This window comes from Apodemus sylvaticus, chromosome 4, assembly GCF_947179515.1.
Source record: "Apodemus sylvaticus chromosome 4, mApoSyl1.1, whole genome shotgun sequence".
In the NCBI taxonomy this organism is placed as follows: domain Eukaryota; kingdom Metazoa; phylum Chordata; class Mammalia; order Rodentia; family Muridae; genus Apodemus; species Apodemus sylvaticus.
This window is the reverse complement of record NC_067475.1, coordinates 67585115-67654283: the sequence shown is the minus strand read 5'-3', so window position 1 is coordinate 67654283 and position 69169 is coordinate 67585115. Positions and strand designations below refer to the sequence as shown.

Genomic DNA, 69169 nt, shown 5'->3' with positions numbered 1-69169 from the left:
AGTCTCGGAGGTTAAGCGGTTCGACGTTCGCATTCCTGAGGGTCTGTGCATGTGAGGCTGGTACCACCTTTGTCTCCATCAGCCATCTTCTCCCCTGGAGTTCTTCACCTCTCTGCAGCCATCCTTCTTAGTTTAGGAATTCCCCCATTGGTTTTTGTTCTTTTAATGATAACCTAGTACTTAAACCTTTGTCTCTTCTGTGTAAATGAAGGTGCTGCAGAGGCCAGAAGAGTGTCAGATTCCCTGAAGCTAGAGTTACTTGGTGGTTGAGAGATGCCCAACATGCATGCTGGGAGCTGAAGTCAGGCTCTGTATCGAGGAGGGCAGTGTGTGCTCGGTGCTCAGAATTGCTGAGCCATATCTCTAGCTCCTCTTCTAATGCCTGGGTAGACGTCATCCAGCCCGCTGCTTCTGTTATCTGATGAGAGCTTCCCCACAAATATGTCAGGCTCAGCTCCTTCATGTGAAAATTCCCAACTCCCAGAATAGTGTTCTCAAGACACTGGGATCTCAGTTTCTGTGTCAGGAGGAACTTGGTATATCTTCTTGGCTCTAGATGGCCAGTGAGTACTCACAAGTCGCAAGAGGGAGTAAAGTGACCCTGAAAGTGAGAAGGGCGAAGGGAGGCCACAGCTGTTCCTACTGCTGGGACCCTGACTGCCTCGGAGCAGGACCTGCACAGGTGGTTAGCATCCAGATCGCTTGTATTTAAATTGATTGGCATCTTTTAAATCTGCCTTAGTTTTAAGTAATGATGTAAATCTGCTTGCTCAACCAGTCTGCCTAGCCACTGAGAGCTTTGATGTACCAAAGTCACTACGTTCTAACTTTTGGGCTCAACCTTTGAAGCAAAGTTTCAGTAAGATGCTGGGGGCAAATGGGCTGTCTCACACAGCTTTAACCATTGCTCCTTTGCTCTCTGCTAGTTGCAGGCAGACCAGAGGGAAGGTCCCTGGCAGTGATCCTCATGAGGTATTTACTGTGGTCTTTTGAGTCTCAGGTTCAAGATCCATCTCTGCAGAAAACTGTTCTCATGCCAAGGAATTAGGAGCAGATTCCCCTTTGCTATCTGTCCAGAAAGGTGTCTGCCACTGGAGGGTGGGGTGGAAAGCATTTTGCAATTAAAAAACGAGAGTAAGAAACACTTAGCCATAGAACCAGATCATAATAATAAATGCTGAATCCCAAGTAAGTAGCAGGTGTTCTAATCGAGTTAGAGGGGGAACAAAAGGGCAGTATCAGCAGATATCACTCATGGCAGCCCACTCACACCTGTGACTACGAGCTTAGAAAGGACCCGGACATTGCCCAGCAGAATAAGAAGCAATAAGCTGGAAGCTAGGTCTCCTGACTGTTCAGCTATTTAGACAGGTTCGCTCTGCTCCAGCTGGGGCAGAGATACACCATGCAGCAATCCCTATAAGTTCATTGCCTTAGGCTGAGTAGAGTTAAAAGCTAGAGGGGTCTATGAATGAATAAGGCTGCAAGTAATGTTATACAACCTACTCCAGTCTGCAAACCTTACTAACAGGACTTTTGACACAGGAAGACAAACAGAACAAACTTGAGTAAGAAGCACACAGCTCTTTCCGAGAACTCGTGTTGGCTCTGAAAAGAGCCTTTGTGGGGGAGGGAAGGGAGATGGAACGCTCAGGCGCGCTCCCCACGGATGCGGCGGGCCAGCTGGATGTCCTTGGGCATGATGGTGACGCGCTTGGCGTGGATGGCGCACAGGTTGGTGTCCTCGAACAGCCCCACCAGGTAGGCCTCGCTCGCCTCCTGCAGCGCCATGACGGCCGAGCTCTGGAAGCGCAGGTCCGTCTTGAAGTCCTGCGCGATCTCGCGCACCAGGCGCTGGAACGGCAGCTTGCGGATCAGCAGCTCGGTCGACTTCTGGTAGCGCCGGATCTCGCGCAGCGCCACGGTGCCGGGCCGGTAGCGGTGCGGCTTCTTCACGCCGCCCGTGGCCGGGGCGCTCTTACGGGCCGCCTTGGTGGCCAGCTGCTTGCGCGGGGCCTTGCCGCCGGTGGACTTGCGGGCGGTCTGCTTCGTACGGGCCATGGCGGAGACGGTAGACCACCGGACGACGAGCACACGGGGAACTGACCCGGGCCCGAGCCGGCCGCCTTTATAGGCGCAGTCTCCCCCCGCGGCGGGGCGGAGACGGAGACTTGAAACTCCCGCGCTGCCGGGCGATTGGCCGTGGCGTCGCCCGGCCCCAGCCTCGCCCATTGGCTCGTGCCCGCCACGCCCTTCTCCCCGCCCCCACTCCCAGCCCTGCAGCAGGATGACTTGCCAACGTTCTGCGAGGGTGGAGCCACGTCTGGCAGCTACTCGTAGAGGGCGGGTCCCGGCTCGGCCCCGGGGAAGCTCGCGCGACCCCGCCCGCCCGCCCGCCCGCCCGCCCGGCGTCCCAAGTCCCGGAGCAGAACTAAGCTAGTGTTTGTTTAGTACCGCCCAGCCCCAGCCCGAGGGCCCCATGATCTCTAGAGCTGGACGCGTCCAGTCCTCGCGGGACACGTCCTCCCCATAGACCTTCCCCAAGGACCGGGCGGGAGCGGCGACTGAGTGTGACTTGTGTCTGGACTGGCCTAGAAGCCCTAGTCGAGTCCCAGTCCTGCGAAGGGTCAGCAAGACTTCGGTCTGAGGGTGGGCGGGTGGTACCGTGCTGAGTGAGGGATTCGGTGTTGTGTGTGACCGAGGGTGAGGGGAGGCAGATGGGGCGAGATGCTTGGGACAGTCAGCGAGGGTACCAGCCAAAGAGCGACCGCACAGAAGACACCACTACTACCAAGGGGACCGCCAGCAGACTGGGGAAGGAGGCAGGGGACACGACACTCTCACTTTGGGGCAGGGCCGGGAAAGGCCACAAGAACGGCTACCGTGACACAACTCTTTATCTGATCCAGTGGGTGGCTCTGAAAAGAGCCTTTTTGGGAGCTCGCGGGGGTATCCTGGAGACGCGGGCCAGCGCGAGCCGCAGCCTCACTTGCCCTTCGCCTTGTGGTGGCTCTCCGTCTTCTTGGGCAGCAGCACGGCCTGGATGTTGGGCAGGACGCCGCCCTGCGCGATCGTCACTTTGCCCAGCAGCTTGTTGAGCTCCTCGTCGTTGCGGATGGCCAGCTGCAGGTGGCGCGGGATGATGCGCGTCTTCTTGTTGTCGCGGGCCGCGTTGCCCGCCAGCTCCAGGATCTCGGCCGTCAGGTACTCCAGCACGGCCGCCATGTACACCGGCGCGCCGGCGCCCACGCGCTCCGCGTAGTTGCCCTTGCGCAGCAGCCGGTGCACGCGCCCCACGGGGAACTGCAGCCCGGCGCGGGACGACCGCGACTTGGCCTTGGCGCGGGCCTTGCCTCCTTGCTTGCCACGGCCGGACATCACGAAAGCGCAAATACAGAGACGGTCAAAACCAGGAAACTGTACTCCACCGCCGCCGCCTCACCCTTTTATAGACAGAGACCCGATTGTCCGCCCGACGCTCCCATTGGCTCACGCGCGTCCTGACGCCGCGGCCAATAGGAGCGCGCGGACAGAATCCTCTCATTTACATAAGCCCGGCTCCCTGGACCAGGCGCCGCCGTGGAACGCGCGAATCACGACGCGCGTGCTCAGTGGCCTCATTTGCGTGAGGCCCTTGTTGCGACACTCGGCTGGTGGCCTCATTGCCCTTTCTGCTGGTGTGGAAGCTGGCTAAGAGTACCTTGCCCCCAGGAAGGTCTTAGTCAAACATCTGCTTATTTATGTGCATGTTATTCTTTAAGGAATAACAAACTAAGGAAACTTAGTTTTTGATACCTAGGAAGTAGAGGGTAATTCCGATATCCTCTATTTCTTTCTACTTGAAACAGTGTAAAAACCTACTTGTTACATTTTAAGCGTTTACTGGTGGGACTCTCACTTCAAATCCGTTACATTTATAGGTTATTTCCATACAACGGCAACAAAATACTCAATCTCTTTTTTCTACTTTTTTGTTTTTGTTTTTTTGTTTTTGTTTTTCGAGACAGGGTTTCTCTGTGTAGTCCTGGCTGTCCTGGAACTCACTCTGTAGACCAGGCTGGCCTTGAACTCAGAAATCCATCTGCCTCTGCCTCCCAAATGCTGGGATTACAGGTGTGTGCCAACACTGCCTGGCTATACTTACTCTCTTAATCCATCCACATCTGGGAGTGCTTGAAGAGAAAAAACCAAGTACAGTTCGCCGGGTGTTTACTGAGATTATTGGGTTTTTGCAATTCAGATTTGCAAATAGGAATCGAAATAACTTAAAAAGTAAATTTTATGTTACTGCTTTTGTTGATCATTTGTCCTATGATGGCTACCCAGAAGCTTCCTTTAAGAGCCTTCCACTGTCAGGGGCTAGAGTGACTCGGAGTGCTATATCCATACTGTCAGTATTTTAGCATCGCATCAGTTATACCCAGGGAAATACAGCCAGCTTTTTTTGTTTGTTTTTTCAAGACAGGGTTTCTCTGTATAGCCCTGGCTGTCCTCGAACTCACTCTGTAGACCAGGCTGTCCTGGAACTCAGAAATCCACCTGCCTCTGCTTCCCAAATGCTGGGATTAAAGACATGTGCCACCACCACCTGGCAGCCAGCGTTTTTTAATTTCTGAAATCTATAATAAGCTTTGTGAGCAATTTTAATGTGTGGCATTAGAATCACTGATTAGACAGACACATTGAGTGGAAGCTTAGCTCTAGTGACTGGTATATTGTTACATAGTAACATGGTTACATAGTTCTTATATTTTACATTGTAACATAATATTGTGGAGATAGAAGTCTAGTCTTAAGGAGGAATAGACAAAAATGTAGCCACTAGGATTTTGGGTTGAAGCTGGATAGGCAATGTCATTATGATGGAGTACAGATAAGCATTTTAAGTTGAGAAGTTAAAGGTATATCAGGCATTCTGATTAAATTTGATAGATTGATATTTATGTGCATATGTGGAGTCACAAATTTGAGAAATGGATCAAGGGTTCAGCAAAAACTACACAACCCTGCATTTATGGACGGACTGAGCACAGAACAGGGGAATGGCATCCTGAGTGTGCTATTGATCCTTCTGTATCTGTCTTGAAATATAATTTGGTGTGTGTTATTTCTGTAGATGTTATAGCATTGACTTTTCTATTTCTCTCTAAGTACTCTGTGACTCAGGAAGCACTTCCCCCTCCAAGGCACATGCACTCCTTAGAGCTGACCTTACTGATTTAAAAACTATCTCACCATTTCAAAATGGATGGACAGTGTAGAATGTTCTTTGGGGGAAAGAAGTCTTTGGCATCATAAAGATGAGGTTGTTCCTCTGTTGTGAAGTCAAAAAAGGTAATGGGCAGGAGAGGTGCCAGTTTCTTTTCTGTTGTCGTGATTTATATTCTGATGATGAAGCTTGGGAGTTTATTTGACTTAGAGTTCCAGGTTACAGGAGCTTGAGAGAACTGGACACGTTGCATTCATAGTAAAGAGCAGAGAACAGTGAATCAGCGCATGCTTGTGGTCAACTTCCTCTATGCTGTACAGTCAGAATTCCCCTGCCATTACATGATGTTGTCCACAGTAGAGGGGTGTGCCTAGGTCAATTATCAAAATCTAAAGAATCCCTTTGTGCCTGGCTAGAGGCCCATCTCTAGGGTGGTTCTGGGTCTCAAGTTGGCAACTGATTAGAATTTTTAGCAGTTGCACTCTTAAGACTGCCATAGTAAAGCACCAGGCTGTTTTCTCGGCCATACAGGCTCAGAGAACAGGCAAAGAGGTTATATATGGGGTTGACTTCTGTTTTGGCCGGTTTTGTGTGTCAACTTGACACAAACTGCAGTGACTGTAGAGAAAGCAGCTTCGGTTGAGCTGCTTCTCTGCAATCCAACTGCAACATATTTTTCTCATTGATGGGGGAGGGCCCAGGCTGTGGTGGGTTTTACCATCCCTGGGCTGGCAGTCCTGGGCTCTTTAAGAATATAGAGTGAGCAAGACAGCCAACAGCACCTCTCCACGGCCTTGGGTCAGCTCCTGTCTCAAGTTCCAGCTCTGCTGGAGTCCCTGTGCTCACTTCCTCCAATAACCTGGAAATGTAAGTCAAATACACCCTTTCCTCTCCAACTTGCTTTTTGGTCATGCTGTTTTTATTGAAACAACAGAAACCCTAACTAAGACAACTTTAATACATCCTTTGTGTGGATGCAGTTCAAGCAATAGAAGTAGTTGCTGGCTCTGGTAGGCTGTGAAAGGTCTACTTTTTCAGAACCCACTAATATTTAGGTGAGAAAAGGACTTATCTATTCAACTCTGGAAGGTTATCCTGGATTAACTTCTTAATAAGCCTTAAATATAATCACCAAAGTCCTGGTGAGTGATAGTGGAGAAGGTTTAAGTAGTAGCAGGCATGCACACACCGTCCCAGAAACCTGAAGGAGGCTCTAAAGCCACTGAAGGAATGAATTTGCTAGTGAGGTGTGAACAAGCAGGCAAGGATCAAGAGCTCCCTCCCTTCCCCCTTGCCCTTCACCTAGACTGCCCCCAGGAGGTGTGGCCAGATCCCACTTCAAATGATTTTATTAAGAAAATGCCTCAGAGGTATTCCCAGCCCCTTGGGTTTTAACTAATTCCAGATGTGGTTACATCGACAACCAAGAAGAACCATCACAACATCTATCTCACAACGACCTTTGCTAATGAGCAGCCTAGAAAATAAACAACCCAAAACAACCTACACAAAAAGAAAAGCAATGAAAGAAAGAAGGGGAAAAAAGAAAAGAGAAATTCTTGTCTTGAAAAGTCAAAAAGAAAACAATTGATACAATATAGGAGTTATATTAGGTCAAATACACCATGATGTAACGCTACATTAAGCTACCATTCAAAGCAGACATTTACATATCCTAAGTATACTAAACGCATCTAATGAAGGCATGCTGACTTTCCGCTGACACATGATATATGGGTAAAAGATGTAATCCACTTAATTCTTGCACTGAAGCCTTTTCATACTTGGTAAAATAAATCCTGTTTCAAGAGCTGCAGAAATCCTAGTGCAGCTAGAGCTGCCACACTTCACTGTGGAAATGGCCACCTGAGCCACCACATTCTGCCACTGACTGCTTCTTCACAATCTTTCCAAGATCTCACCCCAAATGCATTCCCCTCATTCTAAGGTATTTTCCTATAGTTATCAACTTGCTTCCAGGGTTTGTTCCTTCACCTAGTAGGGTAACGAAATCTATACTGTCAACATAGCCTTTTACTTCAGCTGGTCCACAAAGCCATATGTTGTAAACCTATGCCAGTGTCCTTCTGATATGCAATGAGTACCCAGAGGTTTGAGGGTAAAGGCCTGGGCTGCAGACACCCTAAGGCAAGGCTCAACCACTCATCTCAATTAAGGAAAAAATTAGAGATTTAGTCAAGAGGCTATATGGGGAAAAGGAACAAATACAGGCCCAGCAACCCCAAGTCCATCCATCTTTACATAGTGACATGAGCTTTAAGCCTTAAGTAGAGGAGGAACCTGGGCAGGCAAGATGTTAGCAAAAGTAAGGAAATCTAGGAGATAGATGCATGGTCTCTTTGGTCAGTTCAACCCTGCAAGGCGGGAAGTCCACGTTGCTGCCCTCGTGGGAAGACATCACTCCCTCACTCTACTCTAGGGTGTGGCCCTGACTTCTTGGGTAACAGCCCTCATCTGCCAAGATGCAAGAGAAAGGTAAGACAATGGCTTATCTCTGCTTTTAGCCAAAAGGAGACAGACATTAAATGACAGAGATGCCAAATTTTTAGTTCACCCATTTAGTTTTTCAGGAGAGCCTGCTTCTTTAGGGACAAAGTTCTTGAAGCAGCCCGGGGTGGAGCCAAACCACATCTATGCCCTCGGGCAGTTAGATACTTGTTTAGGAAGTTCCCTGGGAGTTAATTATACAAGAGTTTGGCTCAAGTGCATCTCCTTTTGTTGAATTTTTAGAAGCATGTGGTTACTTAGAGCAGAAATACCCAAGGTAGCCAGGGCCCCAGTCTGCAGGGACTTGTGTGGGAGAAGTGTGCCGACACCATGGAAACAGCACTGTGACAGAGGCCAATGGGAGAGACTGCAGGGAAAGGAACTGGAAAAACCGAAACTAAGGCAAACAAAACAAGGAACAAGGTGTGGCTAAACAATTCTGGTTGAATTTCTTGTGTAGTGCTTAAGACCTCGTATATAACTAGGAAAGCACCAGTTACCTACATCCCAGAATATGCAGAACTACAACGTAATAGCATACAATCAAAGCATCAATAAGACTTCAATGTTTAACAAGCTGTATGTATGTAAGTACATTTTAAATCTTGTGATCTGAAACAGGAAATTTAGTCAAGGTGTGTAAATTGAAAACTGCCGGTGTGTAAATTGAAAACTGCCACTAAAAAAGTAACCAAAGACCTAAGTTAAGCATCTAAATGTTTTCAAAGCAATTTCTTACTCAAAGACAAGTTACTTCACAGACGACCCCGATGCTGATACTTTAATAAAAGGACTGCCTAATGCTTTCCTCCATTCTCACAATATATTAGCATGAATTTAATGTCACTCCTCCGCAAAGTCGTAAGATAACTCTCCACAAATAAGACTCCTCGTTCAAGGGCACACATGTAACTTGAGTAAAAAGTACTCCTTATATCAATAGGATATAGGAGGGAGGGGAAGCGGCATGCTTCAGAGGGTGGGTGGTTCCGCACAGCAACAGGCTAAGGTCGCCTTGGCTCTACCGGGACGCCTCACCCAGTATGTGCACAAGGATGCAGCTGAGGAAATAACTCACAGCCTGTGCCAGTCAACTACACCTGATGGACCACCACTCCCTGTGTAGGCGTGCTGCCAGCCTCCTTGGTACCAGCTTCCACACCAGCAGAAAAGGCGACTAGGCCGGGCGACCCGCCGAGTGTCGCAACAAGGGCCTCACGCAAATGAGGCCACTGAGCACGCGCGTCGTGATTCGCGCGTTCCACGGCGGCGCCTGGTCCAGGGAGCCGGGCTTATGTAAATGAGAGGATTCTGTCCGCGCGCTCCTATTGGCCGCGGCGTCAGGACGCGCGTGAGCCAATGGGAGCGTCGGGCGGACAATCGGGTCTCTGTCTATAAAAGGGTGAGGCGGCGGCGGTGGAGTACAGTTTCCTGGTTTTGACCGTCTCTGTATTTGCGCTTTCGTGATGTCCGGCCGTGGCAAGCAAGGAGGCAAGGCCCGCGCCAAGGCCAAGTCGCGGTCGTCCCGCGCCGGGCTGCAGTTCCCCGTGGGGCGCGTGCACCGGCTGCTGCGCAAGGGCAACTACGCGGAGCGCGTGGGCGCCGGCGCGCCGGTGTACATGGCGGCCGTGCTGGAGTACCTGACGGCCGAGATCCTGGAGCTGGCGGGCAACGCGGCCCGCGACAACAAGAAGACGCGCATCATCCCGCGCCACCTGCAGCTGGCCATCCGCAACGACGAGGAGCTCAACAAGCTGCTGGGCAAAGTGACGATCGCGCAGGGCGGCGTCCTGCCCAACATCCAGGCCGTGCTGCTGCCCAAGAAGACGGAGAGCCACCACAAGGCGAAGGGCAAGTGAGGCTGCGGCTCGCGCTGGCCCGCGTCTCCAGGATACCCCCGCGAGCTCCCAAAAAGGCTCTTTTCAGAGCCACCCACTGGATCAGATAAAGAGTTGTGTCACGGTAGCCGTTCTTGTGGCCTTTCCCGGCCCTGCCCCAAAGTGAGAGTGTCGTGTCCCCTGCCTCCTTCCCCAGTCTGCTGGCGGTCCCCTTGGTAGTAGTGGTGTCTTCTGTGCGGTCGCTCTTTGGCTGGTACCCTCGCTGACTGTCCCAAGCATCTCGCCCCATCTGCCTCCCCTCACCCTCGGTCACACACAACACCGAATCCCTCACTCAGCACGGTACCACCCGCCCACCCTCAGACCGAAGTCTTGCTGACCCTTCGCAGGACTGGGACTCGACTAGGGCTTCTAGGCCAGTCCAGACACAAGTCACACTCAGTCGCCGCTCCCGCCCGGTCCTTGGGGAAGGTCTATGGGGAGGACGTGTCCCGCGAGGACTGGACGCGTCCAGCTCTAGAGATCATGGGGCCCTCGGGCTGGGGCTGGGCGGTACTAAACAAACACTAGCTTAGTTCTGCTCCGGGACTTGGGACGCCGGGCGGGCGGGCGGGCGGGCGGGCGGGCGGGCGGGGTCGCGCGAGCTTCCCCGGGGCCGAGCCGGGACCCGCCCTCTACGAGTAGCTGCCAGACGTGGCTCCACCCTCGCAGAACGTTGGCAAGTCATCCTGCTGCAGGGCTGGGAGTGGGGGCGGGGAGAAGGGCGTGGCGGGCACGAGCCAATGGGCGAGGCTGGGGCCGGGCGACGCCACGGCCAATCGCCCGGCAGCGCGGGAGTTTCAAGTCTCCGTCTCCGCCCCGCCGCGGGGGGAGACTGCGCCTATAAAGGCGGCCGGCTCGGGCCCGGGTCAGTTCCCCGTGTGCTCGTCGTCCGGTGGTCTACCGTCTCCGCCATGGCCCGTACGAAGCAGACCGCCCGCAAGTCCACCGGCGGCAAGGCCCCGCGCAAGCAGCTGGCCACCAAGGCGGCCCGTAAGAGCGCCCCGGCCACGGGCGGCGTGAAGAAGCCGCACCGCTACCGGCCCGGCACCGTGGCGCTGCGCGAGATCCGGCGCTACCAGAAGTCGACCGAGCTGCTGATCCGCAAGCTGCCGTTCCAGCGCCTGGTGCGCGAGATCGCGCAGGACTTCAAGACGGACCTGCGCTTCCAGAGCTCGGCCGTCATGGCGCTGCAGGAGGCGAGCGAGGCCTACCTGGTGGGGCTGTTCGAGGACACCAACCTGTGCGCCATCCACGCCAAGCGCGTCACCATCATGCCCAAGGACATCCAGCTGGCCCGCCGCATCCGTGGGGAGCGCGCCTGAGCGTTCCATCTCCCTTCCCTCCCCCACAAAGGCTCTTTTCAGAGCCAACACGAGTTCCCGGAAAGAGCTGCTCAACTATTGGTCCTTTTGTTGTCTATTAACTTTGTTTCTGGGAAACTTGGCTGTAGAATGGCGGTTGTAATTGTAAGTTACTGAATTTTGAGTTTTCTTTTTTTGAGAACCTCCCTAATTGTATGAGGCAAAGTGTCACAAGCCTTCGAAGGCTACTTAGATTCCCCTTTGGAATTTAATGTATATTGCTAACATGCTTTACTCTTTGCTCTTGCAACAATCAGTTGTTCACAGCCACGTTAGGGTTTGGTATTTTGTCTTGGTAGCTCCTCATGCTCACCATTGCATTACAGCATTCAAGTTTTCGCATTGTCTGGGGAGTTATTCAGCTCAGATTTAATTACTAGGATGATGGTATGCAAGGTGTGTTTGGATGTAAGAGAGGTAAACCACAAGTAAAAGGTTCACCTACAAACAGCTTTCCCTTTGTTCCATTCTAATTGCCCTAATTATCTCGTCCTCCATGTCCTCCCAGCTTGAGTGCTGCACACACCAGTATTTCTAACAGGTCTTGCAGTAGTGATATGTCAGATTCTTGCTTCCATACCATTATATACCATATCCTTCATAAACTTCTTTTCCTTTCAGATTATCCACTTTACTAATAACTTTCCTTTCCCCCTCTCATCTATTAGAAGACCCTTGTCCTTTGCTCAAAACTCACAAGACACCAGATTTTAAATACTTTTGTATAACTGCTATTCATCTGTCCACACTTGCCTGAGTTGACACCTCAGCAACCCTGCTCTAAGATCGCATGTTCCGAAAGGTTCCTCACTGTCACTAAGGTAACCTAGGAGGAGAATCTTGAAAATTCATTTAAGTTTTTAAAATTTTAGATTTATATGTATGAGTGCTTTTTGCCTGTACTTATGTATGTATGTAAGTACGTACGTACGTGTATTATATGGCTACCTGGTGCCTGAAGAGGCCAAAAGAGGCTGATGGATCCCCTGGAACTGGAGTTATAGATGCCATGTGGGCGATGCGAATTGAACCCTGGTCCTTAACAAAGATGCTTTTTGCTAAACCATCTTTTTAGCCACAGTATTCTTTAATCCCAATAAAAACTTAACACAGCTGGTTTCTGGGTTTTCTGTCTTCCGAGGTTTAGATATTCTCCCAGCTGAACAAATCACAGCGTACAACTCCTGTGTCTTCACGTTCTGTTTTTTCTGTCCAAAATATACCCCCTTTTGCAAATTCACAGAATATCTCATGCATCAAGATTTATCTTGCAGTCTTCCCTTTCCTTTCTTTGGATTCCCCCTCCTCTCCTGCACTTTCTACCCACCCTCAGCATGGGGCCAGCAATATTCATAGTATTAACATCCAAGCAGTGTCTGAGACACCACATTGGACAGGAAATATTTACTGATGGACCTAATTTCCTGATCCATTTTTGCCGTAGAGTGTGCTGTTGGGTTCAAGGAGCCAGATCTCTTGGAGCCTTAGAACTTACAGAGCAAGAACAGCTCTGTGCTGGAATTCTGGGAAGAACTTGTGAGGTCCTTGAAGCAGATCACAAATCAAGGGAGCAGAAAATTGCTCAGAAGCAATGTCTGAGAAGCCCAAGGTGCTCTTGGAAAATGACCTCACTTCTGACTTTTGCTTGCTTCTGGTAATAATTACTGAGAGGAGAATCCAGCAGGGGATATCCCCACTAGCACCCCCACCCACCCACCCAGTGAACACTAGGAGGCTGAGGGCCAAGGAAAGGCCTCTCTTTGTATCCCTGAGGATTCAGCACTGCAGAGAGATTTCTGTGGGATGTGGGTGGGAGCTCACCTGCCCACAGTATCAGCCAATGAAATCTGTGTACAGCATGGCAGGGAAGGTGGGCAAGGGAGAAGAACCTCTTCCTGTGAATTGGGACATAAGGCTCATGGAGAGACAGGACTCGGCTCCAGACTCTAAACTGGGGAAGGGGCCCGCAGAGAAGACAGGGATCCCAGTTTCTTTGGCTTGAAGAGAATTGTATCCACATAACTAGCTGTAAGGATGAAGACAGTTACAATTTACACAACACAAATAAAACATAATTGTTAGGTCCAAAGTGGACTCCCAAAAATGGCAGTGCTGGTGACAGTGTCCTAAACAGAAGAACTTGGCCAGGTAAACAGGATTGTTAGTAGGAAACAAAGCCTAAAAGCATATTTCTATATGTTAGGAATCTCTCAAGCTGGCAAGAACCTCCCTTGACCCACCTATCCCAAAGGTCAGCAACCTCAGGCAATAAATAGCATCTAGCTCCCAATCAATCAATCAATCAATCCAGTTTGTATCCGCTCAGAGACCCATCCTGCTGACAGCCATATAAAATCTTCTTGTTTTTCACCCTTTTGCTCTTCTTTCTGCCCCACCCCCACAAGAGAGATTCTAGCAGTTTGGTTCTCAGTAAACCTCTCTGCCCTGAGACTGAGCCAGTATGGTGGTTTCACTGCATCCTCGGTTCCAATAACGGGTAGTGATGGTATCATCAATACTAATAACGTCAGCATCCTTATTGTTGTGAGAAATAGACAACAGAAGCAATTTAAGTCGGGATGGTGTGACTTTGGTTTCCGAAGGGATGAGGAAGCCAGGCATGGTGATACACACCCTTAATCCTAGCACTCAGGAGACTTCTGACGGGGAATCTCTGAATTTGAGGCCAGCCTGATTTACATAGTGAATTCAAAAAATGCCAGGGCAACACAGACCTGTCTCAAAAAAATACAGGGGTGGGTGGGGTGGCGTGGGTGCTGGAGCACGCATGGCTGGAGCAAGCGAGGTCCTGAGTTCAATTCCCAGCAAACACATGATGGCTCACAACCATCTGTTCAGCTACAGTGTACTCATATACATAAGATATATAAATAAATCTTTAGGGGGGGGGAATACTGTGAGGGAATGGACTCAGGGCAGCTGGTCACACTGTAGCAACGGTCGAGACACAGGCAGTTGTTGGTACGCAGGTACGTTGGTACGCAGCTCTCTTTTTCTATTCGGTCTGGGACCCCAGTCCATCGGGTGGCACTGCCTACCGCCCCTCCTCCCTTACGCTTGTCTGCAAACATCTTCACAAACACCTTAGAGGCGTGTCTCCCAGGTTATTCCAAATCCAGTTGACAAGAAAGACTGTTAGAGCTGAGAAAAACTCATTTCCATGACTGCCTGAATAAGCAAGTTTTATTCACAAGGGACTGGCCAGACGACCACCTCACCTTGAATCGGGGTTTCAGAGAGCGGCCTCTCACTGGCTTTCGGGGTCCCTTTTATGGGGAAGGGTTGGGGTTTATAGAAAACAGCTGTTGAGATTATTGGCTGTTAGCACCTGGACAGAAGGAGGGGGGCACTCAGGGCTCACAGCTGCCTGTGGAGTAGATAACTAGATAGAAAACAGCTGTCGGGATAATTAGCCAATTAGAAAAGAGGCAATAAAATAAGTTCAAGAATATATCATGTGGAAGGGGAGACATCGGGGTATCTGGGAAAACACAATTTCATAAGGCAAAGGGCAATCACATATCACAGGTTCAAGAGTTTAGCAAGACAAAGGCATGGACAAACAAGCTGGAAAACACAGCTTGAGACACATTAGGCTTAGGAAATGGAAACTTATTCTAGAAGACATGGAGACTTAATAACAATGTGGATTCTTAACAATGATGTGGCTACTGGGTTTTTTTCCCACAGAACCACCACAAGTATCATTGTAAATCTTAATTATAACTAGATCATGAAAAACAATGGTAATAAAAGAATTGGATAATTTGGGACATGCCAGCTTCTAGACAGGAGAGGGCTGTTTATTCCTGTTGAACATGTACAGGAAGTGTGTGTGCCAAGGAAGCCTGGGTCTCAGGTTTTGCTTTTCTTTTGCGTTGATTCACAGTTTCAGAGAACAGGACATGAAATATCACATGATCTCTGGTATATCTTAGTGCAACTTGGGATCAGCCATGATTTCTTTATTACCTAGTATGATATATATATATTCACAAGTATATGTGAATATATATGAATATAGATCTAAAATGGAAACAAATTGCACAAAGTGCTTATTTTCAATCCTAGTCTATTTCATGGAAGAGAAATTGTAAAGCCACACTGCTTTTCATTTTCTACGAGGAAGTTACCATAAGCTAACAGGTTATAACCACGCCAGAGGTATAATTACATTTTACACTAAATACTTAAGAGTTTTACATGTGGTAATAATGGTATAGTGGCTAAAAGTGCTTCCACCAAGCCTAGTGACCTGAGTTCTATCCCTCAGCCCCTGTGGTGAAAGACAAAAGCAACTCCAGCTGACTTCCTGCCTCCAGTCCTGTATGTATGCACACACGGAAAAGAAAAATGTATTAAGTTAATGATGGTCTCAGTATTAACAGAGAAAATCACCAAGAACACTGTAAAATCACCACTCATATAAAAACTTGTTACTGTCTCCTTCAGTAGGAAAAAGGAGAAATTGCAGCTGGTGATAGGGCACAGAGCACAGCCGAGGCAGTAAGAAGAAACGAACTCTCAGTGGTGGGGGCTTTTAGGCCAGATTCTTTAAGATCCTGAATGCTAACCAGGACTGGTTTTCTTTTTCTTTCTTTCCTTTTTTGTTTTTTTTGTTTTGTTTTGTTTTTGTTTTTGTTTTTGTTTTTGTTTTCCGAGACAGGGTTTCTCTGTGTAGCTCTGGCTGTCCTGGAACTCACTTTGTAAACCAGGCTGGCCTTGAATTCTGATATCTGCCTGCCTCTGACTCCCAAGGGCTGGGATTAAAGGCATGCGCCACCACCGCCCGGCTGGGGCTGGTTTTCTTCTGTCAGTAGGATAAGAGAATTATGAATGGAAGATTGATTACAAAAAGGAAGTGCAAATTATAGCATATGCAGAAATGCTCATAATATACCTGATACCCTCTTCTGGCCTCCATAGGAAACTCCCTCACAGACATAAATAATATATTCAATCTCTAAAAGTGATAAAACTAGAACTCAGACAAAGGCAAGTTAAGCGGCTCTCACTTGAAGTTTGCAAAGTTGAATCGTGCCTAGAGATCGCCAGAATGGAGGGCGCATGCGCTCCGGCCTGTCCTGGCAGCTCGGAGCTCGGAGCACTGCTGCTCGGAGCACTGCTGCTCGGAGCACTGCTGCTCGGAGCACTGCAGCTCGGAGCACTGCAGCTCGGAGCACTGCTGCAGCCATCACGCCAGGCCCCCACCGCTGCTTAAAACGAGTTTACATAGGTCCAGAAATTCTGTTCCTGGATATTTATTCAAAAAGAAACTCTCATGCAAGTTTATCAGAAGGCCTGATAAAGGTGCTGAGACGCAGGAAACAATGTGGGTATTCCTCATCCGGAGAAAAGGCATGTGTTATGTTAAGGCCTAGATAAAATGTTAAGGCCTAAGTAACTGTTATCTGGATAGCCTGCCATTATAAGGAAAATTTCTCTTGTTTCTGGTGTTACTAGGAAACTTTCTAATACCAAGTTGATTGCATATTCTGTTATGTTCCGTGCCCTTAGAAACCAATCACTATAGAAATCAGTGGAACTGCTTCATATAGTTACTCACAATAAGCTTGGACCTGAATCCATCAACCAGTAGCACATCCTGCACCTGTGTATAAGCTTTTATGGTATAAGCTGCCCCTGGGATAAATCCAAACATAAGAGAGATACCTGCACCAATTTAAGAAACTATTTGGAATAAGACTTCCATTTTGAGTGGTGGTCAAGTAAAGTTTAAGTTCCCCAAACTTCCCTGGGAGCTGACATCCTACCTGGCAAAAAGAGACATCTCTGTGACCCCTTAACTCAGGGTCATGGTTTAGTTTCTGAATCTGGACCCTGGCCCTGGTTGATCAGTCCTGGGGTGTATGTTCAATAAACTATCCCTGTCTGACTGAGATCCATGTTTGTGTGGTTTGTGAGGTGATTCCTGGAACCCAACAAAATATACACTGTCTTCTATTTGGGCTGCAATGATAAAATGTTTTGGTAATTTATAAACAGAAGTGCATTGTGGGTATTTGGGGGCTCAGAGGAAGCCCCCCAGGAGGGCATGTTTGTGTCTGGTGAGGGCATTTGTCATGCTTTAAAAAGTCCCTAACATGATGTGAGGGGTGAACAGTTGACTCTAATCCAGTCGATGAAGGCTTTACTCTCATGACTTAGTTGTCTCTGGTACTGGGTAGCTTTTATGCCAATTTGACACAAGGTAGTCATCTCTGAAGAAAGAATCTTGAGGTAATACTTCCATGAGACCAGCCTGTAGACAAGTCTGCAGGGTGTTTCCTTGATTGATGATTTGTTTGAAGGGTCCAACCAGTTGTAGGAAACGCTACCCCTGGGCAGGTGGCCCTGGGGTCTCAGGGATGTAGCTGAGAAAGCCTTGGGGACTACCCAGCCAGCAGTCTCCTTTGTGGCCTCTGCCTGTGTGACTCTCTCCAGATGCCAGCCTTACTGGCGCCCCTATCCTAACTTTCCTGGATGATGAACTACAAGCTATAAGAGGAAATAAACCCTTTCCTTCCCAGGTTGCTTTGAGTCTTGGTGTTTTATTTATTATACAACCCAACATAGAAATGCTAAGATACCTTGTAAAGTCCCCCATACTATCATATTGGCTAATAAATCTTCATATGCACATTTACCGAGGTATGCGGCATTGGAAGGAGGTGGAGGATACTATGTTCAGAAAACACCTAACAACAGAAGTAGACCTTGAAAACACAGTTCTGGGCCAAGTGTGGTGGACCCACTTGTAATTCTGGAAGATAAGGCAAGAGGATTACAAATTCAAGGCCAGATTGGACCATTCTGGAATTCCATCTTATCTCAAAAAAAAAAAAAAAAAGAAAAAGAAAAAAAAAAGAAAGAAAGAAAGAAAAGAAAAGAAAGAAAAAGAAAAAAGATGGACTGAGACTTTTAAAATTCTATTTGATTATTTTAATTTATAATAATACACAGAGGTAAGATATTTTAAACAAGCCGGGTACTGGTGGCACACACCTGAGATCCCAGCACTTGGGAGGCAGAGGCAGTCAGATTTCTGAATTCAAGGCCAGCCTGGTCTACAGAGTGAGTTCCAGGACAGCCAGGGCTGCACAGAGAAACCCTGTCTCGAAAGAACAAAAAACAAAAAACAAAAACAAACAAACAAAAAGATATTTTAAAAATAAAATTGCTTTATACAAGGGTGGGAGATTAGGAACTAAGTGTAAAGAGAAAAAAACTAGTTGCTTAAGCAAATGAGAAATCAAGCTGTCTGTGGAGATTAGTAAGCAGAAGGCAGTGTGAAGGAGCCAGAGAAGCTTGTGAGGAAGGAGGCCAAGTCTCAGGCTTCGGGACAATAGCAGATGAGGGTCTGGAGACACGCCAGAGGGAGCAGCCACAGCGACTGCTGGCTCTGAGGCGGCAGAAGCTTGCCTGGCCCTGGCGACGGGGAAGGGAGGAAAGCGACTGCGTTACTCAGGTTCTATTGCTGTGAGGAGACACCATGACCAAAAGCAAGTTGGGAAAGAGTTTTATTTCTTCTAGAACCCAGGACTACCTTACCAAGGATGGCACCACCCACAGTGGGCTGGGCCCTCCCGCATCAACTACTAATTAAGGAAATGTCTTACAGGCTTGCCTACAGCCTGATCTTAGGGAGGCATTTCCTCTATTGAGGCTCTCGCCTCCCTGAGGACTCTAGCTTGTGTCAAGTTCAAATGAAACTAACCTGCACAGGTAAAAAAACTAATCAAAACCAACTCTGAGCCTATGGTCTTTAATTGACAGGGCCTGGAAGATTAGTTGCAGATGAGCTTTGAGCGGTGCTGGGGCAGAGCGATTCAAGGACACAAGGTTGGCCTTGCAGATATGTGTGCCACCTAAGTATCTGATGACAGGAAATTAGAGAAGATGTTTACCTTGACCCAAAGGGAAAACTAAAATGAACAATAAACAACACTCTTTGACACACCTCTCTCTCTCTCTCTCTCTCTCTCTCTCTCTCTCTCTCTCTCTCTCTCTCTCTCTCTCTCTCTCTCCAGGGTTTCTTTGTATAGCCTTGGCTGTGTAGACCAGGCTCAAACCTCTGCCAGCCTTGCTCTGAGGGCTGGGATTAAAGGCATGAGCCGCCGCCGCGGCCACTGCGGCCGCCACTGCCACCACCACCACCACCACCCAGCAATTTCATGCCTTCAGCCTTGGGTTTACATAGATTTTCTTTGCTCTCTAAAGTATTCCTATCGGAAAGAAAGGCACTTTCAGCAACACTAAAGATGAGGAAGTTTAACTTTGACAAAACTAGAATTTTCCATGGCTGCTCTCATCAGACAATCATTATCTGGAGAGGAAACTCGTTCATGCATAGTGTACGGAAATCAAACAATTCAGAAATAAGAAAGCCAGCAAAACCAACACCTACAACATCATTGCCAAATTTTTGAGACTATGCCTAATAACTCTCTGTATATCCAATTCTCTGTACACACTACAAATGTGTAGTAGTCATAGTTTGTATAAATATCAGTTCTGGTCTTTTGACTCAAGTAGGAAAAATATTAATAGCTACAATAAGGTGGAGGATTTCAACAGAAGAGGAAGATGAGTCAGAGGTGGCTAGCCTGGCTATTCGGGAGGATGAGAGCCTAGAGAGGAAAGGCAGACTTCTGATTGGTTGTCAGGGAAATGTGTATGAGTCGGGGGCGGGGAAGCTCTCTGACGCCATTATATTAGAAGTAGAACCACAGAAGGGACCCACAATCCTTTGTATTTATTTCTAATGGATGTTCTGAATCTACGCTAGAGATGGAAAGGAGAGAAGTTAGGGTCTGCCCCCTGAAGTACATTCAGGGTTGGAAATGAAAAGGAAACTATTTTGCTAGCAACCCCCACCTGCCCCTGCAATAAAAGGCAGATAACATCTTACATTCTTCACTGTTAACGGTGGCTGAGCAGGGTTTTATGGTCCTTCCTATTACAGATAGCTGAAGTGATAAAGAAGAATGTTTTGGTCCCAAGAGAAGCCTGACTGAGTATTCTCTCTCTGGTTTGATCTTCACAGACTCAATGCTAAATGCTTCAGTCATGCTATAGCATAGTAGTGGGACTGGCAGGATGTGGGAAGAGTTCCCCATCGAGGTCATCTAACGGAATCTCTCTGGAAAGATGTTTAAAGGTGTCACTAGCCAGGCAAGGCACCATAGTACTCTGCCTTCAATCTCAGCAATCCATCAGTGCCAGGTGGATTTCTCTGAGTTCAAGGCCAGCCTGGTATACCTAGAGTTTCAGGACAGCCAGGAATATATATTGAGACCCTCTCTCAAAACAAAACAAAACAAAACAAAACAAAAGATATAATAATGATGTAAAGGCCAGATGTTGGAAAAATGTAGGAAGAAAAGAAAACATACTCATTGATTATTAAATTCAATACTGTTATAAAAAGCACAAAGGAAGAGTTAATGAAACAAGCCTTTAACTTTGTAATTTCTACATCCTCTACATTTGCCTCAAATGTTTGGCAAGTAAAGCAACTGTGTCTCTTTCCACTTATATTTTTTACTTAATATTAGGACTGAGGACCTGCTTTCTTTTTCATCAAATAAAGCAAAATATAATATTATTGCAAGCAGGGTGCAATTTATTTCATTTAAAGGAAAATTAGGGTTGGGGTTATAATTCAGTGATAGAGAACTTGCTGTGGTAGATATTGCCTTGGATGTGATGCCCAGGACTATCACCATAACAACAAAAACATGTCACCCGGGTCCGTGTGGTTAAATGTGACAAGTGAGCTACAGAGAACTTGGCATTAAACCACAAATTGCTGAGCCAGTCTGCAGTAAGACTCAGGTGCCCCGTGCTTATGGATGGAAAAATCTCACTTTCTGAACCACTGACTTCAGCCTAGAAATGTTCTCTGCTTCTTTTACACTTGATCTTAGCCAAAAGGCCGAGAAGCGCTGTTCTCTGCTTCTTTTATTTGCTTAGTTCTCTTTAAACCTTTGTAAGCCAGTGTTTCCGGGCACTTAAGTGAGAATCAGATGTATTTTTCTGCAAGGCCCTTAACGGTGAGAGTTACAGCATTACATGAATTGCAAGCTGTTAGTGAGGTTATAAAAGAAAGCCCATTTCTTTTCAGCTCAAATGGTCACAAATGCTTTCCTTGCAATTTTCCCTCAGTCCTTGATCCTCAGTTACTAGATACCTAGCTACCTAGGATGCCAGGCATTCTGGATTTCCCAGAGACTGACACAACAGGCTCATTCCTTCTGCCCAGCCTCCCGGTTCCCCAAAACATACTGATTTCTGTAGTTTGAGATTCAGAAAATTATCTAGATTCCTCATCATATTCAGTATGTAGTGCCTTGGACTGTGGACCCTGTGTGTGTGTGTGTGTGTGTGTGTGTGTGTGTGTGTGCAAGTGCACATAGGTACACCATCTATTTCTTTTGGAGGTCAGGTCTTGACCCCTTCTTTTGACAGCATGTGTGTGTGTGTGTGTGTGTGTGTGTGTGTGTAAGTGCACATAGGTATACCATCTATTTCTTTTGGAGGTCAGGTCTTGACCCCTTCCTTTGACAGCATGTCTGTGTGTGTGTGTGTGTGTGTGTGTGTGTGCTTAGATCTACTTCGCCCTCTAGTACTTAATGCTGTTGAGAGTACTTAATGCTGCTCATCAAAAGTGAAGACCAATAAAATAACAGTTCTTGTTGGGGAGGCGAAGGAATATAGTTTTCTTCTGACCTACATACACATATCACCAAATCTTGCAAATAAAAACTAGAATGTGTTGGGGTCCAGGAGTCACCCCACAAACCACATGAACCTCCACCTCAGTCAAACAGGGATGGTTTATTAAATGCACACCCTATCACTGATCAGTCAGAGCTGTAGTTCAGAGTTTGGGGACTGAGGCCATGACCACAAATATTTTTCTGTGTTAGCTTATAAAGGCTAAAACCACAAAAACCACAATGAGCTCACGTACAGGTAGGTGCTGGATGTGCCGCCCAGTGGTTGGCCCTGACTCAGGTCATTTTTAGACATAACTTCATATTGACCTTTAGTTTGATGAGTCCTTTAGGAAGCTTAAAGTTGTGGAATTTTTTAAGATTAACAAACCTCATAAGATACAGGCTATAACAGGGTATGTGGTCAGCATGGCCCTGCTCTGAGTCCTCACTTTTTCTGTATCTGTGACAGGCAGATATATTACAGCTAAATATGAATAGCTGGTGAGCTGCAGCTATGCTAAGGCAGGAAGGCCTCAACAGAATACAAAGATAAAACACAACAACAAAACCTGCACTCAAATTTACTTCAAAACTGTATTTAAGACATAGCCTCACTCCTTTCCACCCTAAACTCCTCTACAGCTTCTCATCCTGAGCCATTCAGGTCCGTCCGCTCTTTTCCAGCCCACAGGCCCACTCCTCTGAGACCTCATTTCCCAAGCTGTAACCGTCCAGCAGCCATGGGCAAACTGGGTTTTCCTGAAAGGGAGGCTGGGATTAAGGTAGGGGATGAGGGAAGAATGGAGCCAAGACAAAAGCTCTGATCAAGGCTCAGAGTTTAATTTTCAGTTCTGTGTTTCTATAGGTAAAGACCCACCTTTAGGTTCAGCTGGGTTCTTGTTTCAAAGCCAGTTTCAGCAGGCAGTCTTGGTTTTGCAGGAATACTGTGGGTGTGGGAAACAGGAGACTTCCACCTGGTTGGAAGATTCCACCCCAGGAATGGCAAACAAGGTCTGATTATGGGGGGGGGGGGGGGGGGGGTACGCCAGGCTGCCACACAAGCCTTGCTCCTTCCTACCCTATAGGCCTGAGAGGCTCCTCCAGGATCTCCCTTCCAAGGGTTGCCAGATAGGTCAAGCTCCTTTCTATGCCCAAGCCACTCCACTCCCCCACCCCTCAGACAGGCTGTGCTCTTTAGACTTCCCACTTCTCTGTGGTCTGGAGTCCCCAAGCCCCCTCAGTAGGTATGTAGCCTCTGCCTCACCCTGTTGCAGGATATTTGATCACACTGTGATTGTGTTATGGGTGCCCCCTCTTAGCACACTCCTTTAATCCCTCTGGCTGGAATACAGACACACCCTTAGTACACACCTTTAATCTCAAAAAAATAAAGGTAAAGTTAGTTTGTAGAAGGAAACACCAGCCGGGTGGTGGAGGCGCACACCAGTGATCCCAGCACTTAGGAGATAGAGGCAGGCAGATTTCTGAGTTCAAGGCCAGCCTGGGCTACACAGAGAAACCCTATCTTGGAAAAAAAAAAAGTGATGTGGCAGACAAAGTCATGAATGAGAGAAAGATTTGATAGAATAGGATGTGCCCAGCTCTTACAAGGAGAGGAAAGGGAAGGGAAGTTACCTAAGGGTAAGGCAGAGAGAGAGGAACAGTTTTACTGGGAAAATTGTAGAAAGACAGGTTACAGAGAGAACAAGCTAGACACACTAGACACAGGTGAAGACAGAAGGAGCCAGAGGATTGGAACAGACTGGCAAAGTTAGTATGAGGCAAAGCAGAGTAATCAGAAGCGAGGGTGGGGGAGTGGGGCGGATGGGGGGATGAGGGGTGGGGAGTCAGGTTGAATCAGTCAGCTTGCAGAGGAGTTGGAGCCAGAACGGCTGAGTTGACCAGCCAGCCAGAGTTCAGAAAGAGCTAGAAAGGGTGAACTTATTCAACAGCAAGTCTCAGGCTGGAAACATTCTAGGCCTAGATTAGAGCATATGGAGGCCAGAAGCTTCCAGGACTAGGCCTAGGTCAGCAGACAGAGGCAGTGAGCTTCTGAGGCCACAGTTATTCCAAGTTATTCACTTGCTGCCAAGGCTACCCTGCTCCTCTGAGATCTTCCCTCTCCAAACTCAGACAAGGTTCACTTCTTCATATGCCGTCCCTCCGCCTCAGGGATCTAGCATAAGTTCTAGCTGCCCAGAGAGGCCACCTGCCTAGATCTTCCCTTGATCATCTGCCCCAAACCGTTGTTAACCAGAGCTTACTCGAGGTTTCTACTACCCAACCCCCCCCAAAAAGAAATAATTATTAAAAGATATCAAGGGAGGGAGAGGAGATGGTCTTAGGGGAAGTGGGTGGACATGGTCAAGATACATTGTATATATGTATGAAAAAAAAGTTGAAGTAGAAATTTCGATTCTTTTGGAAGTTATACCAAATGAGGTTTTCCTGGAGCACACAGGTGAAAGGACTTCTTGCTAAAGCAAACAGGTGAAAGACTGTTTTCCTGAAGCAGATACTGGTGGAAGAATGTTTGGATATAGTAAACACGTGAAAAGATCCTTGATGAAGGAATATATAAATATGACCTTACAGACAGTGGGAGACAAGCACTGAGCTTTGGTTTGGTTCAGTCTACCTTCGCTAAGGACACATATATATTGTGTCGCCTTACATAGCGCTGTTGCGCTCAACTTGTGAGACACTGAGAGAAACTCACCCAAGAGCTCCTCGTGAGGTACCTGCAGCAGCTCGCAGCTTCAGGGGCCTCGCCTCAGGCCAGCTGGGGCACCTGGTGGTTTCTTCAGGATTGAACTACAGCTGCCTGGTGTCTGCCTGCCTGGAGCGCCGGTCTGCAGCTTTTCTAATCTTATTTGGTGTTTGTTGTGGGGCTGAACTGCTGCCCAAGAAGACCAAGCTCTCCCCAAAGAACTATTGCTGCAAATGCCCGCTTCCCATATCCTAATGACTTTTCTACTACCTCTGCTGGGTGGTGGGCTAGAGGAGAGGTTGAACCCTTACTAAAAGTAGGTTGCAAAAAAAATTATCCCTACAAAAAGTATCACCATAATAAAGGAGCTCCTCTATCCATTCCCTTTGATTCTCCTGACGTAACACATTGCCTTTAACCAAAATAAATGAACATTGGTACAATATGAGAAACTCACTGCATTTTACCAATTTCCCTATTAAGGTCCTATCAGCTGCAAGAGCTAGCGAGGATGTGGTTGCGTGGCTCACCAGTGACTATAGTATTCCCCAGAAAGTCAGTTTCCCCTCTTCCTTCGTAAGCAAAGGCTGATGCGAGTTTCCGAATCTTAACTGTTAGCTAAGATGATTTATGGTTGCCCCATTGGCTCGTATGGGCTCGTAAAATATTACCACTGGAGGAGAGGACATTAAACATGGTCTCAGTTATGCTTCCTACAATTCCATATAGTTATCTAGAATGTATTTTCCTTAAACACAATAATTACAGGTGGATCAATACAACTATATTCCCGAGACGATCCTCACAGTAAACCTGAGCTGATAAATACTAAATCCAACTTCTCGAATTGGAGGTTGGATTTTCATAAGTGATTATGTAACTGAATATGGAGACTGCATACCATTTCACCAGAGTAAAAAGATTAATATGCAATGGCAAAAATAAAATAAAAGCAAACCCATAGAGCATAACTTACTGCATTCTTGGCCATGCTGAGAATTTGCTTTTGCCTTATCAAAATTAAACTGCACCATATGATCGATGGTACACATGTTTTGGCAAGTCTTTTTTTAAACAAGCCCTAACACATACCTGAGTGGCTTCTCAAGATTTTCTTCCACTAAATTTTATCATAGTTTAGCTCCATTCACCTGTTCATGGTTTTTTGTTTGGGTTTTCTTTTAACTATAAATTCTTTTTTGCTGTTTTTAAGATTTTATTTATTTTATGTATATGAATACACTGGCCCTCTCTTCAGACACACCAGAACAAGGGCATCAGATCCTATTGGCGAGGGTGAGCCACCATGTGGTTGCTGGGAATTGAACTCAGGACCTCTGGAAGAGCAGTCAGTGCTCTTAACCGCTGAGCCAGTTTTCCAACCCTCCTGAGGTTGTTTGTTTTGTGTTTGTGACGGGGTCTTGTGGTTCAGGCTTTCCCTTGAACCCCTAGCCCTTGTTTCTTCCCTAACTTGCTGGGTTATAGCTGTCACCACCTGGCTTGCTTCTGTTACAGAGCATTAAAATGTTGCAACTGCATCCTAGCTGAGCTTCAATTCCGGTCCACTGTTTCCTAGATCCATGCCTAAACTGAGGAGCGTTGCGAGGACGTCTGGGGGTCTTGCTTGGCGTTTAATTGTAAAGACATCAGAGACACCTGGATCCTATAAGGCTGTTGGCATGTTTGCTGGGGCAGTCTCTCAGCTGGCCCACCGACTTAACCTGACCACTGTGCCCCGCCATGTCTCTGTACGGCCCTGCTGTTCCTGTCCCTGCTCGTCTCCTGCTTGTCCTGCCCCAGCTTCAGCTGCCAGGTCTTTATTCTGCAAGAGGCCACACGCCTAACTCTTCCAATCTGAGCCAATCAGCAGCAGGACAACGCCCGGTCTAGCTCTACGTTGCCTTTTGACGTTGAGGACTACGTGATCCCCACCATGGCAGCTTGCTTTCTAACGTGGCCCCCAGAAAATCTTTTGGGCAAGTGAGGAAGGATAGAAAGTGGGCCATAGAAACAATATTCGGCCAAGCACAGCCATTTAAAGTATAGGGCCACATCCACATAGCCATTTAGTAAGGTGGGCGTACGTCATCCCAACGCAAGGCCCTCCACATGGCAGTTCTGTTCCAGCTGACGAAAATCCTAGCCGGCGTTTTAACAGCCAGCTCACCCCCTAAGTAGGCACTAAAATCCCCAATGTGAGCAGATCCTGCCTGGACGCTGCTGGGTAAAGAAATTGAGTGGATGGCTCTTACAGCGCTAGGTCTCAAGGAAACCAGCGCCCTTGCCTTGTTGAGCTATATCGATCCACCGTTATATCAGTACGACTCAAGCCAGTGCCAGCTCTCCTGAGGAGACTGTGGTTGGCCCTAAAAAGGGCCGTTAAGGGACGGGGGTCCGGAGAAGCAGCGGTGGCGCAGACTAGCCTCCGAAGCCGTAGAGGGTGCGGCCCTGGCGCTTGAGTGCGTACACCACATCCATGGCGGTGACGGTCTTGCGCTTGGCGTGCTCAGTGTAGGTGACGGCGTCGCGGATGACGTTCTCCAGGAACACCTTCAGCACACCACGGGTCTCCTCGTAGATGAGGCCGGAGATGCGCTTGACACCGCCGCGCCGAGCCAGGCGGCGGATGGCCGGCTTAGTGATGCCCTGGATGTTGTCCCGCAGAACCTTGCGGTGGCGCTTAGCGCCGCCTTTACCTAAGCCTTTCCCACCCTTTCCTCTACCAGACATTGTGGATGGAGTCTGAAACACCAGCTAGTGAAACACTGGCGGTGGCTTGCCACAGATATATGAGAGGATCGGACCAGATTGAAAACCGAAAGGGCGCGGGCGGGAACCTTTCTAAATTGTACCGGCTCTCGATGTTACGTCATCTTCCTGTTTTTCTTTTCTCTTCTCCGCCCTCTACCGGTTCCTTACAGTCTCATGCCTTTATTTATTTATTTTTATTTTCAATTTTCTTAAATTATGGTCCCGTAGTCCTTCGGAGAATTCACATCCCCAAATAAAACGTAGAGATGCCACAGACTTTGGAGAGCACTGACGCTAAAAAGAAAAGACTGGAGAAGGAGAAATTTAGAGATGAGAGGGGAGAGCGCTGCACGGAAGGGCCCGGAGCTCCTGTTAGGTAAAAACTGCAGCAAAAGAAGTTCTAGGACCCAACGTGACAGCAGAAAGCAGCGGGCCCAGGGCTGTGTGGGGAAAGGAAAGGTCGCGGGCGTTTCTGAGTACAGTCGCTTGTTTCGTTGATGATAGACACAGTATTCAGATCAAGCAGAAACTAGATCCTCGGAAAACCCCTCTGAGGGTTTTCACCTCGGTCAGTGGGTTTCCACGCACTTCTCCCCCAAAAGTCCAGTGACTCGGAGAGGAGCCGGGAGAGCTGCTCCGCTCGTTTCGACAAATTCTTTGAGGCCCACCCTCTGTTTTCAGCTATCCCAAACTCTCCCTACTGTGCAGCAGGCTAAAGTTCGCTTTTTCAAGTGTGTGTCTGCGTCAAACAGTGACGCTCTGAGAAATGAACTGAAGTCTATACTTCTAGTATATCCATCGTTCCCAGGGCCATCCATGGAAGACTCTTGAGAAAGCATTATGCATCTGAAAGAACGGTAGTGGGTTAATTGTTTGTTTGTTTGTTTTTAAGTGATGCTATTTACCTTGTTTTGACTATTCCTTTGTCCTAACATCTGTATGTGCACATGAATCCTTGATTTTTTTTCTGTCTAGATTTTCTGGCTCCAGACATGTAGATAGATGTAGGAGGTTTTGAGTCACATTAGGCTGGGGACTCAAAACGACGCCCCCACCCAAAAAAAACACACCTCAAATGTTTTAAACCTAAGACCTGTGAACTGTAGATCGTAGAGAGTAGGGAACTCCCTCCTTTCCCAGTAACCTCAGGCAGTTGTCCGAGTCTCTTGACAGACAGAGCCCTCCATCCCGTAGCCGCTATTTTCTGATTTCCATGACAACCCCTGGAAGCTGTGTTGCTTCACAAATTTGTAGTTTGCGGACTTCTCCACACCTTCGACTATGTCCCTTATGGGATGTGATTTCTGTGTCTTCTTTCTTTTTAAGGCAAAGTGCAGCAGAAACTCAATAGTTGCTTATGGGCGGACAGTTCCTGCCTTTGCCTCTTTTGCTGCAAAATAAAACAACCGCATGGCCCGGTTGACAGGGTTTTGGTACCAGGGCCCGAGGCAGACTCAGAGTCTACCATCTTTTCAGTTGAAGGGAATCAAGAATATGCGCCCACTTTGCACACGGAAATCATTTTGAGCTGAAGGGCTGAGATCCTGAAATCCCTTCTCTGTCTCAGAGTGGAACCTACAAAGGAAATCAACATTTCATTGTTTGCAGAACCCCACCCTTGGGATGGGGAGAGTGAGCATCACAGCTTCGTTCTCTTTGCAGAGATGGGACCTGAGACCATTCCTACCCAGACACTGACTCAGGACCACCCTGTCCCTGTCTATTCTCCTAAGAGCTATTGATTTTCCAAAAAAAGTCATTTAACTTTTCCATAAGTGTCCATAAGTCTTCCTTTCTCTTTCCCCTGCTACTTTAGGTCCGTGGACCCCAAATTCTAACCACCCCCTTTGACTTACTCAGTTTTTAAGAATTCCTATGGCTGTGTTCAGTGTACATGTTTAGAAGGAAATGACTGTTTTGACCCATCTTTTCTTGTAATATTCAGTTCCAACTAAGAAACATAGATGTTAAAGCAAAAAAGAAAAAAATCCTGAATTTTTTAAAAATAATTTTACATTTGAGAACATTCAGTAAAATATTATATTAATTATACTAAGTTGTCATGTATAGGTGGTAGCGGTAACGGTGACTGATCAGTTGGAAGGAGGTTTGTACTGATTTCTATCCAGTGGCAGGATACTGGAGATACTAGTCTATCTCAAAAAGGAGTAAGAAAAGGTCCTAGATAGCAGACCATTCAAAATAAAAGCAAATTGAGTATACAGCTTGAGCAGCCAACAGACCAAAAATTCACCTGGTCCAAGTTGGTGTTTGAATATAACTTTGGGGGTACTTGAGCCCAAACACAAAACTTACTCCATACTCTTGTATTAAAAACAAATACATACATATTTGTTTATATAAGAGCATATAAAATATCTCATGCCCAGTAGCTCATTTATTTAAATTGTTTTGTTTGCTTGCTTTTCACTGTTTGGAAAAGTTAAGCTTCTTGTACCCACCCCCAACTAATAAGATCCCAGGTCTCCAGCTCTAAACTTTCGGGCCTGGCCCTGTCCGATGTGGGACGAAGCACAGCTGAACTAAATGGCTGAACTGCTCTCAGAGTCAGTGTGTAGTAGAAGGAAAACAAAAGTAAGTTTCCTGGGCAGCAAGGGTTCTCTCTTTAGGGAGGGATACTGATAACCTTGAAAGCTTCTTGATTTCTAATTTCGTGCCTTAGAATTCACATTTACAACAGCATCCTCATTTCTGAAAGGTACAAACCTCTTACAGGTGTAACCTTAGAAGCTGGACAAAAGGAAGACTCTTGACTTTCTTATTGTCTGTTAAAATAAGCCCTACCACTCTTGGACTCTGTATTTGAATACAACAGCTTTCTCTTCCTCTCAGAGGATGCAGTCCACCCCCAGCCAATGGCTCACATGCAGATAATGCTGTACATTACATTTCATATGCAGCACTCTATGTCACCTTTAGTATATGTGTAGATATGCACGATAAAGTTTAACTTATAAATTTGGCTCAACAAAAAGATCAAAACTATAGTAACGCAGACCATGATGATCACCTTCATTAGTGAAACCTGTTTGCACTTTGGAGCCCTTACTGCATACGATCAAGGTTACCTGAACGTAAGCAATGGATGCCTTGACAGACTTCTGATAATGGAAGCTGCTACTAAGGATATGCCGGGCAAGGGGATGGTTTAAGTCCTGAGTGAGAAGGCATGAGAGGATAGGCTTACAATGTAAAATAACACTCCTGACTTTTCTGGAATTTTTCACTTATTACTACCTAAACACTGCTGAGGGAAGAAATCAAAACTCAGACAGGGAGCCGGGCGTGGTGGCGCATGCCTGCAATCCCAGCACTTGGGAGGCAGAGGCAGGTAGATTTCTGAGTTCAGGGCCAGCCTGGTCTACAAAGTGAGTTCCAGGACAGCCAGGGCTACACAGAGAAACACTGTCTCAAAGAAACCAAAAAAACAAAACAAAACAAACAAACAAAAAAAATCTCAGATGAGGAGTTTAGAGTCTGAAGTTTGAGAATCTCATTCTGATTTAAATAAACACCCTCAAGAATTATGCTCCAGTGCATTCATTACAAACATAATACCTGGTGTGGCACCATCCGCTCCCACAGGGCAGGTCCCCTTCTGATGGGAAAGTTCAGCAGAGTTTGAGAAACACTGCATGCTTTGATTGTAAGATACAAAGAGGATGTTTCTGTGTTTCAAAGCTTTACCGACTGATCCAGCTCACCCTATACCTACTTTTATTGGAAGCATTGCTGGCTATGCTTAAAGCATTGTTAGGAAATGACCACAGGAAGAAGTAACAGTTAACATCAGTGACACTTCTGTGCCATATTTTGGGGGTTGCTTCTGCTCCTGAAGGAGTCTTAATTAAACTACCAAGCTTCTATATGTTTAGTATTTGGAATCTCCTTAAAATCAGTTTTATTTTACTTGGATTTCAGCATAAAGATAATGCATTCTGTCTCCTCAAGGAAAGTTTTAAATATCTTGGGCCTATTTTTACTTTTGGGTTTGAGTTTTAAGAAGGTTGGTATACAATGTTTTTAAAAAAAAATCAGGCCTGCTATTAAAAGCTTTATACTAAACCAGGCGGTAGTGGCGCAGACCTTAATCCCAGCACTCAGGAGGCAAAAACAGGAGCTTTTCTGTGAGTTCAAGGCCAGCCTGGACAACAGATGGAGTTCCAGAAACCCAAAGCAACATACAGAAATCCTGTCTTGAAAAATAAAATGAATAAATACTTGTTTGCTTTGAAAATTATTTTGACTTGCCACCTAGATGACAGGTTTGCCTATTTAGTAACTGTTCTCCACTAATAAGGTGGTATTAATAGTCTTATCCTTCTTTGTTACATAAATATTTCATCTGCAGGACTTAATTGGCTTTGGGGGGCGGGTGGAAGGAATTGCACTCTAGACGGAAGGCAGGCGGGAGCGCCATACATAATGGTGGTCAGTGTGCGGTAAGTGTAAGGTCTGCAGGGTTGGAAGGGTTTCGAAATAAAACTTCAGTTGACTATACATTGTTTTGTCGTTCTTCAGCCGTGGTACAAAGCGTTCAAACCTCTGGGCACAATGCCTGAGGTTAAATAAATGCTAACTGTCCGAAAAGCGTTACAATATCTGGTGAATTGCTACAAAGTGAATCCCAGTACATGAAAAGAGACAAGCTTGTTTTCAAAGAAACCTGTTAGAAGAGCACAACCCGTGAGAAACACTTTATACACTGCGTTTAGGAAAGCTACATCAACTGAAAGGCACCATATTATTAAAGGACACACTCTGTGGTTCATAAATACAGGAAGAAGGAAAATTATCAGGAGAGAAGGACTAGTGTAACCATCTAGAAACTCAGCAAGTAGGATCGAATTCTACCCAATCAGACTGCAAGTCCAGAATCTCTCGTTTTCTGGCCCAATCAAGACGAAGATAAGTCTATAAGTATGGCCACTAGGCGTCCAAAAGCCGAAGTCACAAAAACATGGCCCGTACGAAGCAGACCGCCCGCAAGTCCACCGGCGGCAAGGCCCCGCGCAAGCAGCTGGCCACCAAGGCGGCGCGCAAGAGCGCCCCGGCCACGGGCGGCGTGAAGAAGCCTCACCGCTACCGGCCCGGCACCGTGGCGCTGCGCGAGATCCGGCGCTACCAGAAGTCGACCGAGCTGCTGATCCGCAAGCTGCCGTTCCAGCGCCTGGTGCGCGAAATCGCGCAGGACTTCAAGACGGACCTGCGCTTCCAGAGCTCGGCCGTCATGGCGCTGCAGGAGGCGAGCGAGGCCTACCTGGTGGGGCTGTTCGAGGACACCAACCTGTGCGCCATCCACGCCAAGCGCGTCACCATCATGCCCAAGGACATCCAGCTGGCCCGCCGCATCCGTGGGGAGCGCGCCTGAGCGTTCCACCTCCCTTCCCTCCCCCACAAAGGCTCTTTTCAGAGCCACTTACGTTGTCAGTAAGAGTAGCTGTGTCAGCTTTGTTTGATTTCCAGTGTTTCAGGTATAAAACTACGTCCTCAAGTGTGTCAAACCTAACACTTTACAGTAGTCACAAGTAACATTAAACCTCCCAGGCTCTCTTTTTAGGGCTGTTGATCTCACTACTATAATGATTGGCCAATCAGGAAAGGGTTCTAATTAGGTTTTCAGAACTATGAACCTGGGGAATAACAACCTCAAAATTCCAAACGTGGTACCTAATAGGGAAAGCTAACTCCAACTTGGTGTTTTAAGGCTCTGTTGAGGTGCATAAAGAACAGCTGAGGCAAAACTGCCGCTCTTATTACTGGCTAACATGAAATGGAAGCCAGCGATTGGCTAGGAAGACTTCCTTCTGCGCACCACCAAGGCTCACAACTAAAATCGCTTTGAGTAGACTCCTCCTCCTTGACGCTGACACGGCTGTAAATTAACCAATAAAAACGGAGTACTGTAAGAACCTTCATTTGCATACAAGCTCTATAAGTACCGCATAACGAGCCGTGCTGCCACAGTCCGTAGTTGCCTCGTCCATCTTACGACGCATTTTGAACGCGGAAGAAAATGCCGGATCCAGCCAAGTCTGCTCCTGCTCCCAAGAAGGGCTCGAAGAAAGCTGTTACGAAAGTGCAGAAAAAAGATGGCAAGAAGCGCAAGCGCAGCCGCAAGGAGAGCTATTCTGTCTACGTGTACAAGGTGCTGAAGCAAGTCCACCCTGACACCGGCATCTCCTCTAAGGCCATGGGAATCATGAATTCCTTCGTGAACGACATCTTCGAGCGCATCGCAGGTGAGGCTTCCCGTCTGGCGCATTACAACAAGCGCTCGACCATCACTTCCCGGGAGATCCAGACGGCCGTGCGTCTGCTGCTGCCCGGGGAATTGGCTAAACACGCTGTGTCAGAGGGCACCAAGGCCGTCACCAAGTACACCAGTTCCAAGTGAAGTGCCGCAGAGACGCGATTGATCGGCTTTAACCAAAAGGCTCTTTTCAGAGCCACTTTAGTTCTCGAAGAAAGGGCTGTAATCACTAAGGGTCTGTGGCCTAGCAGGTAAGGTTGGGCTGTGAGTCTATTACCCTGAAGCGCTCCGGTGCGTTTCAAAGTGTCGGCGGGTAGGGCGCGGTGGAGGTGGTCACATCCTGGACGGTGTGAGGAGTCCGTTTATGCTCGGGAAGGTATTTTCCCATTCAAGTGAGCCTGCCTCATTAACTCGCCATTTTATGTGATCCAAAGCAGGGACTAGTTTCTCACTGCCCTGGGCATCCAGGATCATACTAACCAGGACAAAGTATCCCAAGTGATGCTGAGCAGGGCTATCTTCAGGAAACTCACATTCCACTTCCTGGTGAGTGAAGACGGCTTGGCAGTAAATGCTATTTGCTGCGCCATTTCGCAGCCTGGCTACACCCGTGCCTTTATTCAGCATCAGCTCTAGTTGCAGTTTTCATAGCACTGACTTCGCTCTTTTTCTAAATTTTAACTTCTCCGAGCACCAAAGGCGTACACAGCGGGGATGAGGCTCAAATTGGGAGTCTTACCCTTCACCAAAAACTGAGTACGCTTGAACCTTTTTCTGATTCTTTTCCGGCCAACGAAGATAGTGGAGTCATTTCTAGGTTGGTTAAGGTTAGATGAGATAATGGTACCGGCTGTAACTAGTTAGTAGCTGCCAGTGCAACGTGGGGTTGGAAGCAATGCAGCCACCACTGCGCCTCCTGCATCCTCTTCCCAACAAGTGCTCACAGATTTAGTTCTCTAAGCGTCTTGCATTTACCTCCTTACTTCGTAAAACATTTCCGGTGAGACATTTAGACCTGTTCACTCTATGGAAACTTACAAGTATCTTCTGATCCCATAAGGAGAAAGTGGGTTTTAATGCTTGATGACCCGTCTCTCTAATCCCAGCACTTTAGGAAGCAGGTGTTTTTGGATTTGATTGTTTTCGAAACAGGGTTTCTCTGTGTATCCCTGGCTGTCCTGGAGCTCACTCTGTAGATCAGGCTAGCCTCGAACTCAGAAATTCGCCTCCTCTGCCTCCCAGAGTGCTAGGATTACAGGCGTGTGTCACCAATGCCCGGCTAGGAAGCAGGTTCTTATTGAGATATGCCAGACTTGTGGTAATAGCTTACAATCAAACGATGGCCCAGCACTTCGGGAAGGCAGGCAAATGGACGTCTGAGTTCAAGACAAGCCTGATTTACAGAGTTAGCTCCAGGATAACCATGCCTATGGCCCAACCAAGGCAACACAAAGAAATCCTGTCTCAAACAATTCTCATCAGTACCCTTTGGGGTGGGGGGAGGGAAGCACTATTAAATATTCCTTGCCAGCCTTTAAGTTGACAGCTCTGAATTCTGATGATTTAACACAAAAGGGAGCCAAGCAAAAAGAAATTACCTATAATTGATCTCTGCTATTTCTGATTGATACTGTATTCTATCTGGCTTGGCTTGTTTGTTTAGCCAGGACTCATGAATAATAATAAGCCGAAAAGGGTGTGGTAAGTAATGTGCTGATACACATGAGGCTTGGGGTTAAATCATCCAGGGCCCTACATCTTGTCTTCTGAGGTGTCTACACTATGAAACTCTGAAGAATTACTTGTCTATTCCTTTGTTGGGGGCTTTGTTGTTTCCTGAGTCATTTTCATACTGATTTCCAGGCACTAGGTGATAGAAATTGTGCTAAATGACTACTCCTTACCCCTATATCCCTCCAGTGAAAAATAACACAAAAATATGTTAATACAATTTTAAGGCCGGAAAAGTGGCCCAGTATGTAAGGATATTTGCCCAATGACCTGAGTTTGGTCCTGGGAACAAACACAAAAACACAATAAGTAAATATGATGTTTAGGATTAGGAGAGCTCATCACAGTAAAATTTGATTTCCAATCATTTGTTTACGTAAAAGAAAAAGAATACCTGCCCCCCTTGTCTGGCCAAGTCTTATCTGTGACTGCACATAAAGAAAAGGACCCTAACCGAGAGGTTCTGCCTCTGTTCTAAGGAGAAAAGCCAGGTTGCAAAGATGATAAACACAAAGCAAAACAAAGAAATTGTAACAATTCTTCCTAGCAGGAAGACATGGTATTTGGCTGAGTCAAGCCTTTTGTCCAAGTACCCAGGGGACAGAGGTAGGTAGGTCTCCATGAATTCAAAGCCGTCCTGGTCTACGTTTGGAGTTCCAAGTCGAACAAGGCTATCTAGTGACACCCCTACCTCAAAAACAACTCAGAAGTTGTATTTGAGATAAGCATTGATTGAGTCCATAGGATACAACTTGCAGTTATCAATAAAGAGACATCATAGACCATCCCCGGAAGGGTAATTCCTAAAACCTGTATGGGCCAGGGTACCATGTATCCACTCCTTCAGCAAACCTGCTGCTGTGTGGCTTCCTCTGAGGTCTGACTGCCTATGTCTCTTATGCATTTTCTCATCTTCAACATGAGAATAATAGTAATAGCTATACAATCTTAGGAAGTGACCCAGTTGACTGAAACCGCCATTGTCATAGGGATTTTGAGAAGCATACCTCATAAGACTATATTATTTTCAAACACAGATGGAACATTGATGAAAATTGGCCCACCACTTTTGGGAGACTAAAATCATAAAGGACCCACTCAATGATTACAAATCAATAACAAATTCTTCACAATCTGCCTGTTTTTTTCCTTCCAAAAAGTACAGTTAAAAGGGATTTCAAAATAAAACCTGCTCATTCATCGGGACTAACATTGAGATCCCTGTGTGCCAGACTCTCCATGGGGGAGCAGGGCATGGTATTTGCTGATTCTGGTAGGTTCATAGGTGTGGAATGAACCGAAGGCCGGTGTAGTGCATGCCTTTAATCACTGACCCGGAAGGCACGGGTGGACAAAAAGAATGGATTTAAGGGAAAGTTAGAATGGGTTAAACTTTTAACAGGAAAAGGAACAATAAAAACCAAAGGGCTGTAGAATCCGCAGGATAGCGGACGTCCCCAGCCTACCAAGACCGAATTAACCAATAAAACCAAAGACTTCCCTGACATCCCCTGCACATTCAGCCTTACAAGAGAAAAGGTGCATAGCTAATGAAGTTAGATGCAGAAGATGCTTGTGAATGGTATGAGCAGAGGCTTGGAATGTTGTGGTGTGTGTGTGTGTGTGAGTGTTTTGTCTGTATCTACATGCATCTCCCAACGGCCAGGGAGTTTAGAAGAAGGTGTCAGATCCCCCTGGAAGTGGAGTTACAATGGCTGTGAGCCAGCATGTGGTTGCTGGGAACTGAACTTGGGTCCTCTGTAAGAGCAACAGTGCTCTCAATTAACGAGCCATTTGCTGGGTTCACTGTTGGTTTGGTTTTGACTCTGTGCCTTTCCGGTGGGCAAGATGAGGAAGAGCAAACAATTTCATTGGTTATGTGTTTGTTTCAGTCCGACTAGTCGATACATAATACTTGTGTCTCATGCTACCCTGGCTGGCCCGAAACTCCATAAGTATTGAGGATGACCTTGAATTACTTTTAATATGTATTTTTTATTTATTTGTTTGTTTGTTTATTGTATGTGAGCACACTGTTTCTGTCTTCAGACACTCCAGAAGAGGGCACCAGATCCCATTACAGATGGCTGTGAGCCACCCTGTGGTTGCTGGGAATTGAACTCAGGGCCTGTGGAAGAGCAGTCTGTGCTCTCAACCGCTGAGTTATCTCTCCAGCCCGAGCTTGAATTACTGATCCTCCTACCTCCACCTCCCTGATGCTGGAATCCCGGTCATGCATCTCTGTGCTTGGTTTCATGCCGTTCAGAGGGTTAAACACACAGCTTCGGGCCTGCCGAGCAGGCACCCTGCCGGTGGAGCTGCATCTGCAGTACTCCCCAACCTGAAGCCTAACGGAGTCCCAGATTGTCTACACAAGTACTAGAGTGGGGGGGTCGTGGTGGAGGGGGCTTAGGGGAGGATGGGGAAAGTCTCATTTTCTGAGGGTTAGTTTTTATACTGCTGCAGCTATGAGACATGACTTCTGAAGATTCGGCCTATGCCACTTCACACAAATGGCAGATGTAGAATGGTTCTAACAATGCTTCTAGAAGGAACGTTCTGGTACTACTGTAAGATATAAACAGAAGCCGAGATACCTTAGCATGTGTAGGAAAGTCAGCATCATGCCTGTCTTTCCTCCCTTGCCCCTTCCCCCCCCCCCAAGCACAGATCTGTAGGTTTAATGCAGTCCTTCTCCATATTAAATATTCTCATGGAAACCATCATTTTCAGTATTTTTGAGACTGTTTCCTCCTCCCTCCCTGGTGATTCCTTATCAAATATTTTCCATTTTGTTTATATTTTGGGGGTTTTGGGGGGGTGTTTTGTTTTTTTGTTTTTTAGGATAGGGTCTCTGTTATATAGTTCTGGCTTCCCTGTATACCAGGCTGGCTTCAAACACAATGAGATCACTCCCAAGGGCTGGAAATATATGAGCCACCACCCCACAGTCAAATTCTTCACTGTGATTCTCCCCAGCCCTTAGAATTTACTGACCAGAAAGCTGAGATTCTTCAACTTTCTATGTGCCCTGTCCATTCAACTGATGGTTGTCACATATTCTGGAGTCCAGCGTTCTAGACTCAAACTACTCCTTTAATGGTAATATGTGGGTTTAATCTGAGTCTTAAGGGATCTGGGGATTTGGTTCAGTGTGGGATGCGCCTCCTGAGCCTGGGCTCAGTCATGCACAAACCATCACGTGGCAGTGCACGTCTGTAGCCCCTGCTCTAGCGGAATAGTCTAGGGCACGTTTCAGAGCAGCCGGGGCTACAGGAGACCATATCTAAAAAGAATCTCAAGTAATACACTAATCCAGAATTCTTTCCTCTTCCCTGCCCTGTTCTACCAACTTGCTCCTCAGCAAGGTAACTGGAAATTTTAATGTTCTGAGCCCAAACTCTGACTCCCACCGTTAACCTCCCCACATTTCCTGTTACTGAGTTAGAAGGGGCTATTGATCCTTCCTTCAAAACACTAAATGTGACCGTTTCTCAGAAGTCCCACCAGCAGAAGCTACCCCTCCGCCCACTCCGGATCCATAATTAGTTTCCCACAGTCCCCTGACTTAATCTCTGAGTTGACAGTTATTCCAAGGGACCTAGTTATTGGGGGGGGGGGGGTGTCGAGGGGGACCAAGCCTGAAAGAGAAACGGGCGAGAAAGGGAGCGAGACCAATCAAAGGGGTGTCGTTGTCAAGGTCTGTTTAATGAAAGGCTGAGCGTCTGGTTATAAACACACAGTGAGAGGAAGTAGGGAGGGGCTGAGGAGGAATGCTAAAGGCACAGAAAGAGGGAAGGTCATCTGGGGCGGATGCTGACTGCAGACTTGAAACATCTAGCAGTTTTTCTGGAATGCTGGTTCCGCCTAAACAACCCCAGGTGTTCAGCCAAGATAAGGACCCATTGATTCTCACGATCAGCCTTGGGTGAAGTAGGGGGCGGCTTGGCTGCCGACCCAGGGTCAGTGGATTCTCAGGGTGGGAGCTGTCGAGTTTCCCACAGTTTGGTCTCACACAGACAGTAAAGCCTGTAACACCTCTGAGGGCCAGCTACCCACAATTCTCCATTCTTTTCTCTGACTTGGAATCACTGGGTAGATAGATCTAGGCTAATCATAGGCCCATCCTAGGGGACAATCTGTACATTCAAAAGATACCAAGTGGATTTGACTTACTCCGGTTTTATCCCCAAACCAGACTAGAAATCGCTGAGCCTTCTGAAATGGGCCTAGATCCACCCCGCCCCCGCCCCGCGAGCATGAGTTTGCGGTTCTCTATTAGCAAATCTGGAAAATGACAACCCCAGACTGATGCAGCCTCCTAATTGCCTGCTTTGTTCTGGGGCATGGAAAGCCTGGTAATTAACTACAAGACCCTGACGGTCCCAGAAGCTTCTTGCACTGCTCAAGGAATGAAGACTCCCCACGACCGCACCACACTCTCCTCCCCACCAGCTGCATCAGATAGATCCCTTCGGGATGCCTGGTTCTCAGCTCAGAAAACTTCGCTCTAAGGATCCACTGAGCTGCTTGCCTGCCCGCTCTCTGGCTCGGCTGACCCAGGTTTCCTTCCTAACTAGCTCCGACAATGCTGCAACCTGCGGGGAGGCCTATGCTGGACACCGAGGAGACAGGGGTCGCAGTCTCCTCCTGCTTGCTCTTTGGCGTTTACCAGCTTCAGGTTAGGCGGGACTTTGAATCTTCTCCCTGGGAGCGACGGCAGCAGCTGAGAGCCCCAAAGGGGGCCACCAGGGGTCGCCACGTGGGTCCTCGACCCCGCTGATCAGACAGACGGGCAGGGCTGGGTAGTTCTGCAGCTGCGCATTCGCGGAGGCTGCCCCCCTCTCGTGCTGCGGCGCTCGCTCAGATGCAAAGTAAACCGCCAATGTCGTGCGCTGAGTCTGCCTTCGAATGGGGCCCTTCCCTATACCAGAGGGAATCGGACACGCACCACCGTTTTCCACACGCTTTCTGCTGTCGCAGACCCAGTAGAGATCATTTCGTTCTTGTCTGCTATGTGGAAGCAATTAATCGTAAGGTTTGAGGGAGACTGAAAGAATCCGCCGAAGAGGATTCGGGTCACGTGGGTCCCGGAGCATTGGCAAGGATGACCCAGCCGCACGCTGCCTGCACTGTACACAGATGACCACGCGATGGCGCCAGCGAGTCACTTCGCTCCTAAATCTTATTTCTCTTCTTTTACTATCTATCTAGGTAGAGAGTCTTGATTGGAGTTTGTTTTCTCTGCCAGTTAAAGAATTAAAGGCAGGAATTTTGTGAAACAGGTAACAAAGGGGTAAATCTCAGACACAGCAGACAGAATCAACCCGTGAATAAAGGTTATTAGGGTGAGGAAAAGCACACAGCACAGCCCACAGAAAGATTGGGGGTCATCTCAGGAAGTTGGCTTTTTCTGGAGGTGGGGGGGGAGGGGACTTGAGGATCTTTTAAGGAATATTCTCCTAATCTAGAATTTGTCAGTTTGAATAAAGACAGAGAAAAACAGATAGGCCCACATTTCTGAGTAAACAGAACTAGTCTGGCCCTGGACTTGGACTGTGCTGCCTGCCCCTGCTGGCAAGAAAAAAAGTCCACCCAGTCTTTGTCTCAGGCCAGGAGCAGTAAGAAATAAAAACAAGTGGTCTGCCAAATTGTCTGTTACCTCTCCCTGTGTCTGCCTATCAACGATCTAAATCCTGCCCTTCATTTCCTCCCTTCCTATTTTGTAACTTGATTGGGAGGTGTCACGCTGTCCAAAAGGCTGGACACACCTGCATGCGATGGGGAAACAGGTGGAGCAATGGGCGAGTGAGGTAACTGCCTCTCTACTGAGAAACTCAGGGAAGTTGTGAGGCCACTGGCCATTTATCAGCATGCTTTTATTCCCAATGATAACCACAGAAGCTCTAAGTCCTGACCTCAAGATGCAAGGTTTTTTTGTTTTGTTTTGTTTTGTTTTGTTTTGTTTTGTTTTTTTGAGACAGGGTTTCTCTGCATAGCCCTGGCTGTCCTGAACTCACTCTGTCCACCAGGCTGGCCTTGAACTCAGAAATCCGCCTGCCTCTGCCTCCCAGGGTGCTGGGATTACAGGCGTGCGCCACCACTGCCCGGCAATGCAAGTCTTTATGGAGGACAGATGGATAGGAGCCACAGACAGACTAAAAAAATAAACAAAAGCCAGGGACACTTCTAGCTTGTGTTTTATCCTTCTGGCCAGAGGCAAAGGCCTGGCAACCTGAAACCAAAGGCCAGAGAGCTTATTCTCCCCACTGGCCGCTCCCGCTTCCTGTGCTGTTCTGTAAGCTTGAGGCCTGACCTTGGCTATTTATCCAAAGCCGCTCTGGGCTTATCAGCCCAGGGTGGCCCCAATCTCATCCTCAGTAGCTGAAGATAACCTGAACTTCTGATCCTCCTACCTGTACCTCCAGGATCTGGTTTTATTTCTTTGTCTAAACTGAGCAACCCTAAACAGGGAAGGGGGACCCCCGCCAAATTCTAGCCCCCCAAAAACTCTGTGTGAGCCTTTGCTGCCTTGCTGGTGTGTGGTATGCATGTACACAAACATGTGTGCATGGTGTGTGTGTGTGTGTGTGTGTGAGAGAGAGAGAGAGAGAGAGAGAGAGAGAGAGAGTCTCCTTGCCTTTAATAAAAGTTTTAATAAAATCCCCTTAATAAAAGTGGATTTCATTCATTGCTTCTGCTGCTGTGTCTGGGATCCTCCTAACTGCTGAACTGGAGATCTCTTGTGTCTTTTAATTCTTAATTGACAAAAAAACAACTTAACCCAGACTCTTGGACAATAACTAGTTCACAGAAGTGCAATCAGAAACAAAGGTGTTCCCTTGCACTTTAGAGGAAAGATAATAGTTTACTTTATAAGCTATGTACAACCCTTGATCTGACTAGCTGTTAGATTAGATCATTCAGAAATATCGAGCTTGCTTTCTGGTACCAAATGGCATCAGATGTGAATGGTTTTGATTGGTTCGTTGGTTAGTTTGGTTGTTTGTAAGTTCTTGTTTTGTTTTTGCTATTATCAGTTTTTTTTTACTTATTTTATTTTGTTGTTATTAAAACAAATGGCTTGGAGCTGAAGAGATGGCTCAGCAGTTAAGAGCACTGGGTGCTCTTTTAAAGGACCTGGGTTCAATTCCCAGCACCCTCATGGCAGCTCACAATCTGATCCCCTCACACAGACAGGCACATAGACAGACAGACAGACATGCAGGCAAAACACCAATGTATATAAAAATAAGAATGTATTTGAAAATAAAAATAAATGGCTCATTGGGTAAAAGCACTCGCCTGATAAGCATGAAGGCTTGAGTTTGAATCCCCGGAGCCCGTGGAAAGGCAGGCGTAGTGGTGAGCGTGATGGTGTGCACACGACCACACTTACACCCATGCACACATCCACCTTACAGACTCACTAAAGAAAGAGTGTCTGTCTGTCTGTTAGTCCAGGGAGTGACAGTAGGTCAAATGCTTGCTGTACTGAGTTCACACTTCCACCTAAGGGACTGGCATGGTCTGTAACCCATGTCTGTAACCATAGGGGTTACAGGGGTACAGGACAGGGGTTATCCTGGAGGGGGCGCTGCTGGCCAGCTCTAGCTCGAGTGGGAGCCGATGTCTGGAAAGATCAGGTAGAGAGTGAGTGATTGGAAATGACCCTGGAAAGCAGCAACCTCTGGCCTTCTACACTTGCAAATGAACACACCTGTGCATGCACACGCATGTACACGCTTACACTAAATGTATAAACGGTCCCTAAAAGTATTATTTGAGCAAAGGGGGTCTTGTAAGACTCCAGAGGCTTTATAGTCATTGTGCTATTTTTTTGTTGTTGTTTTTGTTTTTTTGTTTTTTCGAGACAGGGTTTCTCTGTGTAGCCCTGACTGTCCTGGAACTCACTCTGTAGACCAGGCTGGCCTCGAACTCAGAAATCCACCTGCCTCTGCCTCCCAAGTGCTAGGATTACAGGCGTGCGCAACCACGCCCGGCGTCATTGTGCTATTTAATTGCCTCAGACTTTCTAAAAATGGACTTTGAGTGTTTGGGATGCAAAGCCACATATCAGGATGAACACTGGTGTACCACAGCAAGAAAGCAAGACAGGACCGCAGAGAAGCAAACTTCCGACTGTACTTTGGAAATGATCTTTTGTTAAGTGAAGCTCCTAGGGAAAGCCACGCCCATACTAGCTGTCTTCAAAGCTAGCTGACTGTGAAGAACTTTAGGTGGGAGCCAAAATCGTCTTGGGCTCTTGGCCTGTTAGTCATTCATTGCCTGTGAGCTAACATGTGGTGGTTTGAATATGCCTGGTCCTGGGAGTGGGGTGTGTGTGTGTGTGTGTGTGTGTGTGGAGTGGGGGTGTGGCCTTGTTTGAGTGGGTGTGGCCTTGGAGGGATGGCTGTGGCCTTGGAGTGGGTGTGGCCTTGGTGGGATGGGTGTGGCCTTGGTGGGATGGGTGTGGCCTTGGTGGGATGGGCAGGCCATCCCATTCCCTTATCCCACCTGCCTGGAAGTCAGTCTTCTAGCATCCTTCAGATGAAGATGTGGAACTCTCAGCTCCTCTTGCACCATGCCTGCCTGGATGCTGCCATGCTTCTACCTTGATGATAATGGACCAAACCTCTGAACTTGTAAGCATAAACCAGCCCCAATTAAATGTTGTCCTTATAAGAGTTGCCTTGGTGTCTATTCACAGCAGTAAAACCCTAACTAAGATATAACACCTCTGTGACTAATACATAAATCATTTAGAAAGGTGTGGTGGCTATTCCTGGTTGTCAACTTGACTATATCTGAAATGAACTACAATCCAGAATTGGAGGGGCGCACCTGTAATCTAGATCTTGAGGCTGGAAGATGACCTGGATATTGGCATGGCGATCCTGAGGTATAGTGGCCATGAAAAGCTTAGGTGTAGGCAAAGTAGCACATGTCTTTAATCCCAGGAGACTGAGGTGAGGAGATCTCCAAGTTGAAGGTCAGCCTGGGACAAAGCAAGTCCCAGCTCCAGGCGTGGTGGGCCACACCTGCTGCTGGAGGCCTACCTGGGGACATTGGAAGAAGGAAGGCTCACTCTTCTTCACCTGCTTGCACTTACTTGCCAGCACATCTGCTGGAATCTACTTCTAAAGAAGACCCTTAAACACCCAGCCTCGTAGGACTGAGCAACTACTAGATCCTTGGACTTCCATTCACAGCTGACCACTGTTGGGTTAGATTGAAGACTACGTCATCATAATAAGTTCCCTTACTACAAAGAGACATTCCATAAGTTCTGTGACTCCCTGACTAATACAGAGTGTTCAGAGCTTCCACCAACTCAAAGGCTAGGCCTGTGATCACACGGCATCTGAGACCTACAGCAGAGGTCTCTTCCCTATAATCTGCCTGCTTCTTCACCCAACTGTCTCCGCATTGAATCCTGGAATTTGGAGCATCCTAAAATTGTGTTTCCAGGCCCTGCTGACTCAGGTTGGTTCTACAATAAACTACCTCTCATCCCTTTTAAGACAAGAGCTGTGGTTTTGTAAGGCTATTTTTGCTTATCTATGTGTATCTGTGTATACACACGTGTGCTCATCAGAGCCAAAGGTGGTCATTGTTAAGAGCTGCCGGCTCGGGTGCTGGGAACTGAATTCAGGTCCTCAGGAAGAACAGCAGGAATGGGAACGGCCCTCAGAGACTCATATGTTCAGTTTACAGTTGATGGGTTATTTAGGAAGGATTAGGAGGTATGGTCTTGTTGGAGCAGATGTGTCACCAGGATGGGCTCTGAGGTTTCAGAAGCCCACACCAGGCCCATGTCTGTCTTTCCGTCTTCCCTCTCCCCCGCTCTTCCTCTATTTGTCAATAAGATATAAGTTCTCATCTACTCACTGCTACAATGCCATGCCTGCCTGCCATGAAAGTCATGGCCTCACCCTCTGAGACTATAACACAGCCCCTGGCTAATGCTTCCTTTTGTAAGTTGCTTGGTCACGGTATTTCTTCACAGCAATAGAAAAATAACGAAAGTAAGCACTATATGTTCTTTAACTGCTGAAACATCTCTAATTTTTTAAAAGATTTATTTGTATTATTTTTACACATATATATCTCTTGTTCCCTTTGAGGTAAGAGCTGTGGTGGGTTTTGATGCTGTTTGGGGATTCTTAAAGATTTGTTTATGTATGTATGTATGTATGTATGTATGTATTTATTTATGGTTTTTTGGATTTGGTTGTTTCCACACAGGGTTTCTCTGTATAGTCCTGGCTGTCCTGGAACTCACTCTGTAGACCAGGCTGGCCTCCAACTCAGAAATCCACCTGCCTCTGCCTCCCAGAGTGCTGGGATTACAGGCGTGCGCCACCACCGCCCGGCAAGATTTATTTATTTTTTAATTGTTCTTGTTCATATGTCGCTGTATGCCTTGTACAAGTAGGTGCCTGTGATGGGTCAGAAGAAGGTATCCGGACCCCCTGGAGCTGGAGTTACAAGCAGTTACAAACACTGAACCCAGGTCTTCTGGAAGAGCAGGAAGTGCTCTTAACCCCGACTATCTCTCCAGCTCCCTGACTTGTTTTTGACAGTTTCTGCTTGCAACAGAGTGTATCTTCTCCAGTGACCACTGTCCATTATCCCTGTCCCTCTCGTGTCTGTTGGTCCTTGGCTTTAAAGGATCCAAAACCCCCTTGGTATCTGCTACATGTTCTTATCCAGTGAGACTCAGGCTGTGCCACACTCACTCTGCGGATGGGGACTCCGGCCCGGCAGACCCTAGGGTTCCAGGAATGTGAGGCACCAAGACCTTCGGGCGTCCGTAGGAGTGACAGTAAGTGAAGACACCATCTATTCCTTGTTTCTAGAATTCAGTCTTCCTAGTGCGGTCACAGGGCGTTTGTGCCACGGACATGTGAGCCGTGCCTTCCAATAGGTACGCTTTGGGCCAGTGTTCAAGCCCGGATTCTAGGCTCCAGCTTGCAGGTGGTACCCGCTAGAGAAAGCTTTCACCAACCCAGTGAGGGCGCTTGAGGGTGCTGACTGCTTTTCAGTGATAGAGCTAAAAAGCCTTCGTACCATAGCTCGTGTGCCTGAAAAGACCCCAGAGTGGGGCGGATATCCGGACCTGAGGGAGGTTAGATGGACAGATCACGGCTGACACCTCACTCTTTAGCTGCTGCCACTATGTCCTTTGAGGGATGTGGGCAGCAAATCTGGGGAGGGTGCATGAAGAGAGACAGTGGGAAGAACACAAATTCCAATGATGCTGACGATGCCCTCGCAGTGCCCATCGGTCTTCGCCAGCGTCTGCCCCTCTAACACGCAGGCCGGCCCCAGGGAGGCTTTTCCCTGAAACCATGCACCCTGTGAGTGGAGGCACAGCTCTCTCCCTTCTGGGCGGGAATCTCACCCCTGCTCTGATTCTGCACTTCTCTGGAATCTTCCAGAGCTGGGTCCTGCACTCAGCGGCTGGGTGGGGCAGGGGTGTGGGGAGCTCCTGTGGGATTCACTTCCTGTTTCCCTGCTCTGTGTGCTCCCTAAACGGTCAAACATTCGACAACCCCACCACCACCACCACCACCACCATCCCCGGCTGTGACTTGACTCCACATTTTGCAAGATCCCTTTGGTGTAGGTCTCCTTTCAAATGTCTGATTACCCAGCTCAGGTCTCAGGAGTCCGTTTGTATATTTGCTTTATTTAAGAGTTGTATGCCATAGTCCCACAGTTTCAGGGTCAACTTTGGGAAATTTGTGCCCCGGTAGTGTCACTGAGAGGAAGGAGGTTCAGGCTGTTCGGGTCCACAGCCACCGACTTAGCTTCGAGGTCCGTCGGGAGCCTCTTTTGGTGTGGCTTGGCTTGTAGTGGCTGCTACTTCTTCATACACGTCATCGCTTCTAGCTTGCTGAAAGGAAGTTTCTTTCTTCCCCTGCTCAGAAGCCAAAGGGACTTCTAAATTGTCTTTTCTCTGCAGCCTGTGTATTTTCACATAGAGAACCGTGTTCACCAAAAACATTATTCCCACTGATAGATAAAATAGGATGTGAAACCAGACAGGAGCGGACGACTGAGGACCTGAAACGGAGAAGAATCCTTTAGACACTGGAGAGATCCGGCCAAGTCATGTTTGGAAGAAAAAGACTGATGGAAGCTGTCAGTCCCAGAGAGTAAATTCGGGGGACAGGAAAGAAACTTCAGCAGTTCTGTGTGAGCCCTGTGGGTGGAGGAAGCCCCTTGGGAATGCCACCCCTGAACTTTAGAGTGAACTATTTCTGTTTTTAACGCTTGAAGCAGGTTTGAGGATTCTTTCCTGCTGGAGTCTTGGCTCTGGAACTCATGAACCCTCCACTCCAGTCAGATATAGGCAGAGACTATGTTGTCTATGAGGACAAAATGTAAAGCCATAATGTAAATTCATCAAATCAAAAGGTGCATCCTTGTCCGGGCTCATTTTATGTCAACTTGACACAAGCGAGAGTCGTCTTAAAAGTGGGAACCACAATTGAGAAAATGCTTCCATAAAACCCAGCTAGTTTCTTAAGTTAGTGATTGATTGGGAAGGGCCCAGCTCATTGTGGGTACAGTGGGCTGGCGGTCCTGGTTCTAGAAGAAAGCAGGCTGAACAAGGCGCGAGGAGCAAGCCAGTCAGCAGCACCCTCCGTGGCCTCTGTGTCAGCTCCTGCCTCCAGGTTCCTGTCCTCTTTGAGTTCTTGCCTTCCTTCTGTGATAAAAAGTGCTGTATAAGTAAGTGTACGCCAAATAAACCCTTTCCTCCCCACAACTTGCTTGTGGTCCTGGTGTTTCATCACAGCAATAGAGACCCTAAGACAATCCTAATGTCTTCTGTAGTGAGTCGGGGGTAGCAAAGGGGAGTAGAGAGGAATGTGGGGAGGAGGGAAAAATGAAGGAAAACATCAGGAAGAAAAATGAGATAAAGGAAAGGAATGAAGAAAGGAAAACGAGAGCGATGGGAAAGGGAAGGGGAGGAGAGGAAAGGGAGGAGATGCAGGGAAGGGGGCGGAGCCTGCGGTTCTGAAGGAGGCGGGCCCTGCACAGGAGGCGGGCCCTGCACAGGAGGTCTTCCTGTGGTGTTCGCTGAGGACTGTGGCACCTGAGTGAACCTTAGCCCACTTCCCTCGCACTCACCAAGCACTCGGAGCTCCAGCTCGGGGCTGCGCTTCAGGATCCTGCCGTCCTTCGTGCCTACCTCACACCAGTACAATCCAGAATCTTCTCTTTCGGCTCTTGGCATGTGGTACTCTGAGGATGTGTTCCTGTCCTCCAGGGTTTTGCTGCCCACGTAGAAGGAGAAGTAAAGCTGTAAACCGGGACTCTGCAGGAGCAATTTTGTCTCACAGATCAGGGTGACCGGACTCCCCTCCGGGAAGGGCGATGGCAAGGAGGCTCTCAGCACGGGTGTGGCAAATAGCTCTGAAGAGAAAGTTGACAGGGGACAAGTTGTCCCATTCTTGTCAGGGTTCTTTGCTTGAGACTCTCCCCTTTCATCCTCAAGGGAATGGGTTTCCCCATAGCCAGCAGAGAGACATCATTCCTAATAGACCGCAGCCTCCAGCTGAGGGGCTTCTCATTACCCAAGCATGCTTCGCAGCGTGGCTCTGTTTATTACAAAGCCCCACATCAGTAGCCAGAGGCGACACTAAGACGCACTTGCCCGCTAGGTCATTGATACTTGTGCTATTCGAAAGAGAAGCTGGGACAATCATTTCCTCCCCACAGAAATGAACTATCTTTAGGACAGGAGTGCCTTGTCAGTGAACATGGGCAGGAAAAAGGTAAGCTGCCGTGGGAAGCGTTAGAACAAAGACCTTATGGAATGTGAGCAGAGAAAACTGATTTACAGATGCTTAAAGAGAAGTGGGCCTAGAGACGACACACGCCCCTGACACATAAACACAAAATATAACCAGTTCCTAATGTCTTTCTGGTTTTTATTTCTATGGAAATTTCATGAGATTTAACTGGGTTTAAAAAAAAACAAAAACAAAAACAAAACTCTTGACTACTTTGAGTCCCTGGCTTTAGGGCTAAAATAAGCTGATGAAAGGGACGGTCAGTATCCCCTGACTGACAGACACTCTTGGGCCAATGTGGATGCTGCACAGAGCAATGGGTTGTGACACCAAGGCCAAGACCTTGCTTCTGGCTCTAGCCCAGCCAGTGGTCGCTCGGTGGCCCTCAGCCCTCGGGAGATTGTTTGCCTCAGCCTCCTCCTTTGTGAGTTTAAGTGAGGACTGTAGATGCTTTGGAAGTGGCTCTTCTGGTCCTTACAACTGTAACTCTTGCCATCTAGACGGGATACCTTTCACTGTGATAGACACTCCTGCAGACACGAAGTAACGTTTTCCCACGCCTGAGCAATGGTAGATGCTGCTATGACTCAGGTTGGTTTTTGGAATGGTGATCTCAGAACTTGGAGAAAAATCAAAGTGCTTTCCATCTCGATAGAAAACCACATTGTACACTATCTTATTCTTCCATCCATGACACCGCAAGGCCAGAGGTTCTCCTTCCGTGAGGACTCTGCGTGACGCCTGGAGCAGCAGCCAGTCTGCAAGGTGAGTCCACAGTGTTGACATGCGACAGGGGAAGTGCGAGGAGGCCAGATCTTGGCCTGGAGATTTTTATCTTTTACTTGAGACATTCCAACCCCAATCTCCACTATGGCCCACACTCGCTCTCAAAGCTCTCAGCTTGGGTGAAAGAAAATCGACTTTTGCCAGCAGCTGTGCAAACTAGCCCCGCTTACATCGCCCCTTCTGAGGGCTCAGAAATTGGCTGGTACAAAGTTTACTTTGCATGATAGAAAGAATTCTTAGATGGCGCCCCCCACTCCAGTGAATCATACCTAGAAAGCCCTTCGACTGTCATGAATCCCTATGATTGGCTTCTATAGCCAAGAAAATATGGCAAAGGCCAGGTTCACATGTTCTCTAAGTGGCTTTTTCTCAGCAGGCTGGATGGAGACGCTCCTGGTGACCTTGAAGCCATAAACTGCCATGAGGTGACATATAACCTGTGAGGGTTACATGGCAAGGGCTTCTGGGAGCTGAGTGTGGTCCCCAGGGGACAGCCAATTAGAAACCGAGGACACTAGACCCATAACCCTGAACACAATGGACTTCTGCCAACGGCTTTGTAAATTTGAAGAAAGACCCAAAAGGACCACAGTCAACACTCTAACTACAGAGAATCGGTGGAAACTGGAACATAATAATTTATGTGTTTAGGACTTGGGTTTGTGGCAACCTGTCATGCTGAAGTAGAAATGAATGTGCTCTAACTGCTGAAGCCCTAGTTAGGAAAGATGAAGTGTTGGTGGAAAGAGGGCCTTTCACCTCTCGGGACTCATCTAAGACCAGTGTGGGCGGTGTGTGGTAGTTTCTGTGGCCTCAGCCACTGCCATGTCCCTTCTAAATGCAATTTCTTCTGGTATCCATTCCTGTCCCCAAACAAGAAACTCCACCCTGCACTGTGCAGACACACGCATGTCTTTGCTTTATGTCTGAAACATAGTAGAAGAGTTTGACATATCTCCATATGAAATTATGAAAACACGGGTTAAAAAATACACACTGAAATTAACTGGACTCAAAGTCTCACAATCTCAATGAACTTTTCAAGAGTCAGAACATTCCAAATGGCAGCTGTGGGGATTTGTGTCCAGGTTGTGGACTGGTGCTGTGGGTATATTTTTATGCACCTATCCATCAACAAAAGTGAAAAATTCATGACACAGAACTAGAAAAACAATGAGCTTTCTCATTGTTTTTTCCTCTTTCATGTCACATGTTGTTGTTGCTTTGTTTTGTTTTCTAAGACAGGGTTTCTCTGTGTAGCCCTGACTGTCCTAAACTTACTATGTAGACCAGGCTGGCCCTGAACCCAGAGAACTGCCCACCTCTGCCTCCTGAATACTGGGTCTAAAGGCACACATCACCACTACCCGGCACAAAATATTTTTAAAAGAAAGAAAGAAACAGTTCCCAAAAGACTCATCGAGTACTTTGTACATGCAATAAACACATTAAAAGTGGTCAATACACAATCAGCAAAGAAATATAAATTAAAACCACCACGTGATGCCTGTGTATGCAATCAGAATAGCACAACTAAACCTACGGCAAGGGACTGCTATGGATGAAGCCAGAGAAGTGACGACAGGCATTTTGAACAAAGATAAAATTGTCAGAGCCTGAGCTTTTTTTTTTTTTTTTTTTTTTGAGACATTGTCTCCCAGACTGGTCCAGCTGGGGGGGCTGCAGGCAAGAAGGACCTTGATGAGATGTTTTAGCTCTTCTGACTCATTTGACCTGGTAGGTTCTTAGTGCTGGTATGTTCACTCAGATTACGTCTCACATACACTCTGAGAGAAAGAAAGGCAGAGACAGACAGAGAGAGAGGGAGGACTCTAGCACCCACACACAGACAACCTCAGGTTCCCCACCCATCCTGACCCATGCGATGCTTACCTCTGTGGATTTCCAACTGCACAGGGTCACTTGGCATTGAGGGACCTATCTGACAACTGTATTCACCACTGTCCTCGAATCTGGCCCTGGTGATACTATAACTAGGTGTGGAGATCTGAATGGCTGTGCCGTTGATAAACCACTGTGTAGAACTGTCTCCAGGCAGGTGAGGTCCCTCACACCTTAAAGTGACATTTTCTTCCTGGAAAATACTGACCCAGGGAGGCTGCAAGGTGATCACAGCCTTGGCGGCATTAACTGTAGAGAAAAACAAACAAACAACCACACCGAAAACCCTGAATGAGTTAAAGGCAGAACCATGAGCCACTGGAGACGTTTTATTGGGAGCACGTGGGGGAAATGTATTTTTATGTTAGTTTATAAAGATTAGGAAGCGAGCACCCAGGAAGCTAGCCACCTTTCAGTATCCAGACTGCTTTGGGAGCTTTTCTAGGTTATTTGATTCTGATCCAGATGGTAGGGTTTGGTTGCCACTTAAAGAAGTTGTTCTCAAAGTAGAGCAAACTGCAAGTCAGTTTCCCTCCACTCAGCAGTAGACTGCCTGGCGGCTGTGGGGAGCGTGAAGCACTCCACTTCTCCACTGGAAACTGAGGCTGGAGCCCTTGAATCCTTCCTTTCTCCTGAGGAGAAAAACCTGTCTCTGCTTTCTTACCAAAGGGACAGATTTGGGGGGCCACGGAGACTCCAGCCCAATAGGGCTGCTTCTGGATTTCTAAAATTCTGTGCTTTTCTGATCTCACTAAGCTGTGAGTTGCAGACCCCTTGGGGGCGGGGTTCAAGCGACCTTTCACAGGGGTCACCTAAGACCATCAGAATACACAGACATTCACAGGATGATTCATAACAGTAGCAAGATTACAGTTATGAAGAGGCAAATAACCTCATGGACGGGGGTCACCGCAGCATGAGGGACTGTATTAAATAAAGGGTCACAGCGTTAGGAAGGCTGAGAACCACTGCACTAGGCATTTAGTTGAGAAACCAGGGTTTGCTCAGAAAACTTTGGACAGAAATCTTAAAAACCAGTTTTGCAGACAACCCATTCTCAATACAGAGGAATCCTCCTGCCTGCCTTCTCCTGTGCTCTTCCCCCAGGGCTAATGGAGCCCACTGTTTGAACGCAGGAAAGCAGCAGAGAGTGAGGAGTTAAGAGAGGGGTCACTCACCTGCTTGCCCACCAACTGGAACTGCAAGAGAGCAGAGAGACGGAGATCAGCTGGTGAGGGCGGACGGTGGTGACTAAGAGCTGGGGAGAGAGGCCCTGTCGCCTCCCAGGGCCAGCTCAGCCCTCGTCCCTTTCCCAAAGGCAGCACCAGCACAACAGATGCTTAGTCACGATGCTGTCTTTATTCTGATGGAGGCTCGCAGGCTTAATGCCGCGGGAGGCTCCCTTCCCATCCTTTGGAAACTAAGCACCAATAAACTGTTGCATCAGTGATGAGCACTGTAGACTGGAGTCCTGGGCTAACATGCCAAACGGTAACAGAAAGTCTTGACTTGTCGTGGCCAGAGCCATACCCCCCTAGCCAGCCTCCTTGAGCCCAACTTACCCCAAAGAAGCCAAGTCGTTAGAAGCCACATGTCACCTCTCAGCTGGTAAGAATCATGTACCGTGCAAGACACCGAAAGGCTCTCCTCGGGACTATGGACCAAGACTAGAAAACAGGAAGGAAGCTGCTACTTCTGTCCACTTGCATTATGGTCCTGTTCCTTTTTCTGGAATACATCCTTAGTTTTCTTCCCCTCTGTTGACAGATCTCCTATAGCCCAGGTTATCCTCAAATTTACTGTGTAGCCAAGGATGACCTTGACTCCAGACCCTCCCGCCTCTACCTCCCAAGTGCTAGGATCATAGCCTTGTGCACATCCCTCCCACCACTCTCACAGGGTTTACTGTAGCTCTGATAGCCAGTAACGCATATATAGACCAGGCTGGCCTCGAACTCACAGAGCTCCACCTGCCTCTACCTCCCCAAAGGATAGGAGGGAAAGTGTCCGGCTCGGTTCCCAGATTTACCTCTCTGCTCCTTAAAGCATGGCTTCTCATTCTCAAAACCCTCGGCCCGGGTCTGCGTCTGTCTCTGTCTCTGTCTCTGTCTCTGTCTCTTTTAAATGCTGTGCTAGTTTGCTTCTTTTGTTTTGAGTTGTGCTCAGAATCCAATGGAAAATCCAAATCTAAAGTTTTAGTGGTGTTTTATTGGACATAACCCTGTGATCAGATCACCCCCACAGTTACCTGGCAACAGCCAGGCAGCCCCGCCCACTATAACAGGGGCTGTGTGACCCCTCCTCCCTCTCTTGTCCTCTTTTCTTCTCTTGCTCTCTCCCCATCTCTTGTCCCCCTGCTCCCCTCTCCCCATTCTCTTTCCTCGTGACCATGGCCGGCTCTCACCTCTCTATCTCTTCTTTCTCTCTTTACTTTTCAATCTCTTTTCTTTGCCCCTACTTTTCTATAATAAAGCTTTAAAATCATGGGCTGTCTCTTCTTAAGTAAGCCCGCTGTGTTGGAGCAATGGAACAGGCCTCAGCGGCTCCCGCCGCCAGACCAGACCAAGGACTCGCACCCCTCGTCCGGGCCTCCCTCAACAGGTGTACAGGCCCACATCAGAACAGCACACAGGGTTTCTCGTCTGGTTATTTTCTCCTACTGTGTCTATTTCTTAGGGAATGGTTATGGCAAAAGTGCATTTTAGAGATTGTTCAAGGATTGGAGAGTTTTCCCATTTGAATCCAGAGATTTCTTACATCAGCCTGTAGGAGAGTCATAAGCAGGCCTCTGCTCCTCTGGACACAGAAAGAATCAGCCTGCAAGTGGGGTCAATAACATATACGCCATCTTCCAGAAAATTACTATGGATTTCTAGCACTTAGGCTAAATCCAGGGAAATACAATACTTAATATAACTATCATTACAAAAAAAATTAACTTGGATCAGACGACAAGAATATCCCACTGAGCCCAGCGGTGGCGGCACACATCTTTAATCCCAGCACTCTGGGAGGCAGAGGCAGGAGGATTTCTGAGTTCAAGGCCAGCATGGTCTACAAAGTGAGTTCCAGGACAGCCAGGGCTACACAGAGAAACCCTGTCTTGAAAAAACCAACCCCCCCCCCAAAAAAAAAGAATATCCCACTGAGATGTGCAGATGGCTACAGTGTGACCCCTGGTTGTTACACATGAAAGTGAGAAAGCAAGCTGCAGAGTGAGCTCAGGGTGTCCCTGGAGAGACAGGAGAGCTGCAGTTCATGGAGAGCCCCTCAAGTACTGTTGTCATACTTCCTACAGGGTTTTCTCTCCATGGTTTTCTGCTGCATGGATGGGCCATAGTTTATTTCATCAACTTCTCTTCAGGCACAGGCAAGTTATTTCTAATTTGTAACCATTATGACCAGACCTGCAACATCTTTGAAATTTGAATTATAATTTCCTTAGGACACATTCCTACACATTCAGCTAGCAGAGTGCATGCTTACAATCCCACATTTGGGAGTCTGAAGGGCCTGTGCCCTTGCTGCACAGCAAGACCCAATTCAGATGAGAAAATCTGGGTGGGACTTTACCTACAGAACACACACACACACACACACACACATACACAAAATGAGATTATTTATCAGCAAAACTTCTGTGTGTTAATAAGGTGCCAGGCAACTGTTCTTCATATATATTTTCTCACTTAGTCCTTGCAATAAACTGGAAATAGATGCTACTGTTGTCTCCATCTTAGGTCAATTCAATTAGTTGTGGTGGTGGGATGTGTATGTGGGTGTGTGTGTGTTTGTGTAGAAGAGAATAATAAATGGCATGAAAATTATATATAATACAGAGTCGTTAAAGAAGAATTCAAAAGCAGACCATTTGATCTCCTTCACATAGTCATGAACAGAATATACCGCTACCCCCTTTACCCATGAAAACCCCAAAGTCAGTGTGTGACAACGATCAGGATAACACAGAGGATAAGAACCCATTTGGGAGAGGAATGATCCTCCATGACCTGAAGGGATACAATGCTCTTTTCTCTAATAAATAACTGTAGTTTCCATATGAAATAGCTATTGTCTCAAATTTGAGTCCATGTAAGAAAGAACTAGGAACATGGAGCACATATCATAATTAACCAGACAGTGGTGTCTGGCATTTAATGACCAATGAAAATCACAGTGCTCACAGGCATCATGAAAGAATCCACAGACATGTCCACTTACAGACAGTGTTGCTGTCTTTAATCCAGCCTCAGAGGTACAGCCCGGGTGCCTCCAAGGATGCCGGCTGGCAAGACTGGCTGTATTAGCAAGTGTTCCCTTTTCTGTTTATTCTCAACGCCACCTCCCATACACCTGGTGGCCAGAGTTTGCGTCTGATCTTTGCTAACTAGCAACTGAATTGAATACCTGGGACATTCCCTCGGTCAACTCTAATCCTGTTGCTTTTAACCTTTGACTTTACAGATTGTATCTTAAACAGATTGGTTGCCTTCACACAGGATCGCCATCAGCAAGCAATGCACTGAGAACATATATGTCTTTCATGGCTTTGGTCTGAATGGGAAAAGGTGTGCTTTCAAAGACTGGTGGTCAGAGACGGGCATCTGGAATTCTCGAGTTCCTATCGACCTAAGACAGAGGCAAGCACCAAAAGGCTGTGTTTGTCCTAACAAACACCAAAAAGCTACACTTGTTCTCCGAGACCAACAAGGAGTGATATAGACCCAGACCTAAGACAGACATTGTCCCTTGGCCACCATATTTCACAGATGGGATCATGGAGAACAAGTAAATCTTGTGCCCCTGTTCTGCTCATTTTTAAAAAACAAAAAAAGGGGAATTGTGCCCTTCCCCCCAGCCCTGAGCAGGCTAATCAGACCTTATTGTTTGCCACAGTCAGTCTTCCTGCCAACCTGGGTGGAGTCTTCCGACCTAGGTGGAAGTCTCCTGCCTTGCCCACCTGCAATTTCCTGCAGAAGCAGACTGCCCGCTGAGCTGCTAAACTCGTTTTGCAACAGAGCTCAGTCGAAGCAAAGGGTGGGTCTTTGGGTTTTTCCCATATACACACACACAGAGCTAAAAATTAAATGCTAAGCCTTGATCAGAGAATTTTGTCTTGGCGCTTTATTTCTGCGTCCACCCATCCTATTCCACCCCCGGATGAGCCTTTCAGGTACACCCGGTTCTCCGTGGCCACTGCATGGCCACAGGCAAGCACTGAGTTTGATTGAGAAACTCTGACTTCGTGTGGTGAAAGAGTAATGGAAGATCAGCTTCTGCACTGAATTCACACGCACATGCAAACACAGCCGCAGACATTGCAAAAACATGCATACGTCATGTGCACACACATTAAAACTTGGAAAAAGAAAAAAGAATTGCACATAATTATCAAAATCACCGTTATATTTAAAGCATTGTATAGGCTGTTATTATTTTTTTCTTTTTTTGGTTTATCGAGACAGGGTTTCTCTGTGTAGCCCTGGCTGTCCTGGAACTCTGTAGACCAGGCTGGCCTTGAACTCAGAAATCCACCTGCCTCTGCCTCCCAAGTGCTGGGATTACAGGCGTGCGCCACAGTGCTAAGAATTGAAACAAGTTCAGTGATCTGCCACTGAATTATATCCTCAGTCCTATAAGTTTTTTAACTTATTTGAAATTTAAAATTGTCTGCTTCTTCGTGTTTAGTAATGTTAGAAGAGCTCTATCAGAAGAGTCCCATGAAGCAGATAAGGCATTTTTCTTTGACTACCATTCATGTTAATAAAAAGTCCCCTACCAAAACCACTGATGTTTATATTCTTTCCACTGTATCTACCAAATCTTTTCTACTTTTGGCATCTTCAAAATCAGAGCAATTTTAAAAATAAACCTTCATTTATGCCTGTAGCGACAATTTTGGAATTTTGTTTTTTTTAAAAAAACACAGAAATACTATACGAACATGCTTTCGTTTTAACCCCAGGTATGGGACATGGGGCTGCTTCAGAGTCCACAGCAGCTGACTAGGATTTGCCTTGTGCTCTAGCGAGGGTGTGGTATTGCCAGCTGCAGATAATTTCTGTGATTGTGTGATGTTTGGATTTCTGAGGACGTTTACCAGAGGGTGTATATAAATACTCGCGCCCCTGAGAGAGGCAGGGTGGGTTGTTGGTTGTTGTTGGTCTCAGTTTAAGTAGTAGTATACAAAGAAACAAGAAAAAGAAGAAATTAGGTATCCTGATGGTGAATATCAAACTTACCCCCAAGAAACTCCATGCCCCTAATCAGCAGGAAGTAGTCTAATGATGTCATCCTCTTCCCAACCCCTGATTTATCAGGGATCTCTTTCCTTTCCTCTTTATCCTTTTTCTGTCCTATCTAGTGCTACAGGATTGAAAGGGTGGAAGGAAAAGGGTGCAGAAGGGTGGAAGAAGGAACACAAAGTAGCAAAAGGCAGTTTGTATACACCTTTGTATCTTCTGACTCCTCCTTTGCTCCTCATGAACTCATTCCTCAAACCCTTTGTCCAATATTCCTATGCACTCCTGAAGTCTCTTTCTAAGCTGCTCCATTATTAATTTCATTTTACTATTTACTATTATATACACATTTCCCATTATTCCTGAGTGACATCATCACCGTGCCTTGCTTTCTTTGTCAGGAAATGGGAACGTCACACAAATCTCTCCTCCAGCTTTTAACCTTCTGATGTTCTGAGGCAGGTGCAGACATGGAGTCACTACTCAAAGACCGTCACCCAGTACTGTAGGCAAGGATGGTTGCTGGATCATAGAGCTTAATGTTCCTGATCTTCCCTGTCCCTCCAAGCCAGCAACAGCTTGGACTTTCTGCAAGGCACCTTCATAGCAACAGGACAGGACAGAAGGGCATCAAAGACAGAAGTAGAGGTGCTGAGAAGGGACAAAATGTTGGCCACAGATTCTTCCCACTTTCTTTGCATCTGTTCCACTCTAAGGGAAGAAAAATGTCTACTTCTTTTAGAACACCGTTTCTCAACCTGTGACTCTCGACCCCTGTGAGATCAAAGAGCCCTTTCACAGAGATTACACAATCAGATATCCTGTGTATCTTATATTCATTACAATTCATAACAACATTATAGTTATGAAGAAGCAATGAAAATAATTTTATGGTTGGGGTTCATCACAACATGAGGACCTGTATGTGTGAGGCATTAGGAAAACTGCTTTTTTTTTTTTAAGTCCATTTATCCAAAGAATGCATATTTAAATATCAGAGAAAGTGTGAGCTGAAGTGTTGTATTCCATAGCTGCCTGCAGCTATTAGGAACTGGGTTGCTGGAACAGAAGCTGGGGGATGGATGGGGAAGGGGCGAAAAGAAGGAGGGCCAAGACAATATTTCACTGATCAAGGCCGGAAAACTGCTTGAATATTGAGAGCCATTGTTTAGAACAAAGAAACTATGAGTCACACCTGTCTATAAGTCTAGTTTTAGAAAATCCTCTCTGACTTCCTGGCATCAGGCACACATGGTACACATGCATACAAGCAGATAAAAAATAAAATAAAATAAAGCTTTTAAAAAGATTTGTAGCCAGGCAGTAATGCAAAATATTTCCTATCCATTCACACTGAGGCAGTGAGAAGCCAGTGATTGGAGGGGAGAAAGGAGGAGGAGCTAAGAGGAGGGGCGGAGAGAGGAGAAGGAGCTAAGAGAAGGAGGGGCAGAGAGGAGGAGCTAAGAGAAGGAGGGGCGGAGAGAGGAGGAAGAGCTAAGAGAAGAGGGGCGGAGAGAGAAGGAAGAGCTAAGAGAAGAGGGGCGGAGAGAGGAGGAGGAGCTAAGAGAAGGAGGGACAGAGAGAGGAGGAAGAGCTAAGAGAAGAGGGGCGGAGAGAGGAGGAAGAGCTAAGAGAAGAGGGGCGGAGAGAGGAGGAGGAGCTAAGAGAAGGAGGGGCAGAGAGAGAGGGAGCCTGGCAGCTGCATGAGGGAGCTGAGGAGGAGATGCGCGCAGATCCAGACGGCATCAGATGGTGTGCTGAGAGGTTAGAGATATTGGGAAAAAATTTTATCCTTGAAATTTGGCATTATGTAATTAGGAGTTTCATATACATAAATATATTTGTATATACTCAAGTTTAAAAGTCATGCTTTGCTGGATACTTGGAAGGAGTGAGTGCTGGGCAGGAGAGAGAGACCCACCAGGACTTGGAGAAGAGGCCTGGCAGGGCAGTACTCTTTATTACTACCCACTACAGGGCAGTGGTGGCTCATGCCTTTAATTCCAGCACTTCGGAGGCAGAGGAAGGCAGAGTCCTGAGTTCAAGGCCAGCCTGGTCTACAGAGTGAGTTCCAGGACATCCAGGGCTATAGAGAGAAACCCTGTCTCAAAAAAACTAAATAAACAAACAAATAAATAAAATAAAAAGATATTTAAACTTTTTTAAAAAATTGACATCACCATTGCTGTCTTCAGACACACCAGAAGAGGACACCAGACCCCATTACAGATGGTTGTAAGCCTCTATGTGGTTGTTGAGAATTGAACTCAGAACCTCTGGAAGAGCAGTCAGTGCTCTTAACTGCTGAGCCATCTCTCCAGCCCAAGATTCTTAAACTTAATACAGCATAAAGTATATCCTTGGTTCTCAGCCTGTGGGTCATGACCCCTTTGGTGAATTGAATGACCATTTCACAGGGGCCACATAACAGATACCTATTTCAGATTTTTACATTATGATTTGTAACAGTAGCAAAATTACAGGGTCACCACAACATGAGGAACTGTATTAAAGGGTCACAGCATTAGAAAGGTTGAGAACAACTAACATATAGGATAAAGATCACAAGACCATCTCAATAAATACAGGAAAAAAGCTTTTGATTTAAAAAAAGAATCTTGTTAAATATCCCTTGATGATAAAAATTCCTGAATAAATAACACCTCGACATAATAAAGGTAATATATGACAGACTTGCAGCCAGCACTATCCTGAGTTTGGGTGGGTGTGTGATTGGAAGGTGATGGTTAGTTAACCTTGGTTGTCAACCTGATGGATCTGAAGTCAAAGTAAAGGCAAGCTCTGAAGAATGTCCTTGATTCGATTATTAAAAGTGGGAAGGGCCTAAACAGAGAAGATAATCATTTCTGATCCTTAAGAGGACTCTGACTAATAAAAGGAGAAATAGAAAGTTTTTCCTATAAGATCAGAAACAATGAATATAGAACTAAAAATTCAAGCCAAGCAATCAGGCAAGAAAAAGAAATGAGGGACTGGAGAGATGGCTCAGCTGTTCAGAGCACTGACTGCTCTTCTAGAGATTCTGAGTTCAATTTCCAGCAACCACGTGGTAGCTCACAACCATCTGTAATGGGATCCGATGGCCTCTTCTGGTGTGTCTGAAGACAGATACAGTGTACTTATATATAATAAATAAATAAAAATCTTTAAAAAAAAAAAACAACAACAAAATTCTGTGATAGAATTTTCAGATGGTAGCTCACAACCATCTGTAATGGGATCCGATGGCCTCTTCTGGTGTGTCTGAAGACAGCTACAGTGTACTTATATATAATAAATAAATAAAAATCTTTTTAAAAAAACAAAAAAAATCCTATGATAGAATTTTCAGGGTTTCTATGTAAAAATTTCTTTCTTCTTTCTTTCTTTTTTTTTTTTTTTAAGATTTACTCATTACAGATGGTTGTGAGCCACTTTTAAGAACTAATTTGGCAAAGTGGCAGTAACCAAAGATGCTATTCCTACAGATGCTATTCCTAGAGAGATGTGAAAAAAAGTCTACATTCCAGATAAAGAAATCAGTGACATCCCCAAATAAGGGAACTGCCAAAGTCCAGCTTGGTAAACAAGTGAGTTTATTGGGGTTACTAACAGGAATATGGGTAAGGAGTAGAAATGACTCAGAGACAGCTGTACCTCCAGAAGGCTTCCTCTTGGGAAGGTGGGAAGCTGGAGCCCACTGCCCACCTTGCAGTCAGCAGACGGGGCAGAATACATCAGCCACCTTGGCTGCTCTAAACCTCTTCTGCAAAAGCTTAGCCCACCTGAGGGTCTTCTAGGCAGTTCAACTTGACAAAAAAACATCTCTTAGCCTTTCTTGCAGCTTATATAAGCTTGAGGAGGGAGGGGGTCCAGTGAACCTGGTCAGTCAGGGACGCCTGGGTTTTAAGGAGCATCACTGCGGGATGATCTGCTTCACCTCCCTTTAGACTACAAAGTTTAGAGCTTAAGCTTCTCTCTGAGATGAAATGTTTTGTCTCAGAGGAAACGTCATTGCAGCCAAAAGTCAATGTATAAAATCCAGTGCCTTTTGTATACACCAATAAAAAGAAATCAGGAGAGCAGTCCTAGTCATAATAGCCACCAGAAAATTAAAGATGCCTGTAAATAAGCCTAAAAGAGTCTAAAAGGTTTCTACAGTGAAAAACTGCGGGGGCTGAAGAGGTGGCTCAGCGGGGAAGTGCTCTGTGCTCTTTCCGCTCTCCCAGGGGCTGCGGATTTGGTTCCAGGCTCGCTTGCATAAGCGAGCTCACATGGTAGTTAATGACTCCGGCTTCCTGGGGCTCCAACACCCTCCCCAGCCTCTGTGGGCATCAGGCCCACATACAGTACAGACACACATGCAAACAAAACACCAGTACACATAAAATAAGAACAAATAAATATTTTTAAAAAGAAGAAGAAAGACATTAAGGACACCGTAAGTAGAGTGATATCTCATGCTGATGGATCATGTATTTACTATTTGTTAATATGGAAGTGCTATCCAAAGTGATCTACAGATTCAAAGCAATGGCAATTTTCATAGAATGAGAAAAAATAAATTCTAAAATTTCTATTGAAAAAGAAAAGATCCTGACAAGGTAAGCCCAACCAATTCTGGAGGCTTCAGAATCACGGTAACAACACCAGCATTTCACAAAAGGAGGCCGATGGAAAACAATATGGACCCAGGAAATAAATATGCACAACTTCAATCAACTGATTTGTGTGGACCAACTGGATAATCACATGTAGAATATTTAAACTGGGCTTCCAGTATGTCGCTTTGTACAATAATCAACCAAATATGTATATTAAAAAATAAAGTTCTGAAACTTTGAAACTCTTAGTAGAAAACAAGGCAGTGCTCCAATATATTGGCTAAGACTTTGACTGCTCAAAAAACAAAATCAGTATCAACAAACCGGATTGTGATGGTTTCTCTTGTCTATTCAATTGGCCTGAGAGCTATGAGACTGGTATAGCATGCTCTGGGGTGTCTGGGGGGTGCCTAGAGAGACTAGTTTCTTCTCTCTCCCTCCCTTCCTCCCTCCTTTCTTCCTTTCTTCCTTTCCTTCTTTCTTTCTTTCTTTCTTTCTTTCTTTCTTTCTTTCTTTCTTTCTTTCTTTCTTTCTTTCTTTCTTTCTTTCTTTCTTTCTTTCTTTCTCCGTTCTTCCTGTGAAGGGTTGAAGGCAGGAGGTTCAAGACAGGGTTTCTCTGTGTAGCCCTGGCCATCCTAGAACTTCTTCTGTAGACCAGGCTGGCCTAAAACTCAGAGGTCCCCTTGCCTCTGCATTTTTTTTTATCTTACAAATTCACTAAAGGGGAGGTTCTCAACCTGTGAGTCTCTACCCTTTGTGGGATCAAAAGACTTTCACAGGGTTCACCTAAGACCATTGAAAAACATAGATATTCACATTACAATTCATAACAGTAGCAAAATTACAGTTATGAGGTAGCAATGAAATAATTTTATGGTTGGGGTGTATTAAAGGGTCACAGCATTAGGAAGGTTGAGAACCACTACACTAAATATAGGAGTTCTGGTGCACTTGTTATAATCCTAGCACTTGGGAGGTAGAGGCAGGAGGGTCAAGTGTCAAGGTCATCCTTGGCTACACAGTAAATTCGAGGACAACTTGGGCTGCAGGAGACCTGTCACCAGGGTGAATGGTGAAAATACTGAGGATTTATTTCCCAGAAAAGGGAACACAACCATCTCTCCAGCATCTGCTATTAAAACTCTTAAATCTGAGGTTCAAAAGTCAATCTAAAATAATTGTATTTTTATACCAAGATTCATTTATTTGTATATGTATTTGTATTTTCATATATATATGAAAACCTAAGGGACCAATCGCACAAAGTTATCTCTAACCTCTACACTAGATACATCATCACACACCCACATATGTGTGTGCACAATAATAGATAAAATAAAATCAGATAAGTGGAAACATTTCATCCTAAGTTATTCATGATATCTTTTCAAAGAACCAACATTAGACTTAATAGGTTCTAATTTTTATACCTTGGCTGTTCTGTTTTATTTTCTTATCTGCAGGCCCATCTTTATTACATATTGAAGTTCTATGAAATTAGAAGGTCCATTAAATATCACTCGGCTTAGCTTCAGAATTTTTTAAAATGCGAAATGCTGACTTTGCGGTAAGTTGCATTGATAAGTACACGTAGCTCTCAAGTGTTGACTTTGTAGTAGGTTGTGTTATTACATATGTGAAGCTGAACTCAGGGCCTCCACCGAGCCATCTCCTCAGCCCCCTGGACTGTGTTGTTGGCTTTGTTTGCGGTTTTGTTGTTTGGTTTTACTAGAAGCTCTTTCTTTCTTTCTTTCTTTCTTTTCTTTTTTCTTTCTTTTTTCTTTTTTCTTTCTTTTTTTTTAACCATCTTTTCCTTCAAACTCTCTCAACTATGGAGAATGCTAGCTATGATGATGATGATGATGTGTGTGTGTGTGTGTGTGTGTGTGTGTGTGTAACATATGTATATATTCAGCATGATTATAACTATTCAACATTGGATGGTATATACAGGAAAAATAGCATGCTTTAAGACACCATAGCTGGGCAGTGGTGGCACACACCTTTAATCCCAGCTCCTGGGAGGCAGAGGCAGGTGGATTTCTGAGTTCGAGGCCAGCCTGGTCTACAGAGTGAGTTCCAGGACAGCCAGGGCTACACAGAGAAACTCTGTCTCGAAAACAAACAAACAAACAAACAAAAAGACACCATAGCCAAAGCTCTCTAAGACATTTTTAGCTGGCAATGGAGTTCTGTCCTTCATAATATTCTTAGTATTTCACAATTGGATAAAGCTGATAATGTTCTCTGTAGAGTGACCTATGGGGGAAGACAAATTGGAGGAACGTGAGGAAACTTCACTGTAAATGAAATCAGCTGTCTGAAGCATTTTACAGCACAGGCCTATTTCAAAGCTTCTGTTAGTGAGCTCGCTGATAACCTAGTCACAGTTCCTTCGGCAAACCATCAGACAACAAGCAGCCTTCGTCCAGTGGCCAAAGTCTCTGAACTTCAAAGCGTTCTCAGCTCACAGAACTAGTATAGCTAATGCGTTTGGCAAGACTTTGCTGTGAAATAGTTATTTTGGGGGAAGTTTATACTCAACAGAAGGAATGCACACAGCGGGGCACTGCCCCTGGGTGCTGCGGTGGCTTTACTTTGTAAGGGTTTTATCCACTCTGTGGAAAAGGTTGACCCTTACTCATGGTCTGACTTGCTCCTCACTGCCACGACTCAGTTTCTCTTCCCCTAGTCTAGCCTCTGGACTGGTACTTAGCAGGAAGTGAAAATGAATCTCAATGGAGAGTCAGAGGTACAGGAACGAAAACAAATCCATCCAAAGGAATCAGAGCGCTATCATTTCCGTCTTACTACATACTCTCATTGCGCCAGTGTTGCATGTGACATAAATAAAACTCAGAAGTTAAACAGCTTCCTCAGGTCCAAAGCGAATGCGGCCATGAGACTTTTAGAGACATCCTTGCTGCTTAACCCTGAGCTGCTGCTTTCTGCCCAGAGATTCATCAAGGAGGAGGCGGGCAGCCAGAGGCTTCGTTATGCAGAGTGGAAGGGGGCTGAATTCAGAGCTGGGCACTCCCTGCAATAGGGACAGGAAGAGGATCAAGAAATAAGACGTGTCTATCTTCTTGCTGGCTCAGCACTTTTAAGGACAGTCGGTGTTGGCTGTTTTAGGAACTGAGTATGGCCTTCTTGCACTCCAATGGGGACTCTCCTCTTCATAGCTATAATTTAAGACAACATGGTGAAACTCACTAGAGACTGAGATATATCTAGGACTCCAGGCTTTCCTTCCTCTTGCTTCCAGGAAATGCTACAATATTGGTGAATGTAATACGCCGCTTATGTTGAAGTGAGACACTCCTCTCTGGTTAGTGTTTTCTCAGTTTGACACAAGTCAGAGCTATCTGAGAAGAGGAACCTCAATTGAGAAAACACCTCCATTGGATTGGCTGTAAGGGAGCCTGTAAGGCATTGGATGGATGGACCGATGGATGGATAGATGGATGGTTGGATGGATGGATGGTTGGGTGGATGGTTGGATGGATGAATGGATAGATGGATGGATGGATAGATGGATGGTTGGATGGATGGATGGTTGGATGGATGGATGGATGGATGGATGGATGGATAGATGGCTGGTTGGATGGATGGAGCCATAATAGGACAAGCTAATAACTAGCAGGTGATCTTCCTCAGAATGGTCTGCTTCAGATTATTACAGATTATTTACAGATGTTATTAAGCATATTCTTATAGAAAAAGGCATTGAGCTTAGCACTAGCAATCTGACTGACTTTCTTTAGTTTATACAAACTGCCAGTCCTTGGTTTCCAAGAAGGAGACCTTTAGATGTGGATACATGGGAGAAAGTGGGGTTAGATATTAAAAACTGGTTTGCAGAGACTGGAGGATTAGGCATGCCCCTTACAGCGTGTGCTATCTGGAATGTGCTTAGGAAGGCATTGGCAGAGGACAAAAAAAGCCATATGTGCTCAGGAGACAGGAGATTCGCCTCCTTGTGAGGGGACCCCGGTACCACAGTCTCCCTCAGGAGCTAAGAACAATGCTTATTCCTCGACAGAAAAGTCTGTGAAAAATAGCTCAGAAGAGGGTAGTGGTGAATCAGAAGAGGGAAAAATCAACCTCAGAGGAAGAATCTGACTCAGAAAAGAAATTAACAAAATATCATAAACATAAGTGGCCTACCTTGCAGCATTTAAATATAAGTCATTCCATAAGACCCCTTGAAAAATGTAAAAAGAAACCAAAGGAGTGGATCAGACTCCCAAGCTCAGCCACAGGGAAAACTGTTAGGCCGGTTCCCAGTGAGTATGGAGAATATCAAAGAGGATAAGGATCCCTTATGGGAACCCTTGGCATTTAAATTGATATGACTTCTCATGATTGTTTAAAATAGCCAGACCCTATCTAACTGTGGATGAATATATATAAGAATGTCCCTTCCCCCACAGCATTGAGCTGGCTGGCAGTTAGACCCAAGTCTTTCTACCTAGAGGCAAGTCTAGTCTAGAGGCATTGCTGTAAGTAGCACATACCACACTTCGGTCCTGTCTCTTCTGAGTCAACAACGGCTGCCGCATTAGACAGATTGGAAGTCTGTGAGAGCAAGGGCTGCCTGGATCCTGATTCAGCTCAGAAACCTCCCATGGAGAAGCTATTTCTGAGATGTAATACCTTCTGGGGCCCTCTCCTTCAGGCCCCTGGGCTTAAGGGTGATTTCTGTCTCAAACTCAGATAGACTCCCCTTTCCCAGCTGAATAACTGTTATTTGGTCCAGGCTTCTGAGCCGAGTCCTGAGAGACCTTTTTTTATTCCCCTGCAGATCTGAGCAAAAGCCCAACAAACACCGACTATGGGTTGTCTACAGAAACAGCGATGAAGACGTCTGAAAAGGGAATTTGCTTCTGTTGCTCAATCCAATCACATGTTCCCCTACCCACACCGCCACCCCTCCCACACCTCCCTCCCTCAGCCCTCCCACCCCTCCCACACCCCTCTCACCCCCTCCCACCCCCTCCCACACCTTCCTCCCTCAGCCCTCCCACCCCTCCCACACCCCTCTCACCCCCTCCCACCCCCTCCCACACCTCCCTCCCTCACCCCTCCCACCCCTCCCACACCCCTCCCACACCCTCCCACACCTCCCTCCCTCAGCCCTCCCACCCCCTCTCTCACCCCATCCCCCTCTCACCCCACCCTCTCTCTCACCCCACCCCCTCTCTCACCCCCCCCCACCCCCCCCCACTCCAGCTCATTCTCATGTTTCTTCATGATGTGGTTCAAGAAGACGTCATGACCTTTTTTTGGCATAGGAAGATGACTTACTCTTTTGCTATGTTTGCACAAGGTTGGGCCCCTCCCAGACATGCGTGAGAATGATGCATTTGATGCACACGGAACAGAGTTCCTGTCTGTACTCGAGGCTAAGCATCTGCAGAGGAAGAGTTGCCGTTCTGACTCGTTTGTGTCAGACACGCAGCTAACGTCAGCAAAGGGCTTGGTGGTGAGTCCAAGAGCAGGCATGCAGATAGTTAGCAGTGTAGCTTCAGTCCATGTCACCAGAGGACATTTTGAAGCCAAAATTAGAAATATGGGGTCTGGGGCTGGAGAGATGGCTTAGTGGTTAAGAGCACTGACTGCTCTTCCGAAGGTCCTAAGTTCAATTCCCAGCAACCACATGGTGGCTAACAACCATCTGTAATGGGATCAGATGCCCTCCTCTGGGGTGTCTGAAGATAGCTACAGTGTACTTACATATAATAAATAAATAAAAATCACATTCTTTAAAAAAAAAATATGGGGTCCTTGGCAGTTTCTGGTTAATTTAATTTGTGTACAAATAATTACTTAATGATTTGTATTTGAAAACACTGCCTCTGGATTCAAATACGCTAGGTGTAATTTTGATTTTGTTATTTTTGTAAATATAATTAACTCAAACCCAAATAAAACAGACAGACTAGACTAACCTCGTATAAGCAATAAACAAAAATTAAATAAGTGTGGTTGTTATACAGAAAGATTTCTTATATTTACCAAAGAGAAAGAAAATTGTGTAGGCAGTGGTCCATGAAGGAGAGATCGGGGCTCTCTGTATCACACATGTGTTTGATATCACATTTAAATGTGATTAACATTTTCCATTTCCCTCATCCTTTTCTCAAATCAAAACTAAACACAGAAGACCTTACAGAACACTGAGAGGATAATCTTCGTGGCAGACTGAGGCTCACAGACAACGTGGTCTTGCCATTCCTTTACTTGCCCACGTATACAAAGCACATTGTTCAGGACCTCATCTAAGCTCAGGACTGTAATCCGAGCACTTGGAAGATGGAGGCGGGAAGAGTTCAAGGCCAGCCGTGAATATGCTATAGATAGGTCACAGGAAGTCCTAGATTGTCTTAGTTAGGATTTCCATTGCTGTGATGAGACACCATGATCAAGGCAAGTCTTATAAAGGACAACATTTAATTGGGGCTGGCTTACAGGTTCGAGGTTCAGTCCATTATCATCAAGGAGGAAACATGGCGGAGTCCAGGCACATGTGAGCTGGAGGAGCTGAAAGACAAAGGGAGACAGAAGAAGACAGGCTCCTATATGCTAGGAGAAGGGAATCGAAGCCCACCCCCACAGTGACACACTTTCTGCAACAAGACCACACCTCTGAATACTGCCA

General features: G+C 46.5%; 8 protein-coding genes and 2 long non-coding RNA genes across 10 annotated transcripts; 6 read left to right on the top strand and 4 right to left on the bottom strand.

Annotated features, from left to right (window-relative positions):
- Positions 1–1569: 1569 nt before the first annotated feature.
- On the bottom strand, positions 1570–2392 carry LOC127682951 (histone H3-like). Its single transcript, XM_052179707.1, has one exon. It carries the CDS (start codon positions 2230–2232, stop codon positions 1651–1653), a length of 582 nt encoding a protein of 193 aa, XP_052035667.1. The 5' UTR covers positions 2233–2392; the 3' UTR covers positions 1570–1650.
- A 261-nt stretch (positions 2393–2653) lies between these two features.
- LOC127682950 (histone H2A type 2-A) lies at positions 2654–3417 on the bottom strand. Its single transcript, XM_052179706.1, has one exon. The coding sequence runs from the start codon at positions 3376–3378 to the stop codon at positions 2986–2988; it is 393 nt and encodes a 130-aa protein (XP_052035666.1). The 5' UTR covers positions 3379–3417; the 3' UTR covers positions 2654–2985.
- A 5727-nt stretch (positions 3418–9144) lies between these two features.
- On the top strand, positions 9145–9908 carry LOC127682948 (histone H2A type 2-A). The gene has a single exon (XM_052179704.1). The coding sequence runs from the start codon at positions 9184–9186 to the stop codon at positions 9574–9576; it is 393 nt and encodes a 130-aa protein (XP_052035664.1). The 5' UTR covers positions 9145–9183; the 3' UTR covers positions 9577–9908.
- A 272-nt stretch (positions 9909–10180) lies between these two features.
- Positions 10181–12071, top strand: LOC127682949 (histone H3-like). The gene has a single exon (XM_052179705.1). The coding sequence runs from the start codon at positions 10338–10340 to the stop codon at positions 10917–10919; it is 582 nt and encodes a 193-aa protein (XP_052035665.1). The 5' UTR covers positions 10181–10337; the 3' UTR covers positions 10920–12071.
- A 14698-nt stretch (positions 12072–26769) lies between these two features.
- On the bottom strand, positions 26770–27189 carry LOC127682194 (histone H4). The gene has a single exon (XM_052178585.1). It carries the CDS (start codon positions 27138–27140, stop codon positions 26829–26831), a length of 312 nt encoding a protein of 103 aa, XP_052034545.1. The 5' UTR covers positions 27141–27189; the 3' UTR covers positions 26770–26828.
- Positions 27190–32133: 4944 nt separating this feature from the next.
- Positions 32134–32602, top strand: LOC127682945 (histone H3). Its single transcript, XM_052179701.1, has one exon. The coding sequence runs from the start codon at positions 32143–32145 to the stop codon at positions 32551–32553; it is 411 nt and encodes a 136-aa protein (XP_052035661.1). The 5' UTR covers positions 32134–32142; the 3' UTR covers positions 32554–32602.
- A 202-nt stretch (positions 32603–32804) lies between these two features.
- On the top strand, positions 32805–33686 carry LOC127682946 (histone H2B type 2-F). The gene has a single exon (XM_052179702.1). The coding sequence runs from the start codon at positions 33199–33201 to the stop codon at positions 33577–33579; it is 381 nt and encodes a 126-aa protein (XP_052035662.1). The 5' UTR covers positions 32805–33198; the 3' UTR covers positions 33580–33686.
- A 3895-nt stretch (positions 33687–37581) lies between these two features.
- LOC127682947 (uncharacterized) lies at positions 37582–47293 on the top strand. The gene is made up of 3 exons (XR_007977461.1): positions 37582–38268; positions 39365–45994; positions 47195–47293. It is a non-coding gene; the product is annotated as an uncharacterized LOC127682947 (long non-coding RNA).
- Positions 46842–53344, bottom strand: Fcgr1a (Fc gamma receptor Ia). The gene is made up of 6 exons (XM_052179700.1): positions 53225–53344; positions 52841–52861; positions 51654–51911; positions 49484–49732; positions 48310–48594; positions 46842–47238 (listed from the first exon to the last, which is right to left on the bottom strand). The coding sequence occupies exons 1-6, from the start codon at positions 53253–53255 to the stop codon at positions 46979–46981; spliced, it is 1104 nt and encodes a 367-aa protein (XP_052035660.1). The 5' UTR covers positions 53256–53344; the 3' UTR covers positions 46842–46978.
- A 6240-nt stretch (positions 53345–59584) lies between these two features.
- On the top strand, positions 59585–67482 carry LOC127682193 (uncharacterized). Its single transcript, XR_007977363.1, has 3 exons — positions 59585–59668; positions 63972–64075; positions 67313–67482. It is a non-coding gene; the product is annotated as an uncharacterized LOC127682193 (long non-coding RNA).
- The last annotated feature ends 1687 nt before the right edge of the window (positions 67483–69169 follow it).

What these genes read in the sequence shown, in the direction of transcription:
- LOC127682951 (XM_052179707.1), bottom strand. Translation starts at nt 2,232, where the DNA reads ATGGGCGAGGCTGGGGCCGGGCGACGCCACGGCCAATCGCCCGGCAGC.
- LOC127682950 (XM_052179706.1), bottom strand. Translation starts at nt 3,378, where the DNA reads ATGTCCGGCCGTGGCAAGCAAGGAGGCAAGGCCCGCGCCAAGGCCAAG.
- LOC127682948 (XM_052179704.1), top strand. Translation starts at nt 9,184, where the DNA reads ATGTCCGGCCGTGGCAAGCAAGGAGGCAAGGCCCGCGCCAAGGCCAAG.
- LOC127682949 (XM_052179705.1), top strand. Translation starts at nt 10,338, where the DNA reads ATGGGCGAGGCTGGGGCCGGGCGACGCCACGGCCAATCGCCCGGCAGC.
- LOC127682194 (XM_052178585.1), bottom strand. Translation starts at nt 27,140, where the DNA reads ATGTCTGGTAGAGGAAAGGGTGGGAAAGGCTTAGGTAAAGGCGGCGCT.
- LOC127682945 (XM_052179701.1), top strand. Translation starts at nt 32,143, where the DNA reads ATGGCCCGTACGAAGCAGACCGCCCGCAAGTCCACCGGCGGCAAGGCC.
- LOC127682946 (XM_052179702.1), top strand. Translation starts at nt 33,199, where the DNA reads ATGCCGGATCCAGCCAAGTCTGCTCCTGCTCCCAAGAAGGGCTCGAAG.
- Fcgr1a (XM_052179700.1), bottom strand. Translation starts at nt 53,255, where the DNA reads ATGTGGCTTCTAACGACTTGGCTTCTTTGGG. An exon ending in GCAGTTGGAAATCCACAGAG is followed by an intron (nt 49,733 to 51,653) that starts GTAAGCATCGCA and finishes CTCACCTTGCAG; the next exon opens with ACTGGCTGCTGCTCCAGGCG. An exon ending in AGTGTCTATCACAGTGAAAG is followed by an intron (nt 48,595 to 49,483) that starts GTATCCCGTCTA and finishes CTTTCTCTTCAG; the next exon opens with AGCTATTTGCCACACCCGTG.